Raw genomic sequence first — 72,089 nt, 5'->3', positions numbered from 1 at the left:
TTTTCGATCGGTTCAACTTCAATCTGTCCTATCGTCCTGGTTCCAAGAATGTAAAACCCGATGCTCTCTCAAGACTATTCTCCCCAGATTCAGAGCCCAAGGCCAACGTCCCCATTCTGCCTCCCTCATGCTTCATTGGGGCAGTTACCTGGGAGATCGAACGCAGAGTGATGGAGGCTAATCGAGGCCATTCCACCCCTGAAGGGGTTCCCCCTAATCGTCTGTTTGTTTCCCCAGAGCTGCGTTCACAGGTTATTCATTGGGCCCACTCGTCGTTCCTGTCCTGCCATCCCGGCGTCAGCCAGACCATCTTCATGATTCAGCAGAGGTTTTGGTGGCCGGCCATGAGGAGGGAGGTAACTGAATATGTGGCTGCATGTCCTGTTTGTGCCAGGAACAAGTCCTCCCGAAGACCTCCCTCAGGACTTCTGCATCCTCTGCCCGTGCCTCGCCGCCCCTGGTCTGACATCTCTTTGGATTTTGTCACAGGATTACCACTTTCTGAAGGTAATACCACCATACTCACTGTCGTGGATCGTTTTTCCAAAATGGTCCATTTCATCCCACTGCCCAAACTCCCCTCTGCCAAAGAGACAGCAGAGGTGGTTTTGCACCATGTTTTCCGGCTCCATGGTTTCCCTAGGAATGTCCTGTCAGACCGGGGGCCGCAGTTTGTGGCACAGTTTTGGAAGGCATTCTGCAATCTCCTTGGTGCCTCTGTCAGCCTCTCCTCCGGCCATCACCCACAGACCAATGGACAGACGGAGAGACTCAACCAGGAGCTGGAGACCGGGCTACGGTGTCTCACCTCTCAAAACCCCACCACATGGAGTAAGAACCTTATATGGATTGAATATGCGCATAACACCTTATCTTGTTCCTCCTCTGGCATGTCTCCCTTCCAGTGTGCTTACGGCTATCAGCCTCCTCTGTTCCCCGCCTTGGAATGTGAAGTCAGCGTCCCTTCTGCACTTGCCTTAGTCCGCAGATGTCGGCAGGTGTGGACCCGAGCCCGACAAGCCCTCTTAAGAAGTTCCGGGGCTTACAAGAGGGCTGCTGATCGGCACAGGATTCCTGCCCCATCCTATCAGGCAGGCCAGAGGGTGTGGTTATCCACCCGGGATCTTCCACTCCGAGTGGAATCCCGTAAGTTGGCTCCTCGCTTCATTGGTCCTTTCCCTGTGTCCAAAGTTATTAACCCTGTGGCTGTAAAGTTAAAACTGCCTAGGTCCATGAAAGTGCACTCCACGTTCCACGTCAGCCGCATCAAGCCCACCAGAGAAAGTCTCTTGGTCCCTCCTTCCAGACCCCCTCCGCCCCCCCGGGTCATTGATGGGGGCCCGGCTTACACGGTCAAACGACTGCTGGCTGTGCGTCGCCGGGGCCGTGGCCGCCAATATCTGGTTGACTGGGAGGGCTACGGCCCCAAAGAACGGTGTTGGGTGTCCTCTAGTGACATTCTGGACCGGACACTCATTCAGGACTTTCACCGCCGCCATCCTGAAGAACCAGGGCCGTCCGGTGCCGGCCGTTGAGGAGGGGGTACTGTCATGATCTGTCATGTCTCTGTTTTCGTTTCCTGTTTTATTTTGATAGTCTCGTTTTCCCCTGTGTTGTCTGTATGTTTACTTCCTCCCTTTGTTCTCCTTCCCGCCGTTGTGATTGTCTGCCCCGCCGTAATGTGCTTCACCTGTGCTACCTCCCTCCTAGTTTATTTAGTCTGTGTCTTCCCTTTCTCCTGTGCCAGATCTTCTTTGCCTTCGTGTGAGAGTTCCAGCGTCCTTTGTTTCAGTATTCCTAGTGTGTGTTTCGACCCTCTCTTTGTTCATTGACCACTCTTCTGCCTGTCGTTTTGGATACCTCTGCCTGTTTGGTTTGCCTGCCCGTGTACCGACCTTCTTCTGGATTAAACCTTTTGAGCTGTGATAGTCTGTCGTCTGCTTTGTGGGTCCATACTTCTGTGAGTCTGATAGGTAAACCCTGAGCTGAATGGTATAAAAGACGAAGCACTGACCATTGTAAGTTGGAACTTCCTCAGAATTGCACGCTGTGTGTTTCTGGATGTTTTTCCCCTTTGTTGCCAGCAATAAAGTATTTTTGCTTCTCGGACCCTGACTCCTGCAGATCCTTTTTGAGCAATTGTCTAAGAAGATTCTTTGAAACAATCGGACAGCAGAATTTGGCTTTTTCTGGCCTGTTGTGGTTTGTACATTTGGCCTTCACATTCCACGACATATCAGTGGCAAGCCAGCCAGGAGAGGACAAGGATCAAGAGGTCTCCGGCAGCAGAGGCGGCTACACTCTGCCACCAGACACTTGGGCCCACAAAATTTAAAGGTAAGCAGAGCCTTTATTTCTGCAAATCAGAAGAGAGTGTCTGAGTGACGAGAGTTGTCCGCCCAGGTGATTGGTATGACTCTGATGATCCACCTCTACTGAACCTGACCTATTTTAAATTTACCAAATCATTCAGTGATTGCAGGAGGCAGCCGAAGGTATTGTCTGTCTGTGTCCGCTTAAGCTTTGTGTCTGTATGCATGTCTGTGTCTGTCTTAGTGCTTTAGCAATAACCATGATGCGGACATGAATGAGTGGGGAGATTGTGAAAAAAATCATATTCAATATATGTATTGCATGAGTTGATAAGTCTGAATATTCGGAGATTGAAAGTGACACAGACCCTGTAGTGGGAAAGTTTATTAAGTTGACAGTTTCCTTAATAAGCGCCTTTCCAAATGTTGAGGAAGTGAATTTTGGGAGGGTGAGACGTAACACAGATCGGGAAAGGAGTAAATGAAGCTTTAAAAGGTACTAAAGCATCTTGGACTTTGATTTAAGGCTAGAAGTAGGCCGCTCATGTTGGGGGAAGTGTATTGAGCGTGCAGAGATGGGAGATAGATGAGAGTGAGGATCGTGTGTAACAGGGAGACCTGTGTGATAAAAGTATACCAAGTCAAAGCAGGCACAGTTGTCTTTCTTATGTGTTTAGTGATAACGAGCAGACCGCCTAAAAAGATTAGCCGGGTCTGAACGGGTGGGTTGTCTGATCGTCGACGGAGTCAGCGTTTATGGATACCGCTTTTCTGAACTAGAAAAGGTCTGAACGGGTAAATGGCTTGACAACACCAGTGGGTCATCGTCATGGATACCACTGTCTAAAGATTAGACAGGTCTGCACGGGTGATTGAGTGACCAGCACGCGCTGCCTCGGGAAAGCGAGAGTTAAAAGAAGTGCACAAAATCGCTAGGTAGTGATTTCAAGAGAAAATATAAAAAGAACTGAAAAAGGAGTTACAGAAAAACAGGAGAATAAGAGCTTAGAGTTGAGAATATAGTTGCAGGAGAAAAAGGGTTAAAAAGAAGGAGAAAAGTAAGCAGAATCAAAGGGAGGGGTGAGCTGGCCTCTTCCCCTCTCACACACGTCCTTGACACACACAGAGGAGAGTGCAGGTGCAGAAAGCCACACACACACATACGCGTAGGAGGAGAGTAGCCAAGACACACACACATAGGAGAGAAAGTTGTGAAGTAAACCACACACACCAGAGGCCACGGAGCCGAGCTACTCCAGGGAGAGAGCAGAGGAGGAGAAGCAAAGTTGTAAACTTGCAGCAAATACCTCATCAGTCATCAATTGGGCATATTATATTAGGGATTTTGACGCTGCTAGGGTTTTTACTATTTCTCACATTATATTGAGAATAATGGAAGGTCTGGATGCTGCTTAAATGTATAATAAATAAATAACAATAGAACACAGTAAGATGAGATAAAATAAATAATATAAATAGATAATAAGTGAACAAGGTGCTAAATGGTTAGTAAATAGTATAATACTAAAGACGAAATATAATAGATAATATTAATAGACAATAAGTTAATTAATAATAAACAATAAGTGAATGATATAAGATTGAAAGACTAAGTAAATAATAACTATAAAGAAGAAAGTGGATGGATGAACAGAGGGAAAGTAGTGATAGTGAAGACGAGATAGTGACGCCTGAGCACTTTAATAGCACAGGAGATATTGAAACACGTGGCCTCAGAACACATTTTGGTTGGAACAAACCTACATTGACAACGAAGGCATAGAGAATTGGCAAACTGAACAAGAAATCAATCTGAAATTGTGGCTGATCACACGGATTATTAATTTGGCTCAAACAAACGAGGAGTTTCCTTCAATACCATGGGAAAGAGTAATACAAGGTTTGTGAACACCAAATACTTTGGCAACCCTATTAGAAGTACTGTGTAATAATCCAACTGTTACATGTCCAATAATAATGTTTGTTAATGTTTCAATAACTCTCCCTTTGCGTCCTTTTCTAGGAATCCCTGAAAACCTGACTATAGCAGGGAGACACAGGGCTGCAGTGGATCCACGACTAGAGATACACATCGTCCTCAGAAGGGTAGAGTGGGAGACAGGAAAATTTGGATGTATTACAAAAACCCCTGCCGCAGACGGATCTGAAGATTTGAGATACGACCCCACCAGAACACCTAGACTTAAACGAGTTATAACTGTGGGAAAAATAATAGTACTGATAAGAACAAAAGGAGAAGGAGAGCCTGAGCTCACTAGACAGGAGTTAGGAGTAAAACAGGGATTTATGGGAATTAAAATGTCAAAAGGGGAGGGGCTGTTAATCCCAGTAGATCTAGTAATAAGACAACATTCAGATTATGCAAAACAAATTAAGCAGTGCATGATAAAATGGCACAAGCGGACATCAGGAAGACTGCAGTGGCCTGAAAGAGGAACTTTTAAAGCATCCTGCTGCAGAGAAGTGGAGGCCAATATCCATCCATCCATCCATTTTCTCCTGCTTATCTGGGGCCGAGTCGCGGGGGCAGCAGTCTGAGCAGGGACGCCCAAACTTCCCTCTCCCTGGACGCTTCCTCCAGCTCATCCGGGGGGATCCCAAGGCGTTCCCAGGCCAGCCGAGTGACATAGTCACTCCAGCGTGTCCTGGGTCTTCCTCGGGGCCTCCTCCCGGTGGGGCATGCCTGGAACACCTCCCTAGGGAGGTGTCCAGGGGGCATCCGATAGAGATGCCCGAGCCACCTCAGCTGACTCCTCTCGATGTGGAGGAGCAGCGACTCTACTCTGAGCTCCTCCCAGGTGACAGAGCTCCTCACCCTATCTCTAAGGGAGTGCCCTGCCACCCTGCGAAGGAAACTCATTTCAGCTGCTTGTATCCGGGACCTCATTCTTTCGGTCATGACCCAAAGTTCATGACCATAGGTGAGGGTAGGAATGTAGATTGACCGGTAAATCGGGAGCTTCGCCTTTCCACTCAGCTCCTTCTTCACCACAACAGACCGATACAGCAACCCCATTACTACTGCCGCTGCACCGATCCGCCTGTCAATCTCACGCTCCATTCTTCCCTCACTCGAGAAGAAGATCCCAAGATACTTAAACTCCTCCACTTGAGGCAGGAACTCTCCCCCAACCCGGAGGGAGCAAGCCACCTTTTTCCGGTCGAGAACCATGGCCTCGGACTTGGAGGTGCTGACTCTCATCCTAGCTGCTTCACACTCAGCTGCGAACCGCCCCAGTGCATGCTGAAGGTCCTGGCTCGAGGGAGCCAACAAGACTACATCATCTGCAAAAAGCAGAGACGAAATCTGCTGGCTCCCAAACCGAACCCCCTCCGGCTCATGGCTGCGCCTAGAAATTCTGTCCATAAAAATAATGAACAGAACCAGTGACAAAGGGCAGCCCTGGTGGAGTCCAACATGCACCAGGAACAGGTCTGACTTAGTGCCGGCAATGCGGACCAAGCTCCTGCTCTGGTTGTACAGGGACTGTACAGCCCTCAGCAGAGGGCCTCCAACCCCATACTCCCGGAGCACCTCCCACAGAATGACACGAGGGACACGGTCGAATGCCTTCTCCAAGTCCACAAAACACATGTGGACTGGTTGGGCAAACTCCCATGAACCCTCAAGCACCCTGTGGAGGGTATAGAGCTGGTCCAGTTTTCCACGGCCAGGACAAAAACTGCATTGTTCCTCCTGAATCTGAGGTTCGACTATCAACCGGATTCTCCTCTCCAATACCCTGGAATAGACTTTCCCAGGGAGGCTGAGGAGTGTGATCCCACGATAGTTGGAACACACCCTCCGGTCCCCTTTTTAAACAGAGGGACCACCACCCCAGTCTGCCAGTCCATAGGCACCGTCCCCGACTGCCACGCAATGTTGCCGAGGCGTGTCAACCAGGACAGCCCTGCAACATCCAGTGACTTGAGGTACTCAGGACGGATCTCATCCACCCCCGGTGCTTTGCCACCGAGGGTGGCCTCCACTCCGGTCGGGTTTTTTTTTTTTTTTTTCTTTTTTACCGTCTGCTTGCTCTTAGTTTGGCTGGTGATATAAAGTTAATTGGGAAACTTTGCTCGTACTGAATGCGGTGCCTTTGAGAAGAATACAGTGAACAAGGCTGACATATTATTTCCCTGTTTGCCATCACTGGATGTTCGCATGAATCACCAAGTTCACACAGATCATTAAAAAATAAACAGTCTTACAGACCACTTATACACTTACACACAAATAGCTGAACACACAAGTAGCTTATATTAATATTTTTATTGTATATCAATTTCAGACTTAAAATAATGTACCAATTTAAGCCCCACCCATTTCCGTTAGGCCCCGCCCATTCCTAGTACCGATACAGATACAGATAATTTAGATGGTTGAACAGATACAGATACAGATACAGATACAGATAGTGGTGTACTCGCTCATCCCTAGGAGGCAGTGACCGACGTGACATGAGCCGTTTTCAGCTCTGTCTTGTCAAATTGATTGTGGTCACAAAGTAAAACAGATATAGGGCTAGGTAAGTCAGCACAACCAGTCCAGATCAAAGTTAAAGAGGGAATCGTATTGCCATATAAAGAGCAATATCCACTAAAAGAACATCAAGTAGCAGGAATACAACCCATTATCAAGGGCCTGATAGCAGCAGGAGTGTTAAAACCAACCAAAAGTCCGTGCAATATGCCAATTTTTCCCCTTAAAAAGCCAAATTCCGACGATTATCAATTGGTGCATGATTTGCGTCCTATAAATGCCATTGTTGAGGCAGAAATACCTGTGGTTCCGGACCCACATTCCATTCTTTCTAATATCCCACATGATGCCTGCTGGTATACGGTCATTGATCTATGCTCAGCATTTTTTTGTGTACCCCTATACCCAGACTCACAGTATTTTTTTGCTCTCACCTTTCAGGGACAGCAATACACTTCTACACGTCTCACACAAGGCTACGTTGAGAGCCCGTCAATATTCAGTAGAGTGTTAGCCAATGATCTTCAACACTTAGAGCTCACAAGCACTGTGTTACAACATATGGATGATCTACTGATTTGCAGCACTTCCAAAGAACAGTGTCTCAAGGACTCAGTCTCCGTTCTGATGGCGTTGGAAAAAGGGGGCCATAAAGTAAGCAAAGACAAATTGCAATTCTGCCAGTCACAAGTCAAGTACTTGGGCAGACAACTCTGTGGCAATAAACAAACCATTGCACCGTCACAAATTGAGGCGGTGACAAAAGCTCCCAAACCACGAACGGTGGGACAAATGCTCTCCTTCTTGGGGATGGCCTGTTTCAGTTGACCATGGATCTGTGATTATGCTATCAGAACAGCTCCACTGCGTGGTTTGGTTCGAGCTGCAGGTAAAAAAAATGGTTCAGCCGAACTACAGTGGACTCCAGAAGCTGAAGGAGCCTTTGAGTCCCTTAAACAGGACATGTAACAGGCCCCAGCACTTGGCAATCCTAATTATGCTAATGTATTTCATTTGTATGTTGCAGAAAAAGCAGGATATGCATGCACGGTACTGATGCAGGAAACTCCTACTGGTAAGCAACCACTAGCATATTACAGCACAAAGCTAGATAACATTGAAACAGGTCTGCCTCCCTGTTACCAGGGGCTAGCAGCAGCCGCCTTCCAGAAAGCATCAGCCATTACAATGGGGCATCCGATTGTAGCAGTATGATATGCTGCTGGGGGCTGAATACAGGTGGGTCGGCTGCTCTGTATTCACTTGCCGCATTAGCCTATCGGTGAAAAGGGCGAGGGTATAAAAAGGAGACTGTGTCCCTCCCTCATCCTCTCTCACTTCCTGGCTCGAAGGCCCTTCTGCTTCCCAGCCTTCCACTTCCTCCTCTGTTCTCCGTGCAGGTAGGTACGCAGCTGCATACCGGCAGGTTATTTTTAGCTCACATTAGCCTATTAAATGGTTCGGCTGTGTGTTTTTAGTGGTCCATCGTCGTTAAGGGGATGGTGGCGATCTTCCTTGTTGGCCACAAGCATTAGACAAAAAGACCAGGTACGGACACATTAATGTATGTTCAGCCTAGCAATAGCCGGCTAGCCCAGGTGCTAAACGCCTCACCGGTCTGTGTCCAGAGCGGCACTTAAGGCATCACCGGCGCACCACAGACGCTCCTATTTGCACAGAGCCGTGCAGAGCCTCCTCGTCTCTCTCCCTACTGGCTGAGCGCCTGCTGATCCGGACCAGTGGATCAACTCTGGAAGCTAAGATAAATGCAGGAACGCTGCTGCTTCGCCGACCCTCATTGCCTGTAGCTTGTGCATGCTGCTCCTGCTTCCGCTTCGCTCGCTACTGCCTGCTCCGCTCGCCACTGCTTGCTCTGCTTGCTGTCGCTGCCACCGCTTTAGGTTGGGACTAGCTTGGAGTGGTTGCTTGGGCCCTGGTACTCTGGCCCAGCTCCTCTCGTAACATCGGGCCCCAGCGGTGGTTGCCCAGCCTGGACTGTGTGTGTGTGTGTGTGTGTGTGTGTGTGTGTGTGTGCGTGCATGTGCGTGTACGCGAGCGCCTGCGAGCGTGTGTGGATGGGTGAGAGCGTGTGGGGGGGGCTTAGATGGGATAAGGCACTTTCGCCTGTTTCTTTGAGTGTATTGTGTTATTTTGAATTCATTGGTTGGTTAATTATTATTTAATTTTCATTTCGAATTAAAGTTTATGTACATTTGTTTTCGAATCTCTGGCCAGAGGCTTGTGTTCTTTGTTTCCTTTTTCTTTGGTATTGTTTGTTTGTTGTGGGTTTTTCTTTGTTGTTACTGAGTACATGCCCTTTTGCGGCTTTTAACACCAATAACCAATGACATTGTGAACTAATTGTGCTCTCCCCTCTCCTTTCTAGTTGTTGGGAGCTGACGGTGGTGGTGGTGTCCCGGGGTGTGGTGTGATCCTGGAGTTTAGTTTGCGGTGTAATTCACTTTTGGGTTAGGTGTCACGTGTGAGTGGGGTACTCCTCTTTTAAGTTGGACTTCCTCCCCCAAGTCTCGGTAAGCTTCCCCGTTGGAGTAGGGTGTTAGCACCTTAGTTTCCTTTTAAATCTGTTTTTTTTTTTTTTTATCTTGAGTGATCTGTTAATAAACTTAAGTTTTGACTAACATTGAACCACACCTCCTGCCCTTCTTTGTATAACTTACCTGCGTGCCTCTCTACTACAACCTCTAATTATCCAGAATTCCCTGGGTGAAAAATCCCAGGGTGGCGTTGTCGGTTTTTCTGTCCAAAATTTATATCCCCAGATCTTGTCCATAAGACTGAATCAGCCCTCGTACCGCCACACAACCATTTTGTATACATCACATCAGTGACATTCATTGATCATAAGTCCTCGATTTGTCTTAACACAAGCTTGAAGGACAGGATATGAGGTAATCCTCTCAGCCCCAGAGCTTACTATTCAACGCTGTAATAAAATTAATCCTGCCACAAGAATGGTGATGCTTGTAGATGGGACGCCACATGACTGCGTTGAAAAAACAGATGTGTTCTTAAAGCCACGACAAGATTTATATAATCAACCTACACCAGCACAACTTACCTTTTTTGTGGATGGTTCCTGTTGTAGAGATGCTGCAGGAAATCACGCTGGTTATGCAATTATACAAGTGCATCCTGATGATACATTTACTGAGGTGCAAACTATGAAATGTGCTCAACCTTGTTCTGCCCAACTTGCAGAAATCAAAGCTTTGACTGCAGCATGCCGTCTAGCAGCTGGTAAAACTTTAAATGTCTACACGGACTCGCAATATGCATATGCAGTCTGCCATATCCATGGCATTATTTGGAAACAAAGAGGATTCCTCAGAGCAGATGGCACACCAGTCACTCATGGTCAAGCCATCTCAGATCTCTTAGAAGCAATTCATTATCCTAAAGCACTTGCTATTATAAAATGTGCAGCTCACCAAACTACAAACTAATAGCTAAAGGCAATAATTTAGCAGATGAAGCTGCTAAACGCGTAGCTACATCCACCTGTATGGGACCCATAGTGCTAGCTGGAGACTGTGAGCCTCTCACAACTTTAACATCCCTGATAGCAGCACAAGCTGCAGCAGGCCCCTATGAACATTCTGTATGGCGCAAAAGGGGAGCGTTCAAAAATAATGATACAGGCCCCACACCAGGTCTATGGCGTGGTCCACGTGGCCACTCCCTTCTTCCCACACTAAGGTTGCTGTTCTTGATGCGCATGGTCAAGACCATTGCGCAAGGGGGGAGGTACTGAGACGACTTCAGCCTGTATGGTGGTCACTGTTTTTGGCGGCTATGGTTGACAGAACACTGCAGGAATGTGAGGTATGTGCATTCACAGCGCCATTAGCACATATTCCACCACCAGAAGGACCTTTCCGGCATTTAATGATGGACTACATTGACATGACACAGCGAGTGAAAGGATTCAGATACATCCTAGTAGTCGTGGACAGGTTCACTAGGTGGGTAGAAGCTGTTCCAACTAAAGGTCCAGATGCTAGAGCAGCAGCAAAGTTCTTGTGTAAAGATGTTTTTCCGAGATTTGGCTTTCCTGACACCATCAGTTCAGACAATGGGTCTGCATGTGTAGCAGAAACAATGAAAGTGGCTTTGAAAATGCTAGGCATCAAACAGAAGTTTGGATGTGTCTATCATCCACAGTCATAGGGAGCAGTAGAAGGAGCAAATGGTACACTGAAGGCCAAGCTTGCGAAAATTATAGCAGATAGCCAATACAAGCTTAACTGGGTAGATGCATTGCCTCTAACTTTGATGTCTATGCGCATGCAAGCTAACCGACTAACACATCTAACATGAGGCACTAACAGGGAGACCCATACCGGTTCCCTTCTATAGAGGTCCATATGAGGGACCACTGCTTGAGCAGCGTGAAAGGGAACTTACCAGTTATATGCGGCACTTAACACAAATACATAAAGCTGTGTTTAAACAGATAAAAGCTGTGTCAGAGGAGAGGAACGCTGACATCCCGGAGCCACTGAGAAAGATTGTGCCTGGTGACTGGGTCTACGTGAAGGTGTTCAAACGAAAGTGGAACGAAGCCAGATGAGAGGGGCCCTTTAAGGTTATCCTATCTACCCCGACTGCCCTAAAAGTAGAGGACAGAGATGTCTGACGCAGATGGCAGCTGATGGTTCAGTCCAGGGCATATACACTCCACACCTGGCGGTTCCCGCTTTACCATTCACCTCTGGCCCTCAAAGAGGCAACTGGAGAGCTCACCCACGTGGTCCTCAAACCCCACCGATGCCGATGGAAGGGCCGACATCAATGTCCAGCACCCAGGCTACTGGAGGATCAACTAGAGATCAGCAACACTATGCTGAGCATGCGTATGCTAGCACATCAACTACATCTACATCCCAAGCCCAACCACCTTCTTTGTTATCTTTGCTCATGGCACCTCAAGCTAACGGTGCCCCCACTGTTGATGGTGAGGCTGTGCCCATCCAAGCCGTGGCCCCCACTCCAAACCTCATCCTTCATCACTCTACACTTCTTCTGGACATGGAGAACTTTAGACCGTACCTAGAAAATAAAGCTCCCCAAGAACGTGCTTTCCTTATGCAGCAACGCCGACAGGCCCTCACTCGAAGAGCACAACAATAGACTCGCCATGATGCAGAACTATATCACATAGAGAAAAAACAATGGGAGATGGAGAAGGCAATTCTCATGGCAGAAAAAGATGCCACCCTGCAAGAAAACAATGCCACTCAGCAATCTTATGCCAATCTTCGGGTCGTCTTTAATCAACAGCAGGAATTACTTGTTCAGAATGATGCTATCCTCCACCGACAGGAGGAACTCATAGAGGAACCCATGAAAAAATCTGAAACACTGAGCCAAAGGTCTCAGGCTGTGCCTTCACCAAACCCTCCTATATGCTCACCAACTAGTGATGTGTCGTTCGCGAACGTAACGGCTCTTAGAGCCGGCTCTTTGAAGTGAACGATGGGAGCCGGCTCCTGATTGGTGGGGAGCCGGCTCTTTTTCTCTCGCTTTTTTTCTCTTGAAGCCGCACGTGATTGGTCAATATGCGTGGTGTCGTCTCTGTGTCTGCGCTGCTTCGTGCGCTGAGCAGAGGGGGGAGGGGCGGCAGTTACACACACATACACACGCACACACAGCAGCAGCACACGAACGGGTCAAGAGAAGTGAGAGAGTGCAAAACGGAGGACATTTACCAACAAAAAGTAAGTCCAGAAATGAGTGAAAGCAGGAAAAGGAGCCAAATCTGGACTCACTTTAATTATATTGATGGCTCCAAAGCAGAGTGCATTGTCTGCAAGACAAAAATTTCATATCGAGCTGGCTCAACCAACAACCTCCACAGGCACCTAAGAACTGTCCATCCAACAGTTCCACTGGAGAAGCAACCAGTTGAACCTGGTATTAATGAAGGTGCCAGTGTGTCATCTGCAACTGTTGCTGCTGCTCCTGCTGCTGCTGCAGTGTCAACAGCATCATTCAGCAGACTGTGCATTGTTGCAACTTGCTCTTCTCTTGTGTGTTTTTCAGGGATCCTGTGTTTGACTTTTAATTTGTTAAGTATAAAAAAGCTAAAAGTTTGTTCTTGTATTTCATAGTTTATTTATTGTTGCACTGAGAAGTAAATATTTTTAATTTACATTTTGTCGTGTCGTGTGTTTTTCCGGGATTCTGTGTTGCTTGACTTTAAAGTTGCTTAGTATAAAAAAGTTAAAAGTTTAAATTAGTTGAAAGTTCACTGTAGAGTGAAAAAATAAAGGCATATTTATAATATAGTAGTATAATACATTTTTTTTACATTATTCATTCATTTTGTGCATAATGTTACATTATTATTGGTAATATATCAATTAAAGCAACAAAAAAATCTGAAGAGCCGTTTGGGAGCTGAAAGAACCGGCTCTTTTTAGTGAGCCGAGCCGAAAGAGCCGGTTCTCTAAAAAGAGCCGGAATTCCCATCACTATCACCAACCTCCCCTGATCCGCCCAGTCCAGACCCCCATAAATATTCTCCAACCTCCCCTGATCCGCCCAGTCCTGATGGTCCACCAAGTACTGCTGACTAAAAATATCCTGAATGGATTTCTATTGTCCATAAAGGTCATGTTTCCATTCATATATGTGCTACCTGAAATCATTAATGCCTACACTGAAATTACTCATTGTAATCCTTAACCAATGTGATCTACTGAACAATTGTCTAAAACATTGATCATTGAAAGGGAGTACGCAGAAATGATTTGAGTTGTTACTTATATGTCTGTTCATCTTGCATTTATCACAATATATTGTTTTAAGATTTAAAGGTGCATTACTACTGTATGTCATAACTGGAAACCTAATACTACTGCATATATGTATTTGTGCCTCACTGTCCTTGGGGATAATTAGCTGTATCTTTCTTCTGATGAGTACCTTTGCTCACAAAGTTGATTAAGGATCCCTGCTAGTAATAGCTTGGTTCAACCAGCAATGCTGTGACTTTACAGTCACAAAGGGGGAAGATGTAGTAGATTTTTTTCCAACAGATATGTGAAGAATTGAGAGAAACACTGTAACCAATGGTAGATAATAGTAGCAGATTTGTTGAGCATGATATTGTAGTAGAAATTTGATAGCTCATTGGCTTGAGAGTACAGCAGAAGTAGAGAAATGAAGAAGAAGCACATAAAAGGTCAAGATGGTGTGATCATGGAGGATGATACTGTACAGAGATTACGGGAGCAGGGCGCCTGTATCATGGCTCTTTGGGACTTTCCATGACCTTGCAGGTGTCTTTGCAGCTGTTGTTTGTGACCTTACATAACCCTGTGTGGCCTTATATAACCTTACTGTATTCGTCTATAAATCCATATTTGAGTGTTTACTGTAATCACTGAAAAGTTGAATGTTCTTATAATCACACTATGATTCAATGATGATTCAATATACTCTTACTATGTTTTACTATAGTCTCAAAAGTGCACTTAATGATAATGTGATTGTGTGATATGCCTTTATACTTTATATGCATCTATGGCAATAAATTGTAACTTGATAACATTTTTTATAAAATAGAGCACATGACGACCAGAAGCTAATGGTGTCATTTCAAAAGAATAGAAAGAAAATAAAAAGAGAGCATCCTCAAGATGCACCTTTAATGTATCAATACAAGTTTGAATAAGATAGGGAAAGTCCAGGCAGAATAATGGCTAAATGATTACGTAATGGTGTAAAAATAGAAGAACCTTAGAATAAAGAGAGGATGCCCCCAAGGGCGTGGTAAACCCTGAGCTGAACGGTATAAAAGACGGAGCACTGACCATTGTAAGTTGGAACTTCCTCAGAATTGCACACCGTGTGTTTCTGGATGCTTTTCCCCTTTGTTGCCAGCAATAAAGTATTTTTGCTTCTCGGACCCTGACTCCTGCAGATCCTTTTTGAGCAATTGTCTAAGAAGATTATTTGAAATAATCGGACAGCTGAATTTGACTGTTTCTGGCCTGTTGTGGTTTGTACATTCGGCCTTCACATTCCACGACAGTACCACGTTGTAATGTGGTACCGTCGTGTCAGAAAAGACCTCCAGGAAGATTGAAATTGGATGGCTTCATTATGGAAAGAATGAATACCAAGAAGTCAGGACCAGGATTGGTGGAGGAACAAGGCATGCAAGTGTGGAAAAGACAACAAGTGTTGCTCAGATTTTGGAAATGGGAAAGGACCTATTTTTCCCAGATGGGCGCTCAACAAAGGGGCAAGCTGACGATTTTGTGTTTGACATCTGTGATTTTCAAAGAAATAAGGTTCAGTTAGATGATACTATTGGCAGACTGTATGAACAAACAAAACTGAAGCTGCTTAGATTTTACATTTGTACAAAAGAGGAAGGCCCTTCAACAGATCACTTTGCATATGAACTGAATGAATGTAGTGAAGATTCGTTATCTGAGGATTTAACTTTCAGCATCACTGAAGAGACAGATTCACAGCCGAATGAAAGTGGATCTCACATTGATACAGAAGATATCACAGATCTGCTGGATCGTAGACATTCATCTGACAGTGACAAAAGAAATCAGGTTTGTGGCATTAGCAAATATATTTGTAATAAATAACATTATGATAATGACTGCGGAAGATCGAAAGAATTAGCTTGGAAATTACACTACAGGTGCTAACTTAATAAAAAGATAATGAACTTTTTTATTGTATTTTTTTAAATAAAGTTTTGGTTTACTGTATTTGTACAAGCTTTACTGGTTTAATAGACTTTAGTGGAGCAACATGTGGCACATGTGTTTCTTGCTATAATTTTATTTGTTACTGCTGACAACAACATTAAAACCTTCTGTTTTTCATTTGTTTACAGATGCAGCATAGATCCAAAGGACAAAGAGCAATGTCTGAGACTGTGACAGCACAAAGTCCAGGTCAATCACATCCCTTTCAGTCAATCCCAACAGGCCACAGGCAGGGCACAAACACAACCTTACCGCATCCCTCGTTTGAAACCATTGATCTGAGCAGTGCACCTCTCAGTCACTCCCGACAAACAGAGCATGAGCACATCTATCATGTAACATTTGAAGATACAGAAGAGGTAGATACAGTTCAGTGAGATCCGAAAGATGACCTTGGTGATGAGGAGAACATTGTGATAAGATGGCATTATGTCAACAGTGAGGATGTCATACAGGTGAAGTGAGAAAGAACATTTTGGGGTAAGGGGGTAGAAATACTAAAGCAGGTATAAAACTGGTAAAATGAGAAAAGATAGAGAAATGCACTGCCATATTAATAGTTTGTAAATCTGATTCTAAGAAATCAAAAAACATATTGTGCATCCACAAATGAGCTATGTCCTATAATAGGAATTAAGTGAGCTGCAGTGCTTAACAATTGATTACTTATGCTTCTTTAAAACATTTTAGATTGCATAAAATCAACTAAGACCTGATGAAAACTGGTGGAATACCACTGTTAGGTGGACTGTAAGATATGACATCTTTGCTTTCTTCACTTCAGAATTCTCACTTTTTATTTAATTTATCTTTCAACATATTTTCCTCAACTTCCAATTCTGTAGAGGTGTGTTATGCATAATTTGAATGAAAAAGAAAGAGCTACAGTTTGTTTAGCACGCTGTGTAGAATAGTTGGATAACAACTCTGGAGAAACTGGGACTCAGGTGCAGAGAAAAACTCAGGAGACGGAGTGAGGTTCAAACAAAAATCACTGTCTTTATGAGTATCCAAAAAAGGCAAAATAAAAACAAGGAATCCAAAATGACCAACAAAAACAGACAGGGAAAAAGCCAATCCTTGAAATAAGAAAATGAACAGGCAAGGTTCGAAATCACTAGGAAGCACACAGCTAATGCTAGAAGTTAGGTCATAGGGAACAAAGACAATCTAGCAAAGCCATGAGGAGCTGGTGGGTATATATATACACAGGGAAGTTAATAATCAGGGGCAGGTGAGTGAGTGGCCACAGGTGTGGTTGATGAAAGGCGGGAAAACACAGGAAACTGAAACGACACAAGAGGTTAACATTACAAAATAAAACAGGAAACAACATGACACAATCCAGAATGTTACAAGTTGTGGAAGTGTGGTGGTGGTGGAAGTCAGCAGAGTCCTTTTGATCTAATTCCTGGAAATGTGCAGCAAATTTTGTGACAGTAAATTCCAACTTCATTTTATTATTGTGTGCGTGAAATTATGAGGTGTGAGTTTTTTCATTTCTCACTCCTTCAGAGTGCAGAGGTGAATGGAGTACCTATGCAGGATTTATGTTTTCCACTGCCTTCAGCTGATGGCCTGCCTACACTAGATGAGCAGTCCATACATGAGGAAGCAACGCAAACTACACCAGTAAGATGCATCACTGCAAACAACACACATGCTTTAAACATAACTTAAGTGTAAATGTCATACTGATGTTTTCAGGGTTAACTTGTCTTGGGATAGAAAACATTTTAAATGGAAAGCCTTTGTTATGAACTGGGGGTGTACAGTTTGTGAGAGGGTCTCATGAAAAGATGCTTTTGAGTTGCATTGTGGGGAAACATAGGATCCAGTATAATTTTGACCTTGACACAAATATATTAAAAATTTGGATACTCTTGGCCTCTTCTTCATTCACTGACCCCTCTGTTTTTCTTGTGTATGTTTTGTTCTTCTAGCAGGACAGAGAAATGATTTTCGATTTGCCCTCAAATTCAAGCAGCCAGCTTTCCCCACCAACCTCAACCAGCAACCCAGGAAATCCGCTGAGCTCACGGGGTGCTTCAATTTGCAGGATAAAGGTTGTTGAATATCTTTTGGCTGTATTAATGGACAGCAGCATCATGAATCTGACTTTAAAATTTGACTTTGTAAATGAAAAAGCTGTTGATGATGCTGGGGTGTCAAGGGAAGTTTACACTTCATTCTGGGAGCAATTTCTTGAACAGTGTGAAGGGGAAACAGAGCGAGTCCCACGGCTGAGACCAGATTTCTGTGAGGCCGAATGGCAAGCAGTTGGGTTGGGCGTACCTGGGAGAAGGGATTGATAGATCATGGTGTCATGCCAGTTAGGCTTTCATTTTTGCCTGCATTAATGGAATTGACAGTGTTGATGTAGACATCTTGATGGCATCATTTTCAACTACTTATCTCCTGTTGAGAGATTAGTTCAGAAGGCTCTCCAGGGCACAATGGAGGAGGGTGGTGATGAGGACTTGTGTTGCACACTTGGACAGGAAGAGGCTCCAAGTGTGCTTAAGTTGTAATAAGTTTCTTTAATGCGTCTTCTCTCTTCAGGTACAGGTGCAAACAACACAGACATATTCACGTAGCTACTGACACACTTCCTGCTCGGTCCACTCACTGACGTATGCGCGCCTGCACGTCGTACTCCCAAAAGGACCCCTTTTAGCTGTCGTCCATGCCTGTCTGAACTTCTCCATATTTATAGTATTAACCATCACAGTAAAGAATTAAAGCTGTAGCTTCATGTTTACACATGCTGCAATATACTGAAGTGATTTCTGCATAAGAACATATATGTCAACATTAAAATATACAAAACAACAATTATATAAAAAAAAAATATTAAATGAAAGGGGGGGGGGGTCCATAATTCTGCATAACATTACTGCTGGTCCCACACTCTCCCCTCCAAAATGCATGTCATCTCGACATTATGCAGTCCAAGAGTCCTCATGTTTGCAACTGAGTTATGACAGCAGGTTACACAGGAGACAGTCTTCAAGGATATTTTCTGGACAGTAACAGTCTTTCCTATTGTAACACGTTGTATGTGACACTGCCTATTACACATGAGCTAAGGTGGATGTCATGTACTCTAATTTAGGCCAAATCAGAAGATATAGTTTTGCTCAGGGAGGATATATAAGACACAAACAGCAGTTTGGGAAAAAAAAAAAAAAATAACAAAAATATTTTTATTGGCAGGAAGCCACTCTTTAAATGTACTAACTGAAATAGTTCAGCTCTGACTGAATTTAAATTTCTCTATATCAAAACCAGTATCATTTCAGAATTTACCATCAATTTTCCATTTAACAACCTCAGTTATAAACAACCACAAAACGAATTCACAACAATAGAAAAGATATTAATGTTCAAAGTGCAAAGAAAATAGAAAAATGGGCCCAAAATTGGAGTCCAGAAATAGTCAAATGTCCAAATAAGTCAGTGTCCACAGTTTGTCCAAAATCAGTGTGTGTGTCCTTGTCCTTTAATGTATGGTTGAGTAATTGTTCATCTACCCGGGGAGTGTGATTTTGTTTCTTATCTGTATGATGTGATAGATGTGCTTTCTCCAGATGCTCAACGAAGCTGCTCCCGACGTCACACCCTCCACGCGTGTAAGCTGGTGTCCTGCTCCACTTTCCTTGGGTTCGGGCTCTGGCTTGCCATCAGAATCAATTTGTACACCAAAAAAAACAACCTGCATAGAGCAGCAGTTTTTTTAGATCCATTATTTATCTATTAATCTCTTTTTAACATTTATCTAAATCAACTGTACAGCATTTCTTTCTCTTTTTAATCTTAAATCAATGAATGTGAACCACTCAAACTGACAAAGTATCATATACAGCTATAAAATGAATTTTTAAACAGCCAACACACACAAAATGGTGTGTATATGAATCATGCTTGAGAATGATTCATTGAATTACTGTCTCTACATAAATAACATGGTTAAACTAAAGGGCGTTACACTATGACATACAGTATATCTCCCTTTTAATGGCATATGTCAGCAACAGATTTCACTGGCCAGGTGATATCTGGAATGCTACTCCGCCACCTAAGCGGGTTATGTATCTCAGACTGAAAGGTTTTTACCCCAATTTCTACTCCATAACCCAGTGCACAGACCAAGATGTACTACTGTATGCCTCACATATATTCCTGTGTCCTATGTATCAGTGGTCTGGCCTCTGGTACTCCATCTATGAACTCTAATTTCTTCAGATAAACTTAAATGCTGTACTGCATGGATTATCGACTTTTAATCACATTTACCATACATTTTCAGGAACTTGTCTATCAACTGAGCTGGTATCTCATTAAACTCAACAAGTGGCTATGAACTTGCCCCTCATTTTATTCAGTTTTGAACATTGCATGTGTCTATGTGAGACTGATGGTTGACCTAACATGTCACAAACTTTCACGTTTCTTTCTTGAAGAAGAAGACTGCAGCACTGGGACACCCTTGTCTGCTTCGTCAGATGCTGAAGCCTGCTCAGCGTTGCTCTCCCCTGCTTCATCTGATAAGGTGTCTTGTTCTGCTCCTGCTGACTGTTCCTCCTCAGCCTCCATTTTCAATTCATCGCCACCACCTGGGCATGGCTTGTTCTCAACGCCTTGGGCCACTCCTCCTTCAGCTGCTCGTGGCTGAAATTCTTCCGCTTCTGCCCTCAGCTGGCTCTTGACCTTGTCAACTGGCTTTGTTTGTTGTGTGATGATGAACCTTCAGTTACTTTCATCCTCTGAACTACTGTCAGTATCCCTCTCCCAGCCTTTAGTCTGACGTTTCCTCCTCTTGTCTGTGTCTGACTTTCTCCTTTTTGCTTTCTTATCCTCTGGATGCTCTTCATCCACAGGTAGGAAGTCGCAGGGCAGTAACAAGTTCCGGTGGAGGACTCTGGTTTTCCCTGTGCCCCTCTCTGGCCGTACAGTGTAGACAGGGCTGTCTGTATGTTTTCTGTCAGTCACCACATGGACTTTCTCTTCCCAATAAGACCTGAGTTTTCCGGGTCCTCCTCTGTTTTTCACCAACACTCTACACCCTGGCTGTAGTTCAGTCTTGAATGCCAAACTGTATGCCCCCTGCATTCCCCTTCTCCACTTGCTGGCATAGTCACTGTGACAAGGGCTTTGGTCACTTGCTGTCAGTCTAAACATAATGTCCACAGGCAGCCAGGGGTTTCTACCATAGGGGAGATAGTATGGAGCTTATTCTGTTGCCTCATTGTGCATACAGTTATACGCATGCACAACTTTGGCCAAGGAGCTCTTCCAATCTGAGGCTGTTTCCAGGGGGGTGGTAAGGCATTGTGCGGGAAACTACTTCAAACAGGTAGGTGGTAACAATGTTAACCAGTGGGTGGCACGGTGGCACGGTGGCAACACTGTCGCCTCACAGCAAGAACGTCCCGGGTTCGAATCTCGCTGCGGGCACCGGGTGTGTCCTCCACCATGCTTCGGTGCCTGCTGCTCGAGGAGGGCCTTTCTGTGTGGAGTTTGCATGTTCTCCCCGTGTTCACCTGGGTTATCCTCCGTAAAAATATACCCCCACTAAAAACATGCAAGAAGATCACCACCTGACCAATGGTGACGCCGAAGAATGGGTCCCCTGGCACCGCTCCTGGTCTGCCGCGGAGGAGGGACGACCAGGATGGGTTAAAGGCGGAAGTCAAATTTCACCTCCGTGTGCCGTGCTCGCATGTGTGTGTGACAAATAAAGGGGAATGTCTCCCCCCGATTCTTCTTCTTCTTCTTGTGGGTTTGTTTGGGCCTTTGGGCCACACCTTGGTGACGTAATGGTCCACATCCCTTTGCATGTGCGGCCAGTAGAAACGATCTCGTATGAGCGTACGCTCCACTCCAAGATGTTCCATTTCCTCATGAAGCTCCTTGTAGATCCGCTGATGGTAAGTTGAAGGTAACACAAGCTGAGCCCAAGCTGGAGACTTCCTGTACAAAATGTACAAACAACTGGTTTCTCTCCCTAGGACAGATGTGTCATTCCTATAGTCTCTCCCTTTCAGGTGAGGCCACTGACATGTCATAGCATATTGCTGAACCTTGCCGATGACTGGGTCATCCTCTTGAGCTTTCTTTAGGTCCTCAATGGGGATCTCTGCCACTGGAGATGTTACTTGCACTTACTTGCACTCGCTCTACTTCAGCACATGCTGCAGTGATGGTGACTGGGCACAACCAGGGTGCATGTTCCTTAGAGTTCAGCTGCAGTGCTTGTGTGACTGTAGTTATTACTTCTGGCCCCATCTCCTCAGAGCAAGTGCACATGAATTGCTCCATGTTGAGTGGCATGCGCGACAACCCATCTGCATCTCCATTGGCTTTGTCTGGTTGATACTTTAGTGTGAACTAAAAGTCTGCAAGCTTAGCGATCCACCGGTGTGTTGTGGCATTCAGCTTTGCTGTGGTTAACACATAGGTTAAGGGATTATTATTGGTATAGACCGTGAATGAGGGCGCATAGTACAAGTACTCCCTAAAGTACAAGACACAGAGAGAGACACAGAGAGACAGAAATGCTAACACAGTAACTATATGTAGTACATATAGCATAGTATATACAATTTGATATAATTATGTGTGTGATATATGTACACATTAGGAAAAGATAGTGTATGTAAGTAATACAGTGCAATGGATGTAATAATAATGGACCAGATGGGAGGAGCACAAAATGTGGGTTGAGAGGGTGACTGGTTTAAATTGCTATAGAGTGAGCTCTTCATGCAGTGGCTGTGCCATTGAAGTCTAGGGGGTTGGGGGTTGGGAGGCCAATGATCTTGGTAGCCTTTTGTGTGATTTGTGTAAGTCTGTTCTTGGAGAGGGTTGACAGCATATTAAAGGAGCAGAGGGAGCAGTAGAACATGGGTTGAACTATACTTTTTTAAAGTGGCAGCAGAAGGTGGGGGGCAGCGGAAAGTGCTCTAAGTTGCAGAGAGTCTTCGTTGGCAGCATTTAAGGATTTCAACTGTGTGTAGTTCAAAATTCAGTTTATTGTATCGGGTGATGCCGAGATATTTGTGGCTCTCCACCATTTCAGCAACTTCACCATTGATGCTGATGGGGATGTGGGTGAGGTTGGAGACTGACCTGCGTGTGCTGGAGGAGTTGAAGACCAGTTCCTTTGTTTTGGAGACATTTAACTGTAGGTGAGTGCAATACTATACTGCTGCAACAGCCCATAGTGACTTGCTACTTTAACCCAACATGTTAGGAAGTGCTTTTGACAATGAAGAGGCTACGCTTAATAGTCAACTGCTTCAGTTTGAGTGTTGAGAGGAAAGCACCCAAAGCATGTTAGCAGTATTTAGATTTCACAGTAACATTCCTATTTGTAACACTTCTTTCAATTAATCATCATTTCAAGCCCGCATTCATTCATTCTAATAGTAAGGAACTCTTACTTATTGCATTACATTTTTTTTTAATGTTCCTTTTTGCATATTAAATGATACCTGTAGACATACTTTCTAATGTAGCCAGCAGATAGGTGTTTGTTTACTGCAGTTTATTTTGTTTGTTCAGTTTGTGTGAGGGGAAAAGTCTTACTATAATAATTTTTCTTTGTATAGCACTTTTCTTAAAAAGGTTACAAAGTGCTTAACAGCAAAAAAAGAAAACTAGATAAAATCCAAAACAACAACACTAACAACAGAGGGATCAAACAACATAAAAACATGGTGGAATAAAATAGTTACATGGCAAGAGGAGGAACGTAAAATCCAGCAAAGGTATTAATTATACAAACACTTTCCCATAAAAGAAAGTTTTAAGAAGTGATTTAAATGATGCTTAAGATAAATCAACCTGATTTCAACAGGTACAGTGTTCCACAATCTGGGGGCTTGACCAGCAAAGGCCCACTCACCATTCTTCACAAACTGGGATCTAGGAACAACCAGAAGAACTGCCCACTCACACAGGGAGTCAATAAATAGTTTATATAATTTGAGATTTAGTTGTCAAAAGTTTTAATCCACATTTGATGAACTTATACACAGTCATCTGATTATTCACAGACACATCCGGAAGACCACACCCAGTGCAGGAGGATCACAGTTTCTTCATCATCATCATCATCATCATCATCATCATCATCATCATCAGCCTTGTGATTGTTCAGGCAGGCATGGACATCATTTTATAGTCACCTATTTCTCTGAATAGACACTATACATTTGGAACTCATTTAGTTTGAATATAACAAGGCTGAGCTCTGAATGCTCACTGCTACATTGCTGCCAGCTTTCAGAAATTTACTGGAACTCCCTCCACCTCCCAAGCCTCCCCCTTGTATTAGCATTTAGTTATATGTTATATTTTTTAATGTGTCCTTGTTCATTAAATACTGTGTGTCTCAGGCTCTGCTGGGGTGTTTGTGAGTTCAGGGACAGTTTGTGACAAGCTTGCTCAGATGCATTCCAGATCACATGAGCATGACCACCGCCAAACTAAAATGCATATTGCTGCAATAAATGGTCAAAGTCTCCATGAGACAGACCTAACGAATTACAAGTTATATTATGTATGATTCTTGCAGTATGTGAAAATTCAGCTCTCTGTTGAGGTTTTGAAATCTGAGACAAAGTCAGGGAGTATCTATAAACTACTTTGTAAATATTGTTGAGTGAAGTCATGCCCTTTACAAGAATGATACTGTGCCTCCTGGATCTCCAGGTTAGACTAGCTGCAGATTCTTCTCCTATGTGGACATGCTTTGAGATTTAAAATTTGACATACTACTGAAATGTTCTCTGCCCTTTCACTAGGTTTTAAGCGGTCACTTGCTGTATCTTTTGGATGGAGGTAGGGTGTCCTTCTCCAGCAACTGTAGAGTCTGCTGGACTCCCTTCTCCACTCTGCGGAAGTGCAACCTCTTCCAGAAGCTCTGCTGCTGCTGACGCCCCCACTCAAGATCCCTGAGGAAAACCTGCAGAGAGATGGACTGGGTGACTGACATATGCCTAACAATGGACCTCAGGTATTGTCAATCTTTGAACTCAGGTTTGTTCATACGAGTGTTCCAGGATGGATTCACCTAAGTCTAAGAAATCTGGTGACCTAAACACATTTTAATGCAAGTGTAAAGGGGGTCAGAAATGTGGCTTCAAATAACATTGCAACCAAATATTTGCATGCTATTATGGATGCATTGAGCAGACTTTTTCTATCCCAGTGCTCTTTTCCCATTATTTAAAAACAAGTGTGTAATGCTAGCTCACTTGTTGATAATGCACTGTCAATACCGTTCACTATGGTTTCACAGTAAAGGCCTACTACTGACTTCACATCAAAATGCATATATTGTGAAGCACATGCATGAAGTGGTGAGTTACTATCGACAGCAAATGAACATGTGAAAACCTTGAGTCTTCTGCTGTGAAATGCTGTTACAATGACAGCTGGACTGCAGGTAAAGAGTAGTAAATAAGCTTTCATTATGCACTGGGTGGTAAAACTTACATCAATTGCCTGCTGTGGCAGAATTTTTGATTGAGTGGTTCAGATTTATTTTATTTATTAATTTTGCAATTCCATTTTAAAATGTAGTTATTAATTCATTTTTTTAAAAGGGGACTAACAAAACAGAGTTATTAATGGGCTCCTCCAAAGCTCTTTTTTCATTGTTTATAATTCATTATTATACAATCATTAATTGAATCTAACTGTATTAATTTATTATAAAGATTGAATCTGTCTGTAATTACTTTGGTGGCACTCTTAACTCATTGATCACAGACTGAGGAGCTTAACTGTACTTGCCAAAAATGATTCAATAAATTGCTTATTGCCTAATGACTGCCCCCCGTTTCATGAGGATGTATGTGTCGGTGAGATGTCATTATTTCCATAATTAACACACCTAAAACTGCCTCCCTGTCTGTCTGTTCTGCTTGTTTGTGGGAAAATTTCATTCACATAATGTTCGAAAAGAGTACTTAAAAAAAAAAAAAAAGCAACCCAACAACAACCCTGTAAAACCCTGTAAAGTTAGCGAAAGATACCATTGGGCACAGGTGTATGTGCAATACATACATAAATGCGTGGGTGTGGACTGTGACTGATGCATCTTGCTTTTATTATTTTATCATTTCTGTTCTTTATGCTCTTTATGCTACTGGTACTTTTTTTTTTTTTTTTTTTTTTTAATGATGTCCAGGGTTTGTTTAACAGAGGTATGAGGGATCTCTGGGTATGGGAAATCCACAATGGCAGTACTCTACTGCTAGACTGCTACTTAGAACTCACAAAGCAGCATCATATTGTGTTGTTGACCTGCAAGACATTGGTTGACACTGCTAGACATTCTTATTGAGTTTGTTCTTGTTAACTACAGTGTGAAATACTAAGCAATAAAGAAGAAAGTTAGGATACTCACCACAAATGTATGATAAAAGAGAACCAGTATACTATATATCTGTCCACTTCAAACTGTCAGTGCTTCCGCATGAAGTATAATCATTGTAATCCTCTTTTGTAATTGACACCTTTGTTTAAATCCTATGATAGTTTTTCCTCAAATATTGTCCCTAGAGATTTATATTAATTTACAGCTTCTATACAGTTACCATTAATAGCTACTTGTTGGTGTCTTCTTCAATCAAAGATCATATCCTAGTTTTCTTGGTATTTAGATGAAGAAAACTACCATGACATCAATTAACAAACTCATTCACACACTGACACACACATACACTTTGTTGCATCTTCAGCGACCAAACCATCACTGTATCAGCAGCAAATTTAACATTGGAAACATCGGATGAATTAGTCCTGTGATTCTAAATTAAACCAAGGAACAATCAATGCTAGATTATTATCATAACTTTCTAAGATCTGCTATTAAGGATTTTGATTAGGCCTACAATCAGACTTATCACTAATTCTTATCATAGCAGCAGTAGCAGATGAAAGTGTTTTGCCTATTTTCTTTGCAGTGTGGTTTTGGGCGGAAGTCTGTGGAAGGGACCGACTGTTGGTTCTTTTTTAAGTGCTCAGACTGGGATAATTTGATATGGTACAAATGAAGCATGAAACAACATCTTGCTGCTTAACTAACAGTAACATAAATTCAATACAAATTCAAAGGCATAGCAGGTAAAACACATCAGGTTGATCCAATATACTAACACTCAAACATATCTGTAATGATTACAGGGATCTCACAATTGTCATCTAGAAATATTGTTCCATGATCAAAATTGCTTCTTCAGCAGGATTATGTTGCATAGTAGAGATGTCACAGCTACATTAAAGAAAATCATGTTAGCTGGTTTACTAAACAATTAAACAAGGCGTTTATATCTATTCAGACATGGTTAAAAAAAAGTGGAATCTCTCACCTCTTGAACACAAGAGTACATATTCCATGTGTACATATCTGGATTCTGATCTGTTACCATCAGAGTGAGAGGAAGAGAATAAAAAGGTGCTTGTAGGTTACAGGCAGAGAGAGGGAGAAAGAGAGAGATGACTTTCCCTATTTTGTTTTTAGTTTATTCAGTCTATAAGGTGACAGACCACTTTTTGTCCCACGTGAAGAAATAACCCTTTGATTATTGGTGTGTTGGGAGTCTTCCTTGCAGTTTTGTGTCCAGACAAATAAAAGAAAGAGTGACTTCCAGTCCACATTTAATCTTGCAAGCAGGATAATGACACATACCTTCCAGAAGGGAAATGCTTCAAAGACTTCTGGACTCTGGGGTTTCTTACAATGAAACTAAAACTACTTAAGAGCTTTGAGCCTGAAGCCCACTGGAGTTTTCCCAGGCCATGCCAATTTCCCTCTCTTGGCCTGGTAAAAGAACACTAGTATGAAATATTACAATCTATCCTCCATTTCCTTATTGATCAGGATACCTCATAGACTTCACATGCTGTTGGGATATGGACAGCATAAGGACATCCTATCTTTATGATTAGCCTGTGACCAGCTTCTAGCCTCCATGTATTTACCATAAAAATGACATTGCTGATTGACCCTTGACTTCTGCTAAAATTTGGAGGTTTCTGAGTGGCCGCTGCTCTGAATGAGCATCCTTGGCTAATCATGTCTGTATGTATGTATGTGTGTGTGTATGGCATCTTCGTCCTGTCAACCATTGCAACAAAGGAAATCGAAGACAACAGGGCTGTTCTTCCTATATGCATATGTATTTTCTTTTCATGTATTCATTTCATGTGTCATACACTATATTAGTAATATAAGAATTTTGCTGTGAAAATCATCATCATCATCGTCATCATCATCACCAGATTTAATCCAAAAATACAAGAATCAGCTCTTAAAAACCCACACTGGTTGAGTTCTACTTTGAAAACAAGGGTCTTGGTGGGCTCTGTTTTGCATGTGTCTTATTTGTTTTTATACAATTGTTCCTGTGAGTGTGTACCTTAAGCTGCTGCTTGACACATTCACGGTCCCAAGAGGAGGCATTCTCTCTTATCACACTGAGAATGGGGTGCCAGTCCTCTGAGATGTCTGAGCCTTCAGTGACTGAAGCCAGGACCCTGACCCGCCGGCCGCTGCCACTGTGGCTCTTGGGACCACCTCTGACATACAGTGACTGCTTCCCCACATCACTGAGAGGGTTCAGGTACAAGCTACACAAACACACAAGACACTACATCAATACGACAACTTACTAAGAATGTGACATTCTTAATTGTTTACATGTGTAATAGCTAGCATACAATAAAACTAGAGTAGGTAGTGAATAGTGAAAGTGTTTTTTTTTAATACATTTTTGCTGAAACTCTCTTTACACACCAACATCAATAAAATCAAATACTTTGACAGAAAAAAAGGAAAAATCTGGTATCTGTGGCTGTTGCAGGCCTGTAAAAACTCCATCCAATCATTTCATTCAGGCCACACATGTGGTCTGCAGATGTTCTCCTACAGGAGAAGTAGTTATGAACTCTGATTTACATTTTAGCAGCCACTTCAGAACAATAACTAAATCAACCAAGTATCATCTTAAAAATATAGTAATGTTTTCTTGCTCCAAGAAAAGGAGCAAGAAAACGTTGCTGGAATAACCTGCCTGCTGCAACTGTGACCCAACCCCAGGTAAGTAAAAGAAAATGGATGGATGGAAGATCTATAAAGTGAGTTCACAGGTCTTTCCAAAAAAATCAAGCAGTCTAATGCATTCTGAAAGCTGTGGCTAGAGAGTGGAGTACATTAATCCAGTTGAAAGATGACTGCACTTAACACCTGTGTGTTGTGAGCGATTTTAAATTTTTATTACTAGCTTGTAAAACATTTTTGACATTTCAGGCATTTGGTTGCGTCTGTGACTCATTTGCTTATTGTTCCAAAGGATAAGAACAAATATGATAAGGATACATTTACTTTCTGTGCTACATATTGGGAATAATCCTCCAAACAAACACGCCTACTACAACTGTTAATTTTTTAAAATGCAGGCTAAAAATCTTTCTGTCTGTAACTGCTTTTACTAAGGTTGGGACTATATATTTCTGCACTGCAATTTCTTTTCTTGTCACTTTTTTGTGCATCATATTTAGTTTCAGCCATGTTATTAATTTTATTTTCCATCTTAAGCCCTTCCTCCTCACACAGCAGCTGCCAAAACAGTGCTGTCATGTCCGAATGAAGATGTAAGAATGACAAAAAGAATCACTTTAACAGAAAGACGAAGCCAGCAATGTTACATATCTTATGTTATTTTATGGCTTTTCATTCTCTTTGTTGGAATTAATAGTGTGTGCTCACCTTCTGACTCGAACCAAGGTAACACAATTGTAGGTGTCATTTTCCATGTGAATGCAAAAATTCTTGTTGGAAAAATGTACTTAAAAATGTGGTGACATCAGTAGAATGTAGTGTTCTGTCTGTGGCTTTCAAAATCAACATGAATATGTACAGCTGTGGAAAAAGTGAACAGCTGCTTACTGCACAGTGTGAATGCTGGGGTGTTCCCTGCAGGCATCCACCAGAGCCAGAGCAGCATTGTCTCCGATGCTGTTATAAGCCACATTGAGCTCCTGGAGTGCATGCTGGCGAATCCTCTGAGCCAGTTCAAGGGCCCCTTGGTCCCCCAGGCCAGTGTGCATCAGAGACAGGTGTGTCAAAGACTGGTTACCTGGCAGTGCCTCCAGCAGGGTGCAGACTCCAGACTCCAACAGAGGGTTGTCACACAGTCTGGAGATCACATAGAAATAACAAAACATTTCTGGTCGTCTACTCAGGATGCACTGTAGATGCAAATGGTGAAACCAAGTAGGGGCCTGATGGCACAAAGACAGACTGGCTGTGGTTGACATCTAACAAATGGTCAGAAAAAAGTAGAACTAATGGACTCTCTATTCTGGATAAACTAGGGTGGGGGGTACTCACAGTGAGCGGAGCCAAGAGCAACCATGACTTTAAATCATTGGGATTTAGTTGGAATTAGTTATGCTGGCATAGCCTGAATGGCTTCCCCTTACCACTTGAGCGATATGTTAAAAGGCACTGCTTTTCTTGATGACATGTTGCATGTCTGTCACTTCACACAACCTGGAATAAAAGTCTGTCCTCTGCAGCTTCTTCTAAAGCTCCTTCAAAATAAAAGCATTCCACTGGTTCAGTTCAGTTTACTCTTCATGGTTAGTATCACTCTGTGAAAACATTTGCATTTTGCTTTTTATCGCTTCGAAGGGGCATTCTCAAGTCTGAGGACATTTGATCATGTAACTGGAAGCCCTGTGTTACAAACTGCGGATGCAGAGCTTGATCGATGTGGGCATTTACCAGGCACTATAAAGTTGCATTACAGGAAGTGTAGGCTCCCAAGATTTTCGAATATGACCCATAGTAGGGACTAAAAGCTGATAACAATCAAGGTGCAAAGAAATACATATTCTGAGAACAGATCTCCAGAAAAGGAGGAGAAGCTCAGGAAAAGTTTAGTTGCAATGGAAATTAAGGGTACACAAATTTGTATGTTGTGTCAACAGTGGCACCACCATGGAAATGCAGTTCTGTGTTCTGAGACTGTTCTTAGATTCAGAGTATGGTGGGTAAAATTTTAAGGCTCAGTCTTATACAATGTCATGTAATGTTCAACTGTATTGTCAAATACTAGTATGACAGATTTTTTATGAAAGGTTACCAACACACTTCCAAAATTACGTTACTGTTATCATCTCCACTATGCCAAATTTTTGTCATGTCTCATTGGAAACAACACACATTTTTATTTTACATAACTAAAATCCACCAACTAATTTATACATTCAGTTTATTAGCTACTTCTATATCATTAATATCTTGGCTTGTTTACTTTGTACGTTTGAATATGTTTTTAAATCAGTTTGTGCTTACAGTAAGTGCATAATCCTAAATGTTTTGTTTACTAAAAAACAAAACAAATAAACATATATACTAACTGTCAAGGGCAGTAAGGGCAAACCTGAGGCTAGGCAGTACTTGATGGGTACTTGAAGGCAACAGGGCACAGGCAGTGGGGAGCTCCAGGTCAAATATAAAACTGTGGCCACAGTGCCCATCTTTTCTCATTTTTGTCATGTTCAAACATTCTAAAATAATCTAAGAAGAGAGAGATTTGCAAGGAACATTTGTTTAATTAATTGAAATGTTAAACTTTCAAATTAAAAGACAGCAACACTGTAAAGAGAAGATTCCACTGGACATAAGCTATTAACAGAAGTGTAGTCTTACTGTAGAGATCTAATAGAACTCTTGGGGTCGAGTAGAAGATTTCTCAGGAGGATGCAGGACTCAGGACCCAGGCTGTTAAACTGCAGACTGAAGACAACAGAGACAATCACAACACACAGCATTCATATGCTTGTCATGCGTGGCAGTCATCTAAAATGCATACAAATAACAGCATTAATGAAGGCTATGTTTAAGACTGTGAAGTGACCTGGTAAATGTGTGAGGGAATTTTCTATCACAAGCCTTCTGTCCAGTTAGGAGCCCAAAGGTCTCAAGGTTGGACAACACAGAGACTTCAGACAGAGACACATTAACATAGTATTTGGAGACCATTCCAGCAGACAGGAAGTCTCTCCCCCTATTCTTACTATGGAAGTAGCCAAGGTCTAGATAAACTGTGCAGACATAGACCAGACCAATTCTAGGAGGATTGCTCGAGTTCACATTTTAATAAGGGATTAGGTCAGATTAGAGTTGTCTCTACTTGCTGAGAAGGCTGAGATCCTTCAATATTTGCTGTAAAATGCTGAGGATGTTTTATGAGTCTGTGGTGGCCAGTGCTCTTCTGTTTGCTGTTATGTGTTGGGGCAGCAGGTTGAGGGTTACAGATGCCAACAGACTCATAAAACAACAACAGACTGGCCAGTGACCTTGTGGGGGTGCAGCTGGACTCTCTGGAGCCAGTGTCAGAGAGGACAGTGCTATCCAAGGTAAGTGCCATTCTGGACAATATTTCCCACTCACTCCATGACTTGCTGGACAAGCACAAGAGTTCATCCATTGTCAGACTCATCCCCCAAGATGCATCACAGAATGCCACAGAAAGTCATTCCTATTAACTCATCCCTCAGAATGTCAATCACTCTGAGTTAGTAGACTGGAGACGCTGTGGTCAATGTTATGCTGCCTGTAACATCATTGAGTATGACTGGTTTGGCGGTGGGTCATTGATGGTCTGGGGAGGTATATCCTTGGAGGGTTGCACAGACCTCCATGTCATAGCCAATGGTACCCTGACTGCTGTTAGGTACCGGAATGAAATCCTCAGAGTGATTGTGCATACGCTGGTGCAGTGGAATCTGGGTTCCTCCTGGTGCAGGACAATGCCCAGCCTCATGTGGCCAGAGTGTGTAGGCAGTTCCTGGATGTTGAAGGCATTGATGCCATTGACTGGCCTTCACGTTCCCCTGATCTAAATCCGATTGAGCACCTATGAGACGTTATGTATTGGTGCATCCAACACCGCCAAGTACTGCCACAGACTGTCCAGGAATTCACCGATGCCCTGATCCAGGTCTGTGAGAAGATTTCCCCCAAAGACACCACCTGTCGACTCATCAGCAGCATGGCTAGATGTTGTCGGGAGTGCATACAGGCATGTGGGGGCCATACACAATACTGAGTCACATTATGAGTGGCCATGATGAAATTCATGCAAGTTGGATCAGCCTGTGATCAATTTTTTTACTTTGATTTCAGTGTGATTTTGAATCCTGTTCTCAATGGGTTGATTTTACAGTGACCACTGTTACATTTTGTTCTCAACAAATTATACAATGTACATAACTTGAATAATTTGTTCATCATGCTCTGATGTATGATTTAAGTGTTCCCTCAATTTTGTTTGAGCAGTGTATCGTTATTATTAGTATTGTTATTATGGGTGTTACTAGAGTATTAGTAGTAGCAGTAGTAATATTCTCGTATTCTGTATATAATAAAAATCTATAATTTTTATTCTTATTATGAGTAGAATGTAGAATGCTGCACAGCAATTATATTTTTACATAAATGGCTGCTGTTTATTGTTACAAACTGCACATATTTACATATCAGCATTTATATATTCAGTCAGCCTTCAGGGATGAGATTCATCTGCTGGTGATGTGGTGCATCGACAACAACCTGACCCTCAACACCACTGTACTTCCTGAGGAGACTGAGGAAAGTTAACCTGGCTCGTCAGATCCTGGTCAACTTCTACCGCTGCACCATTGAGAGCATCCTGAGCAACTGCATCTCAGTATGGTAAGGCAGCTGCACAGTGTCCGAGCGGAAGGCCCTGCAACCGGTGGTGAAAACTGCCCAGTACATCACTGTTGCCCAGCTAACTGCCATCAGGGACTTCCAGTGCAAGCGGTGTGTAAGAAGGGCATGCAGCATCAGCAGTGACAGTTCCCACCCCAACCATGGACTGTTTGCCCCCCTACCATCTGGTAGGAGGTTCCGGAGCTTCCGTTCCCGCACCAGCAGGCACAGGAACAGCTTTTTCCTCAGAGGTGTTACCCTGCTGAACTCTGTCCACCAGCAGCCCCCCCCTCCAACCCCCAGCACCCTCACATTGGCAATGACACCCCCTCTACCACCTCATGTCTCCCTTCAACCCCCAGCACCCTCCTATTGATTGACACTGAACCCCCCCCCCCCCCCCCATTTGATATTATAACCCATAAAGCTTACATATGGCAGAAAACAATGACCTGAAAATTACATTTCAGATTACCGTTCAGAACTAAGGTGTACTTGTACTGGTTTGGTTTATTCATTTATTTTTTTTTAAATGCATTCGGTTTGACTGATTTGTAAAATTCTGCTGTGGTATTTTTGGTGTTGGTCATTTGTTTTTGCAAATGTGTACTCTCATCCCCTTCCTGCATACTTGCATGCCACAGTTGCCTATTTAAAATAGGGGAAGCAAGTTATCTTATCAGAATGACACATGTACGTGCTGATCCTCTACTGGGTTACTTGAGTTATCAAGTTAAGAATATAATTCTATTACAATATTCAAACAGCATTGATCAAATGCATTTCTTAATGTATGGGGTCACTGCCTCCATGTCATACATTAGTTTGTTCAGCAGAGAGCGCTGACAAGTTGACTTTTACACTGAAATGGGGTCCCATTTGTTAGACATCTTCATCACATTTTCTTGTCAAATTTGAGCTATGTAAGCCTGAAAAATATCGCACAGGCTCTATCTTACACTCATTAACCACTGAGTGAGCACAGGACTTTCAGACATGTCTCCATGCTCTCAGATCACTAATTTATGGCTTTCAAAAATAAGACAAAGTGTTTACAATCTCTGACAGAAGTGGGCGTTTTTAGTAGGACTAAATTTACCTAGTATGACGGTTTTCCATTTTGGTTATTTCAAAACTGTAAAAGGTGGAAAAAGTAATCTTGCTTAAATATTAAAGAATGTGTCATCTTTAAATTTACGCTGTTTGGAAATCAGGTCCCCTTTTAGCAACGGACACACATACAGACATGGCATGCTGTAGTCTGGGCTTTCTTGTAACAAAACCAGCTTAGCCTGAGATAACTTTAGGTCTACCTTTGTGAGATGACACAAAAAGCAATGTTAAAAAACGGTTTCCCAAATCCAACCTAATCCTACCTTATTTAATTGGCTTCAGATTTAAGGTTTAACAGGTTTAGGTTTAACATTCACACAATATCTCTTGACTGTCCCTCAATGTTAAATACTCCAAGATTCAACACTCAATTCAATAGTCCAGTGTGTGGGACTGCAATAAATGCTACTAGCCATATTAGCCACGGAACATGAAGACGGCAACGTCAACAGACCAACTAGAAAAATAAACAGTAAAGCAACATAAAAATGGCAAAACATAGGGTTCTATGTTTGAAGTTGGTATCTTTCTATCCTTGAACATTCAGTTTTGAAGCAAATCCAAATCTATATTATCCCTCAAAGCCATGTGAAGTAAAATGACTACTGCACGTGTACAGTGAGTTTTCCAGTTGTTACAGGGACATTTCCATCAAGTGAAGTCACTGGATCTTCACTTTCTCAGGTGATAGGACTGGACTTTTGTGTCGGTGCATGCAGCCATCAACAGAAAAAAATGGGGTGCATTGATGACATTACTGACATATTTAATATACCACTGTCACAGGAGAGTGTTCTCACCTGCTTCAAGACCGAACCAGTGCGCAGTGTTTTGTCTATATGACTAGTCCCTGTGCCACTCACCCTGATTCTCATTACATGCTATGAGAAATTGGTTCTCTAGCACATCAAAAACAACATCCATGTCTTTTATCTGAGTGACCTTTTTTTCTTTGGTATCAGAAAATACAGTGTTGAGTAAAACTCCTCATTCCGTAAATGGGAAATTGTGTATATGGGTGTACTAGTGTGACTGCATTTTTGTCCAGAATTGTGAATCCTGTGACAAAAAACAGGCCTTCACAGGGTCTGTGACTGAGGTCCCCTGACCACTGAGCAGTGAGGGTGGTGGGGGGCTGGTGGTGGACTGCAATCTGTAATCCTTTAACAATGTTTTCCAAACCCATGCATATTGGGAATACGCTGCCTAGTAGTCCAGGTGATGCTGTGAAAATCTGCCCATTAGACAAAGGCACTTCTGCAAGCCACACTTGACATCGTCCAATCTGCCCAGTAGCAGTTCAGGTCCTTCAATAAAATAGGTGATTTTCCCTGGTGGGGGATAAATAAAGTTATATCTTATATCTTAAAGTCACAGGCAGGATGACAAACATCAAACAACACAGAATGTGCTAACCTGTATCTTACTCTGGTGGAGCTGCAAGCAAAATACAGAACAGAAATATGGATCCATGCAGCCAATGCCAGGCAAACAGTGAGAAGATGGAGGCAACAAGTGGTATTTATAGCTGAGACACACAGGCAGCCTGCACGTCACACACTTTACTTATGATATCTCTGGAGCTGCAGGAAGCACGGAGAAACATAACGAATTTGTTTACCTCTGCTGGCAGTGAGGAAAGAATGAAATAGAACATGCATTTTTCTTTTCACACGTCCAGATTATTGAGATTGTCTCACTTGAGGTTATGTGTGTGTCTGAATGCAGGCCACAGCATCTGAAGCATGTCATGGGTCAGGAGACAGGAGGACAGGTCCAGCTCTTCAAGGTGATAACTACGGGAAGAAACACATTTAAATTCTTTTTTATTATAGGATTTCAGGTAATATTCCTAGGGCTTCTTGTTAGAAATTGTGTAAGCATTTCAATACAGTACTTGCTTTACCTACCCACAGCCAAAAAATACATTAGAGAGCAGAGCTATTTTCTATTTCTCTAAATACCATAACATCTACCTTTCTTTCTCCCAACACTGGAAATTTTGGACATCCTGGTCAAAGGTGCGCTCACCTTTGCTCATGCAGTGAAACGCCGGAGGAGAGGGAAACGGGCCGACGTCTTCGCCAGCACAGACTACGCACAGCATTACCGGGAATATTTCTCTCTAACGTGCGTTCACTGCCCAAAAAAATGGAGGAATTGCAACTGCTGTTGGGTAAAAAAAGGGAGTTTTCTTCATCTGCGGTTTTGTGCTTCATCAATGGATTAATACCGGAATCTTTCATCATTAACTGTAAGCTTTTTAATTCACCCCGTGAGTTTACTTCATTCATTCTGGTCGGCTTTTACATCCCACCACAGACCAATGTGCAGAAAGCACAGTGTATGCTCGCTGACCAGATACTCTGTGTGGAGCAGACAACCCGGACTCTTTAGTTATTGTTCTTGGCGACTTTAACAAAGGTAACTTCAGTCACGAACTCCCTAAATACAGACAGTTTATTAAATGCCCGACCAGAGAGGAGAATATTCTGGATCACTGTTACACCACAGTCAGGGATGCTTATCACGCCATCCCCTGTGCTGCACTGGGCCACTCTGACCACATCATGGTTGGCAAAGGAAGAGGCCTTCAGGAGTGGGGACAAAGACAGATTCAAAGAGTAGAAGTACAAGTTTAGCAAGGCGGTGAAAGAGGCTAAAGCCTGGTTTATGCTACTGTGTCGCGGCGACGCCATACCTACGGCGTACACCCGACGCCGTCACTGAGCATTCATAGTTCTGCGTTGAGGGAACGTGTTGCTCCGCAATTCACCGCCAAGCCGCTAGGGGGGTGTGGCTGTGTCCTTGTATGGTTTCGGGGGGCTCTTGTTGGATTCCTTGGTTTTCTTCCGGTCAGAGACAACAATGGCGACTGAGATGGAGCGGTTGTTTTTGGAGATGGAGCTCATCGATATTGAACAACACCTTGTTACTTCAAAAGTTGAAGCGCAGGCGACGCAGAAGACGTTTGCGGAGGTGGTCTGTCCAACCATTGAACCAGTCGAGGGTGAGAACGGGGGAATTTACCACACTGGTTCGCCCACTGAGGCGTCTCGATGAGCCGGAAATTACGTTCTGAGCGGACCAATCACAGTCCTCGACGTTCACGTCACTACGCGTCGACGCGATGCTTCTGTCTGGAAAGGGCTCAGGCAGATCACCGACTACAAGCCTCAAGCCCCCCACTCCATCAATGACCGATGCCTTGCCAACGACCTGAACGAGTTCTACTGCCGCTTTGAAAGACAAAGGGACAACCCAGCAACCATCCCCCACGACACCCTCCAACAGCTCCAGCTCCAGTCACCTCCACCAATGCCCACATTAAAGGTCCCCCCCCCCCCCCCCCCCCACTTCAGTGACAACTCTTTCCATCCATGAGAGGGACGTCACCAAACTCTTCAGGAGACAGAACCCCCGGAAAGCAGCTGGACCGGATTCTGTCTTCCCATCTGCCTTGAAGCACTGCGCTCATCAGCTGTCTCCAGTGTTCACAGACATTTTTAACACCTCACTGGAGACATGTCACATGCCAGCCTGCTTCAAGTCTTCAACCATCATCCCTGTTCCCAAGAAGCCAAGGACCACAGGACTTAACGACTTCAGACCCGTCACCCTGACCTCTGTGGTCATGAAGTCCTTGAGCGCCTTGTGCTCTCACACCTCAAGGACATCACCGACCCTCTCCTGGCCCCCCTGAAGTTTGCCTACAGAGCCAATAGGTCTGTAGACGATGCAGTCAACTTGGCTCTCCACTTCACCCTCCAGCACCTGGACTCGACAGGAAACTATGCTAGGATCCTGTTTGTGGATTTCAGCTCTGCTTTTAACACCATCAACGCAACTCTGGTTCAGGAGAAGCTCTCCCAGCTGAGCGTGCCTGACTCCACCTGCAGGTGGATTACAGACTTCCTGTCTGACAGGAAACAGTGCGTGAAGCTGGGGAAACACGTCTCAGACGCAAAGACCATCAGGACCGGAACCCCACCAGGACTGCGTTCTTTCTCCTCTGCTCTTCTCCCTGTATACAAACAGCTGCACCTCCAGTCACCATTCCCTCAAGCTCCTGAAGTTTGCGGACCACACCACCCTCATCGGACTCATCTCTGATGGTGACGAGTCCGCCTACAGGTAGGAGGTTGACCATCTGGTGACCTGGTGCAACCAGAACAACCTGGAGCTCAACGGTCTAAAGACAGTGGAGATGGTTGTGGACAACAGGAAGAACTCAGCCTCACCTGCCCCCATCACCCTCTGTGACTCCATTATTGACACTGTGGAGTCTTTCCACTTCCTGGAAACTATCATCTCCCAGGACCTCAAGTGGGAGCCGAACATCAGCTCCTTCATCAAGAAAGCACAGCAGAGGATGTGCCTCCTATGGCAGCTGAAGAAATTCAATCTGCCAAAGACAATGATGGTGCACTTCTACACAGCCATCATAGAGTCTATCCTCACCTCCTCCATCATCATCTGGCACGCTGCTGCCACCGCCAAGGACAAGGGCAGACTGCAGCGTGTCATTTGGTCTGCAGAGAAGGTGATTGGCTGCAAGTTCCCATTTCTTCATGACCTGTGCACCTCCAGGACCCTGAGGCGTGCAGGAAAGATTGTGGCTGATCCCTCCCACCCTGGACACAAACTCTTCAAGTCACTCCCCTCTGGCAGGAGGCTGCGGTCCATCAGGACCAAAACCTCACGCCACAAGAACAGTTTTTTCCCGTCTGCTGTCAGCCTTATCAACAAGGCCCAGAACCCCCCCGAAACTCTTCACACTCCACCTCTGCGTCTACTTGTCACACTGACACTGCCATAACTCTATGCATTACATTAACGCTCTGCTTGGATTCCTGTCTGAAGAAAACAGACTTTGCTCCTGAAAAACAGACTTGTGTATATATATTTATATTATTATGTTTTTTTTACTTTTTTAATAGCTTATTTTTAGTAGATGTGTCAAGCACCAACTTCACCAAAGCAAATTCCTCATATGTGCAAATTCATATTTGGCAATAAAGCTTTTTCTGATTCTGATTCTGATTCTTTTAACAATGCTGTTAAAATGGCACATTGCAGTTGTCTTCAGGTACTGTCTATTTACGCAGCAACAAGGGAGCATCCCTTGAGAGAGAGAGGGAGAGAGAGAGAGAGAAAAGAAAGAAGAAGAAGCAAAACCCTACATATTGCACAGGTGCCAGTAAAAGCACAATCCATAGTTTACCTTGCAGGGGTGCATGAGAGCACATAATTCAGTATGAAGCATTTGAGTGGTGTCATCCGAATGTTGGTGAGACGGATGGTTCTGATTGAGGCCAGAACCTCTGCAGTCAGTCTGGGGTTCTGAAACTCATACAAGAGGACCAGCAGATCCATCAGCTCCTCTGGTGGTTGTGGCTTGCTGATCTCTAGCAATAAATAAAGATAATTATCTCATTATCCACACAACTTTCAGTTTAATTTAGACAATTAAAATGAATGCACCATATTGCTCCATTTTTGGCTCAGAGAGGGCTCAAACAAAGCTATTACGCCAGGCACACAATCTAGTGGTACAATTCCTCCTATATGCACATTTTAAATTTGGTTTGTCCTAGTTACGAGCAAAAAAGGGCTTTCTTATACAATCATAAAGTAACAACTAACTCATGGGCACTGTTTGGTGAACTCATCCCACAAATATTCAACTTCTATTCAACTTCAAACATGAAAACAGTTCATATTGTATAAGCAAAACTGAAAAGAACATATATGTTACCTCTGACAAGGTACTTCCTCAGGGCATGTGTGATCTGGGCCACAGTGGTGCTCTGAATGCTGCAGCCAAGTTGCTGGAGAAGGACACGGTTACCATAATGCAACAGTCCCCCCATGAAGATAGGGTATAGCTCAAAAGGCTGGCCTTCACTGTACTGCTGTGGTTGTGGGCCATGGACTCCCAGGAGGCTTTGCTCCACCTGATCCAGGATGTCCTCGTTGTAGCTATCCTCAGTGCGGAACATCTCAGTTGCCATGGTTCTGGCAATGCCGCCTTTGTTGCGACTGTTGATTTTCTCATAAAGCTTTGGAAAAAGCTTGAGAAGGTTAAATACAGCAAAAATACGGAAGGGGATGAATTTAGAAAGGATGTTGACGAGGGCATTAACATCCTCACTTGCCTGACCGATGGCGACAGACACCTGCCTGCTCAACTTCTCCAGAGCTGATTTATTCTCTCCTAGAACCACGTAGAGAGCTGCTAAGTACTCCTGCATAGCTGGGACAGCAAACACATACCGCCTCTCATCATTCTTGCTGGGATCTTCTGGTAAATGCTTACTGCTTTCTACGCATGGAGCCAAAAAGAAGTCCAGCACGTCAGTTCGGAACATGGCCAGCTGTCGGAGTTCCTCATCTGTCTTGGTCTTCCCTCCTATCCACTGCTCCAGCTCCTTTTCTGAGAATGACGTACGTTTGTATGTCACACCATCAAACGCAAGTTTACCAACTGTACGGACTACATACAACATCAGAGAACTATGGTGTTCCTGAATGGGCACATTTGTCCCTGTCCCTGTGCCCAGAACCTCACCCCCAAAGTTAAGCCTGAGGAAACTGGTGTGTATGCCAGTCAGTGTGCGAATGGGTGCTTTGGCATCTGTGAAATGAAGGAAGTGCAAGGTAGCACATGTGAGCCAGCAGTATGAGGGGAGGAAACAGGCTGCAGCCAGCTGGCTTTCTCTCTGGAGGTTGAGATAGAGCAGCTCTATAAGAGCCTGGGCCTCATGATGACGTGCAGTATCCCCACTCTGCTGCAGTAGGCGGCTAGTAAAGTACGCCCGCTGGCGTTCTGGGTCATTGAAGCCACAAATCTGTGCATAACGACTCACATACTTCTGAGGGATACGGTCCAGGGCAGACAGTCTGGTGGTAACCAAGATGCTGGCCTGGGAAACACACATTAGCCAACTTACATCACGTCCAATCACAAATACTGGAAGAAATACATTTAAAAATAGATGAAAAAAAGATGATTTTGATTCCATGATACTTTTTAGATTAGATTAGATTAAACTTTATTGTCATCGTCAGAGTGCGAAACAGAGACAACAAAATGCAGTTGCAGCTTTTGCAAACTTCTTGACTTTGTTACGCCTCAGTTGCTTTCCTTGATTCTGCTTGGGCAGGAACACAGAACCTGAGAACATTATGGCCAGTCACTAAAACAAGCCAAGTAACAAAAATTCTGCTGTCACTCACAAATTAATTCCTTTGTTAAGCCAGTGTCAATGAAACTCAGCATTTTCTGCAGGTATTATATGTTAAAAGCCTAAAAGGGGCCAATAATTTTGATCAAGCTGTTGGAGGCCCTAGATACCTGATCAGATAAGTAACCTTGTCTGCTTAAAATAAAGGCTTGAAGCTGACGAAAATGCAGGCTCAAACCATTATTATGTAATTTATGGTATTTAGGACAAAATACGTCACTCAGTAAAAGTTTCCAGGACAGTAACATTAGTCACATTCTCAGTTTAAGAAAGGGAATCTGGTCCTCTGTCCTCGTCAATCCATGAAAAATATTTTTGTTTCTTCAGATTACCAAGCTAACAGCTAACGTCACTCAGTCTTTCAGCAAGAATGATATTGTACTTCTGCTCTGTAAGTAACCATTCACATTGTCAGCAACAGTCATGACAGCATTTTGCACTTTAGCATAAGAAATACTCACTAGATAACAGGCAGTCTAAAATAGAGTTTAGACAAGATGAACAGAAATAAAAACAGTGCACTGATGGTGGACTGTCTCTTACCTCAGGCAGGAGGTATTTCCTCAGTAGGTTCACCATCACCACACCTGGAGGCAGTGCCTCATTTGGATCACTACAAAGCTCTGTGGCTCCAATCCGGAAGTCCAGTTTCATCTTCTCCATCCCATTGAAGAGGAAGAGCACATCCTTGGCTTGGTTTCCCTCCCCACTCAGAAGGGGGTGTTTTCTCAGGTGGAGGTACTTTCTGGTCACAAGGTCCCTTAAGGATGCCACCCTATGTGGGAGGGCGTTTGTCACATGGTGCACTTCATTAACAGCAGTCATTGTATAACTGACCATATCCATGTTCAGTTAATGGAATTGCCGTTGCACAATCACACTGGGATTTGATCATTACAAATCCTATTCATGTTCTGAGTATTACGCATTAACCACCCGAGCAAAACATGTTTTAAATTCTGACAAAATTCTACATAAATATTGTCTAAATTAAAGATCTGGGGCGGTGTGCAATCTATACTACCACTGTGGGCTGCCAAAGTCCTAACTCTTAAAATAATTCCCAGTACATGTAAGTAAATCAAATACAATTTAGGTAAGATATGAATAAATTAGCATGAAGAAAAAAATACCCTTCCATGTAATCCCATACTACTTTGTATTCTGCCACACTAACAGAAACTACAGTTTACTGTACAATATCGATGAAGAGAACATCAATGTGGGTCTATCGGTGCTAGATGGTTGTGACAAGATTTGGATCACTCTTCTTCACTTCTAGCATTATAAAGAAGTCAAGACACATTCACCATAATTACAAAGACAAAGTTTAAACGTAGTTTTGGAATCTTTATACTAAAATCTTCTTTCATACCAGAGATGTTTGTATAACACAGGTCTACTTAATCAACCCAAGTTGGGCCCATTAGACAACTATCACCCTGCTTCTCATAGTTAGGGGAGACTCCAATCTGCAGTCTAGTTGATACACTTCACTAATAAACCACAGAATGTGTACCAAATACAATGACCTCAAGTTTACTTTTTTCACAGAGAGAACTGATCTTTTCTAGACTTCCTCTGACCAGGCTGTTTACATGACCTCTGGGTCACAAAATAGGCCCTGCCAGAACTCAGAGACACAAATGGAAAGATAAGTATCAAGTGGCCAATTTACAATACAATTAATCATTTGGCAGAGGCCTTCATCCAGAAGCGACGTACATATGAATTCACACACCAATGGCACTGATTCGGGAACAGTTTTTGGCGTTCAGTATCTTGCCCAAGCAATTCGGCATGTGGATTGCTGAGACCAGGGACCGAACTACAGACCTCCTAATTGGTGATGCCTGAGCCATAGCCGCCCCGCGGATAGGCCTCGCACCGAATCTGATAAATGCTAATACATTCCTGAAAGTGGCCTAGAAGTCCACAGCACATAGCATTGTGAACTCAGGAAACAAAGAAAAGATAAGCTGAATTAGTAATGCAGAATTGAAATATACATGAATTGTTAAGCTATGTGTCATTTAGTGGTATTAATCCATTGACCGATTAATTGGGTCCATATCTGGCATTTTGAGATGATTTGCAGCTGGTGCTTGGGTTGCCTGTGCTCAACGAGGTTGATTAAGCAAAAATGTCTGCAGACACATCAGAGACAATGCACATTTTTTATTTTCAAATATTTTTCTGTGACCAAATGAATTATACCTAAGTGTTAAATGAATTCAATGAATTCAATGAATTCAATGGGACCAAAAAACAAAGAGATGCTGCCAGGTGCTACTTGTGAGTTTATGTGAGTTTATTTTTGTTCTCTCTCAGAAACAAGAGGAAGCTACTGTCTGCTGTGCCCTAAAACTTTTTTTTTCTTTTTTCCTTTTAAGTTTAGTCTCTGGATTACCAGTGGACATTTAGTTGATGCAGACAATAACATCAGTGTTAAACAAATGTTCATTTAAGTTCAGCAGCTGTATTTCATTTGCTATTATTATCATTGTATTTTATCAGATTCCCCCAAAAACGACATGATACGCATTACACATCATTCATTGGCTGCACTACTCTCTAAATATCAAAATCCTGCACTGAAAAAACGATATATATGCCAATAGTGTCATTAAACAGATAAAAAGAATATGGAGTTTTGAGTCAACATGCTGATTTGCAGGGACAATGAACCTTGAACCAACAGATGTCTACTAATCCAAAAACAGAGATGGGGTGTCTGGAGTCTCTGAATACGCAATGACTTGAAAATGCTAATATGTATACATTGTGCATATTCTGTTGCAATAACAGAAAATGCTAGTTGAAATTCCAACTCTGCCTGACACAGACAAGGGAATCTTTGTTGAAAATGACAGATAATGTTTTAACTGCTCAGATTCTGGTGGGAAATAGCTGATAAAACATGATTTTAATTTCAACTTATCACATATATATGACACAATACAATTGTGAAAAAGATATCTTACTTTGACAGTTGGCTAAGATCCTCACAAGAGAAAGGAACCAGGAGCTTGAAGTGGGTCAGGGTGGTCCCAGCGCACCAATCCAGCACCAGCTTTCGGACTACTGTACTTTTCCCTGTTCCCACAGCCCCGTACAGCAGCACATTGAGCCCCCGACCCACACTCCAGGCATCAGAGGGCTCAAACAGCTGTTCCACAGTCACAGTGGGGCTGGAAGGGGTCTGCATCTGGAGAGGAGAGCTGAACAGTCCTGCACTCTCCTCAGCCTTTCTTTCCAGGATTAGTGGGGCCACATGCATGGTCTCTGGGCTGAAGTAACCACCAAACTGTTTCTCCTCCTGAGGAAGGTGGCTGAACCACAGGAAGAGCTTCCTTTTGTGGATCTCTATAGGTTCTACTTTAAGAGAGAAAAAGGGGGAGGGGGGTTAAACTTTGAGTGCATGTATCCAACTTTCCTACTTACAAATTTATGTATTATCTGACGTGTTTAAAGAGATGAAACACATATTATCTAAAAGGGCTGTCACGATTATCCTTAAATTTTTTTGGTCACGATTCAACTTGATAAATCAATGAACATTTCCTTTTCATAACTGACAGCAATGTCATTGTTAAGAGTATCGACTTTCTTTCTTTCTTTCTTTCTGGAATTTCCCCTTGTGGGACTAATAAAGGAATACTGAATTGAACTGATTTGTAAAGATCAACAGATCATTGGTTTCATGCCCTGACAACTGTCATTTACATTTTCAAATTCTTTAAAAAGACAACAAGGTATCAAGCATGATATAACTATTTTTTGGGAGGAAAATACCACACTAAGGCCATATGGTCAGATTTAACAAATTAATTTAAAATGTAATAACAATAACTTATTTCAAACAAGCCATTGTAAACAAAAACAAAAAGAAGACCCACTAGATGGCAGAAGAGTAGTTGACAACAGCTTGCAGCACAGCAGCGTGTCTGGGTGAGTGTGTGTGTAGTACCATATATGTGTAGCATAGCCAACTAGTGGTGGTTTCTTGTTGACATAACACAAAATGCTGCCACAAATGTGACTTCAGGGACACAGAAAGATTTTACACTTGTGTTTCTCCGTCATCTCGGACTCTGGCAGTGGCTATGGTGCGAAGTTAAAAAGTGCAGCTGCAGGCTACCGGTTACCTATGCCACTTAAGGAGGTTACTCGTACTTAATGAAGAGCAATGCTCGTCAAAGTCATGCTTTTTGTAAAATCTTCCATACGGATTTTGGTGTATCACAAGGAGGGAAAGACAACATGAGCCAGCATGACAAATCTGCCAAACATGAGCGTGCCTAAGAGGCCCAAAAACATGCACCACCAATGACCATTTTTACGATGTCTCCCATTCATTTTCATAATCACCTCCTCCACATTTCTTGTTATGCATTTCTTCAAAAACAAAAACACAACATAAAAAAAAAAAAAAAAAAAAAAAAAACATTTGGAAAGGTTATTTAGGTTATTTTCGGAATATTATAAATGCTTCCTTCCTTTTTTGGTGCATTGCAATGTTTCCTTGTGCATTTCTGCCACCAGTGCACAAAAAGCATTGGTGGTGGCAATGGGGCCACCACTGGTGGCAGGAATGTGTGTCATACAGCCCATATGTTTGCACACATGCATGTGCATCCTCTTGTATGTGCACAATGCAACCAAAACAGGTCACTGTCCAACTTTTGACTGATTACTAAAACTCCAGTGAATTAAATTGTAATGAAATATAAAATCAATCAAATCAGCATTCTGTATTGTCCCACTAAAGAATACTTTTGTCTGTGTTATCATGATTGTCTAATAGCAATAAACCTTCAAACTGAGTTGTGCACCTGGCTCTGCAGTGGTGGAGCAGAAGGTGCTGCAGTGAAAGCCAGTGACTGGGTAGAGAGTAACCTCCACTGTCCTCTTCAACCGCCATACTCCGAGCAGCTGTCTGGAAAAAACAAAACATACAGGTTGGTTCAGTTCAGTTGGTTCACAATCTTTATATAATGAAAAACCAGAGACAAGCTGGAAAGGTTACTTCAATCCTACAAGTCACTTTCCTCACAATGTGGTTTATTCAAACTGATCTTAGATCTGCCTTATGTGGCAGTTTAGAACTGCTGTACAGGTAAAACAGCTGCTATTAGGCTGTTTGCACGTTGTAGCAGGTACACTGACATACCTCCAAGGCACTGACATTTATGCAAGTATCCACAATTGCACCCAGTGACTCAACTAAGACTAATGCTGTACTAACAAATTCCTGACAGGTTACTGAGAATTTATTTGTATGGAAATGTAAGGAATAAAGCTGGAATATATGAATTTTTTGTAACTTGTTTAGTGAAGGCTGTTCTTTGCTAACTATTACTACAACAGTGACAACAGTTGTTTTGTGATATGAAACACTGCTGGGGTCACAAACACTGGTTTAATGACAATTGTGGAAGCCAAAGAAATCTCAAGATGCTGCACTAAGGCAGGCAATAAAAACTAGAAGATACAGACATGCTCATTTATTAAGGCTCAAGGAACAACATTATCTGAGAGATAAGATTAACAAAATCTCATTTCTATCTATTGAATGAAGCAAAAGTCAACCATAAATTGATCTGAAAAAACATCAATAATTTCACAAGGAGATATCCAAAATTGTTTAGGAGATCTAAAACTCAAAGTATAGTGAGCGTTAAATGAAGATTTTTGCTTGAATCTGTCAGAGTTTGGAAAAAAGTTACAAAATGATATCGGATATTGTTCCTATAGATGGTAAAGGCCAGGCCAAGTAAATAAAACCATCAGCTCAAATCAAAAGTGCCAAAAGTAGAGATGCTTTTCAATTTCAACACGTTTGATTAATCACACAGATATTATTACTTTTCCCCTTTCTTAGTTGACTTGTCTTCTAAACACAGCTCTTTCCCTGATGACTGGAAATGTACCATTGTCACAACTGTTTTCAGATCTGGAGACCACCTTGAAGCCAGTACCTATAGACCAATGAGTGTGTTACCAATGTTGCAGAGAAAATATGACATTAGACAACTGAACATAAGCAATTTTGGTCTACATCTTTTACAGTACAGAATCATTCCACCGACACTGCTACCTTACACTTAATAGATTAATTAAATCATGACTGGATAAAGGAGGAGTTGTTGGTGATGTATTTTTAGATCTGCTTAAGGCATTACAGCATTACAACACAGTACATGTATTACAGTTAATCATGATGTTGTAATATCGAGACTCTGGAAATGTAACTTGTCATCTAGAGCACTGGCATGGAGGTCTTCATATTCATCAAACAGGATACAATGTATTGAAATTTGGGACGCACTGTCCAGTAACATGAAGTATGTAATGGGCAGACCTGTCGACCCCTTCTGTTTTCCAGGGATTCTCCTGCATTTTAACCTTCTGTCCCGTTGTCGTCCCGTTTAAAGATTTTCATGTAAGTCTCATGTATTTTTAACCTTTCTAAACAAAAAAAAAGAAAGTTGGGAGAGAACAAGATGGAAAATATGCTATAATGGTGGAAGAAGAGAAAAAAAGAAATAAAGTACGTGCCAAAAAGTCTTGAGGTTGTATCTCACCAAATAGGAGGAGACTTATCTGTACTTACTGAAGAACAACGTTGGTCCAAGCTGTGCTGTTTGTAAAATACGCCACAGAGATTTTAGAGTATCACGCAGTGGGAAAGGTGAAGAATCTGCCAAGCAAAAGCGTGTCCAAGAGAAGCAGAAACATGCTCCACCAAAGACTGTATTTATACTATCTCTCCTATCCATTTTCATTATCACCCTCTCCAACCAATTGTCTCACTTGCCAGTAATCTCTCTCAAATACACAAATGAAGCAATATGTGTCAGTGACGTGTATTTGTCCTTCAAGCAACACACAAACTAATTGTTGAATTTATATACCCTTTCGCATTTTCATTTATATCATGCCGGGATGTTCAGAGCATTTCACTTTCAACCAGCTATCTGATTCTAAACACCTAACTTGAGACACTTAATGTAGGAACTAATTATCCTAATCCTTGTTGATCTGGCTTTTTAAAGCAAACCGTTGCCTTGTGGTGATTTTAGGATTCACTGCGTGTGCCCTTGTCTAAATGTAAGGCGGATGTGGCAGTGGTAAGGGTAGTTGGACGACCAGTGCAGGACACAAAAATTCCCCTTAATTTGAAATCCCACTGTTGACAGGTGTGGCGTATGAGTGTTCCACATTTAGCCTCAACAGTGTCATGATGTACAACTGCAAACGTATGCAGATGATGCCACTGGAAAGGATCACACCTTGGCTTGATGAATCATGTCTGTGACTAAATGTAAACAAGAATTTTTTCTTTTTCTAAAACCACGTTACAACCTCCCAATGCAGATATTCTCATCAAAGATGAAAGGATTGACATAATCAATGACAATGACATATATACAGGCAGGCGCACGCGCACACACACACACACACAGAGAAAAGATAAGACTTTATTGAAAAACAACTATGTATGTGTACATTTGTACAGATTATAAAAAACAGTAAATGCCATAAAAATCCAACTGCCATAAAAAAATCATTATTGCCAATATTCTTATGAGAAAACTACTTATGACATATGTTGTATTGCACTTGAACAGGATAACCTAAGATATTAGCATGTGATGACAAATATTGAACAGTGCTACACTTAACTCTACACTCACTGATTTGGAAATTTTTGTACGTATTTTTGTATTGCTTCTCTTCTGTGTTCGTTCGCGTATAACTTTGAATGTTGTTTCTACTCTACTGTTTGACAGTTTTTTTTTTTGCTCTGGCCTGCAAAGGAACTAAAGATGCGAATTAGTTTGACGTTATCATCTGGTATGGTGCATCAAATAGTGACGTGTATATTTGAGCTGTACACTGTCCCCATTCAATAAATAAATAAAATAAATAATTTGTTGGAGTGGTGTGAGTATCTGGTGAATACAAGTCCAATATTCACTCCCTTTTGGCTGTGTTTTTCGCCTCTACCAACTCCTGAGGGAAATATCGCGAGACTCAGTTGCTAGGTGATCCACTATATTCAATTCAATTCAATTTTATTTATACAGTGCCAAATCACAACAGAAGTTGTCTCAGGACACTTTCCATATAGGGGTGGTACAGACCAAACTCTTTATGTTCACCAGCTACTCTTTTAACTCTGTGTGTCTGCTGTTTGGTGGTAAGCAAGCATTGTAAAATGTTGATAATATAAGCTGGGAACTCTTTTTTTCTTCCAAAACAAAACAACTGCAAATACAGATAACCTCAGAAAACCCTGTAACAAAAAAAAAAAAAAAAAAACATGAGAAAATTCTCCTGTCTTATGTTAACTGAGCTCTGCAAGACTGTCACCGAGTCCTTCCACCTCATGCGTTGACCGTGAACCGACAGCATTTTTAAAGTGGGTGTTTGACAGCATGTCAAGCCATGTTCTAAAGATCATAAATACATCTCTAAAACAGGGCGTCTTTCCAGATGCCTTTAAAACAGCTGTTGGTAAACCCTTACTAAAGAAACCAAACCTTGTGGTCATGTGCTCAGGTCAATATCCAACATCCCATTCATCAGTAGGATATTGGAAAAAATCCTCCTTTCAATGCAAATTAACTAAGAAATTAATTGATTAATTTCAAAAATAAGCTTCTGGGGGAATTTCAGTCAGGCTATCGAACATACCGAAGCACTGAAACTGCTCTTACTCTTACTAAAATAATCAGCAACCTGATTGAGTCAACTGACCATGACATCTCAATCAATCATCTTGAAAAGTTGGTTGGTCTTTCTCACTGTGTGTTAACCTGTTTTAAACCATTTTCAAAGGGAGAAAGTTTTATGTCAGTCTTGGAAATCATGTGTCATCTGTCAAAACATAACATCTGTTTTGGGGTTGTAAAAGGGAGCTGCCTTGGCCCATTACTATTCTCACTATGCATGCTGCCACCTGATGACATCATTAGAGAACCAAATGATGGTTCAACTATAGACTCCATTACAAACTGTCTTTTGGAAATAAATTAATGGAAGAGCAATAATTTGATGAAGTTAAATGGAGACAAAACTGAAATCATCCTTGTCAGCCCAAAGACAAGAAGAAACGAACAAAAGAAATGCTGTTTAATAATCTGGGGAAATCAACTCAATGAATTAAATCTGAGATTACAAATCTTTGTGTTATCCTAGTTTCTGATGCCAAGGACCAAGCTACATTGCTCAATCCCCTCCCATCACTATTTACCTTCAAGAACACTGTACTCGTCTGCTGCTGGTTTATGTCTGATGCTGTTACCAGCAACAGTTGATAGAAAATCAGGGATGCAGTGATTGTCAATTATTTCCCAAAGCTTTGGAACATACTACCTATAGGTATAAGGGAAGCCAGCTTGCTAAATATTTTCAAAAGAAAGCTAAACACAAACAGTGGCAAGAAAAAGTATGTGAATCTTTTGGAATTTCATTGTTTTCTGAATAAATTTGTCATAAAATGTGACCTGATCTTCATGTAAGTCAAGGGGTTTGACAAACATAATGTGTCTAAAATAATGACACAAAACAATTCTGATCTTTCATGTCTTTATTGAACACACTCATTCAACATTCAAAATAGCAATGGAAAAAGTAAGTGAACCCTCAGAATTAATAACTGCTTGACCCTCCTTTGGCAGCAATAACCTCAACCAGGCGCTTCCTGTAGCTGTTGATCAGACCTGCACAACGCTGAGGAGGAATGTTAGCCCATTCTTCCTGGCAAAACTGCTTTAGCTCTGTCATATTCTTTGGACATCTCATGTGTATGGCTCTCTTCAAGTCAATCCATAGCATCTCTATTAGGTTGAGGTCTGGGCTCTGACTTGGCTACTCCAAAAGGTGGATTTTGTCTTTCTGAAGCCATTCTGTTGTGGACTTGCTAGGGTATTTTAGGTTGTTGTCCTGTTGCATCACCCACCCTCTACACAGTTTCACAGTCTGATGTACAGACATTCTCACATTATCCTGAAGAATTGTTTGATATACTTGGGAATTCATCTCCCCCTCAATGACTGCAAGCTTGCCAGGCCCTGATGCAGCAAAGCAGGCCCAAATCACGATGCTTCCTCCACCATACTTTACGGTTGGGATGATGTTTTCATGATGATATGCCATGCCCTTTCTACGCCAGATGTAGTGCTGTGTGTTTTTTCCCAAATAGTTCAGTCTTAGTTTCATCAGTCCATAGAACATTTTGCCATTACCAGGGATGAGCAAGAACACCACTATCTGTATCTTTATCTGTTCAACCATCTAAATTTTCTGTATCCGTATCTGTACTCGGAGTGGGTGGGGCCTAATGGAAATGGGTGGGGCTTAAATTGGTACATTAATTTAAGTCTGAAATTGATATACAATAAAAATATTAATATAGGCTACTTTGTGTGTTCTGCTATATGTGTGTAAGTGTGTAAGTGGTCGGTAAGTGATTATTTTTTAATGATCTGTGTGAACTTGTGATTCATGCAAACATCCAGTGATGGCAAACAGGGAAATAATATGTCAGCCTTGTTCTCTGTATTCTTCTCAAAAGCACCGCGTTCAGTACGAGAAAAGTTTTCCAACTGACTTTATATCACCAGCCAAACTAAGAGCAAGCAGATGGTAAAAAAAAAAAAAAAAAAAACCTGACCGGTGTGGAGGCAGTGACCGACACGACACAAGCCGTCTTCAGCTCTGTCTTGTCAAATACACCAAGTACGTTACGAAACAAGTTCACCAAGTAACTTTAAATATCATACAAACCGAAATAGAGGCGAGCTGAAGAAAACCTAAGGAGTACTGAAGAGAGCTGTGAGCGTGAAGACAGTCATGTACCTAATAAGGATTTTCCTTCAGCATGAGCACGGAAATTGACGAGTTTTGCTCCCATCATGCTCATACTCGTCAAAAATGCTTTATCTGTACTGTATCTGATACTCGTCTGAAACGAGTATCCGGCTCAACCCTACTTTCTGTGTACTACTTTTAACTTTATTTTATTACTATTATTCAGTGGTTTTATTTCATAGTCCAGTTTCTGTTATTTCAGCATATTTTCTGTATGTATAGCATGGAGGGTGCTACAACTGCATTTCATTGTGCAATAACAAATGAAAACCTTGAACCTTGAAATGTGGGTGTGTCATTAAAGTCAGTTCCTTTTAATAAGCAAACCACCAAGCTGGTGGAATCTGTAACCAGCGCACTATGTAACAGCACCAACAATAATATCACACAGCCATAAAAATGACAGCAACTCCAGGACAGCAGGAGGATCAGATGCAGAGGTCTAATAATAATTCAAACACATGCTGTAGAGCAGTTGCACAGCAAACCTGCTTGGGTTTATTCAACCCATCACAGATCAAAGTGGTAACCTTTAGGCTGTGGAAGCTGGTGGTAAAAACAGAAATATATGTATGTGTTTGTTTATGCGTACATACAGCACGATGTAAAATACGGTCATTTGAGTCAAATCACAATATGCTGTCGGAACAAGACACCTCATATGTGCATGCTATACCACACACGTTATAAGGAGTGTGGTGAACAGTATGGTCCTTTGCATCTGTGTGTTCACCAAAAAACAATGTCACATGCCACTATTCTGAGACTACAACATTTGATTACTCATATCTAATTAACTCCAACTGTTGACAAAAACAGGCCTGTGAGCTGAAAAAGGCTGTTCTTGAAATAGCAGTTAAAAACAGATTTCAAAATCAGATTTATTACAGCTGCAATTGCATGAAGTGTTACCTCCTCTTTAAGAGGACTAGAGGGGACACTAAGAGGACACTAAGACTTAGTGTCCAACTATTGTGTTCAAGCATAGCTATACCATATGTCAGTCTGACTGTAAAAAAAAGTCCTAAGAGAACTGTTTAACATCTGCATCCCACATCCCAAGTAACTGAAGATCAAACATAACAGGAATTTGAGCATCAGTATCAATAACAGTTTGTCACCAACCTGTGCAGTGAGCTCATCCTTCTGTTCTGCAGCTTCTTTATGTCAGGAAATGATCTGTGAAAAACAGTTAGCATGAGACAACTTGCGCAAAAAGGAACTTAAAGGTACCCTGTGGAGTTTCTGACCACTACCACTATGGAGCAACCTATGGATGAGTTGGTTGCCATTTTGTTTATATCTCATACAGGCACATGAGAATGCTCATGTATGTGCAAGAGCATGCGGTCAAATGATGCATGTATGTGCTAAAGGTCTCACACAACTGATCAATAGTTGATGACAGTAACATACCAAAAAATATAGCAATGCACCAGCAAAAGCCTTTAATAATTCATTTATATTAGAAGTTACTTTATTTACTGTTACATCTGATTTAGAGATTTAATTTGATACTAGTAATCCATTAAGCACAGAGGTCACTTTTGGATTGTCATTGTCAGCTGATCAGTCTTTTAGTCCAACTCTGGTCAAGATATAAACCACTACTGGAAGATAACATAAAGTAAAATAATCTTTCTTTAATCCCACAGCAGGGAAATTTGCATTTCTATGTTACAATAGCAAAAAGGATAGTGCAATAGTACGAAGCATCAGCAAAAACAACAACAACAAAACATATACACTGTTGCTAATAAAGTTGGAATAAAATAATTTTTACCTCTTCATGAAGTGATTGTGACAATGTGATTTATTCTTGACAGATGAAGTGTATATCTGGTCAAAAATTTCTTAATCAACCTCTTCCAAACACATCATAATGAAAATGAAATCACAATTAGCCTTGACAAACTGTAGTCAGGCTTAAATATAATTGGGGGTATTGAAACAATAGGATTAAGGTTTTGTTTAAATTCCTCAGCCTTAGTCAGTTTAACAGGAAACACATATTGAAAAAGATTTCATGCATATGAATGTCCAATATAACTCTTTCAAATGTCACACAGTCACTAATATCGAGTATGGCCACCCCTGACACAGACCTTTAAACTGTTGTATTTCATGCTCTTATTTTAGTAGATGTGTCATGCACCAATTTCACCAGAAAAAATTCCTCGTATGTGTAAAAGCGTACTTGGCAATAAAGCTTTTTCTGATTCTGATTCTGATTCTGATTCTGACCAGGGCATTAAGACATCATGGCATACTGTCCACAAGCTTGTTGGTGTTTTCAGTGGGCAGGGCGTTCCAGTCTTCGGTCAGAGCCTGGGCTAACTCCTGTAGAGTTTGAGGAATATTGTCCCTCTCATTGATGGTTTGGCCTAAGGCATCCCAGGCATGCTCAATAGTGTTCATATCATGGGAGCAAGCGAGCCATGGCATCTGCTGCACCCCCTCTGCATCAAGATATTCTCTCACTGCAGGGTAGGGTTAGGCTGAGCCACCACCAGCTTGAGAGGTTTCCTGGATGCAGTCATTACGAAGGTTTTCGGCACGTAATCGCAGAACCTGTTGTCTTCCGTCTGTGTGGTTAAGGATATAACGGCTCTCGTCTGTAAAGATAACTTGTTACCAGTGTCCAAGCTGTAATCTTTTGTGCTCCCTAGCACAGTGAAGTCACGCAACGCTGTGTTGAACAGTTAGGCGTGGACACTTGGTCATTCCTCTTGCTCGGTAACCATGCTGAAGGAACGTTCGATTTACAGTTTGGCGGGAAACATTGATTTCATGGTGTCTTCTCTAGGGCTGAACGATTTGGGAAAATAATCTAATTGCGATTTTTTCCCCCAATATTGCGACTGCGATTTAATATGCGATTTTTTTATTTTATCCTCTTTTTTTTCCCCAAAAAAAACATAATGATTGATTTAAATCTGACCAACACAATATTAGATACATTTTGTATAAAATGTTCTTTCCCATAGGCTGGGCCAATTTGTTAGAATTAAATTAAAAGATGTATGACTTGAAATAAATGACATTCTTATTTAACTGCTCATTACAGAATACAGAAACATAAGAACAACAAATCTGTGGTGTTGCCACGGTGCATTTAAGTAATTTAAACAATGTCACTGTAAGAAAAAGGTAGTGTAAAAAGTAAAAACACAAGGCATGCACTTTTTAAACAGTGCAAAGTTTACAGTCTTATGAAAAAAATAATAAATTAAAATTATATGTATCTTACATTTCACACAACTACAACATAGAATTTGCCTCGACTACTTTGAAAATATTTTGTAGAATCAAAGTAAATAAAGTTATAAATAAAAAAACAGATAAATTCACTGTTAAATTAGACAAAAAATTGAATATTATAATATAGATCTACCTCACTTATCAAAAGAACACAACAACACACCACACAGACTAAAGTTCTCATTGCGTATGCCACTGCCATATTGATCTAACAGTTTTGTTCTCTCTCTCTCTCTCTCTCTCTCTCTCTCTCTCTCTCTCTCTCACACACACACACACACACACACACACACACACACACACACACACACACACACACACACACACACACGACATGATCAGGGTTCTAAATTAACTTTTTTGATCACCAGCCAATGTGGCTGGTGACCTTCTAAAGTTACCAGCCAATCAGAATTTCCACTAGCCAAATTTTTTCCCGGTGAAAATAAGAGAGATTATGAGTGCCACTGAATGCATTTGATCATTTTATTTACATTGTTGGCATGAAAAATGCACAGAAAGTACAACACATGAAACAAAATATACACAGACAGTGCAAACATTTAATTTATATAAACAAAAAATGCTGTCAGATTTATTATTTTCTAAAAGACATTTTTCTAGTAAGTATTTAGTATCATTACATTCCTAATAAAATGTATTTTTCCTTTCAACTTAAAGTGTTTCTGCTTTCCTTCTTTAATAAGAAATATATATAAGTAACAGCCATGACTTAAACACTTGCAAAAAATTGCATTGGTAATAAATTGAATTATGTATGTACAACTAGAAAACACAAATAGTGCAGCAGTCAGTATTGCAGACTCCTTAGGCTCTCCTGATGACTTCGGGCACTCTCATGGTCCTTTACTGCCTCGACTTTAAAATTATTAGTCCCCACCACAAAATTATTCGTCTTGTTTTTTTCTTTCGTGTACAGGCAGCAATCCTTACAAAACATGACGGCATTTTCGTGATCAAACACAAGCCATTCACGACCTGTCAGCCATTTAGCGTTAAACTTTCTTTTCTTCGTTTCGCACACTTTGTCGACATTCTCATCCCCTGCCTCCTTCCTCTTCTCGCCCCTAGACGTCTGTCCCAACCACCGCAGCATTTAGTTTAACTTTACTTTTTACTTTTAGCTAGCTCAGTCTCCTTTTTTACAGTTTATACGCCGCCATTCATTCTTCTTCTTCTTCTTTGTGTTTGCGTTTCCGTGGTTTCTCGCGCCAGTTGCACTACAGACTGTAGTGTGCCTGCGCACAGCCAATGGGTGTCTTGTACGTCATCACGTAGCATTACGACAGTGTTCATGGGAAATGTAGGACGGACTGTCAAGGGACAAATGACAAAGAACTGTTGAGCGGCTCTGACTGACATGATTGCCTAATGCATTACCGGCCAAATTGGCTAGTAAGTTTTTATTTACACCCGCCAATATGAATTTTAACCCGCATTTGGCGGGTTGGCGGGTGTTAATTTAGAACCCTGGACATGATAACTTACCATTGGCAAGATGTAATCGGTGCCCAAAACACTGGAGCCTCATCCATTCATTCAGCTGTTATTCACTCTGTTATTGCCCGAGTGATTTCCCCGTGCCGTTTTGAAGTGCGCTCATACGGGGTGACACTTTAAAACATATCGGTCAGTGATCCCTGTCTTGAGGTACTTGGCTTGCCAGGCGCACTGGTGCTCGGCGTTTTGGCCAGACAATTGTCATACATGGTTTTGTGGTATTTTTTTAAGTGCTGGAACAAGTTTGTAGTGTTACCCCGTGAAGTAGCAACGGTAGCACGGCATGTTCTGCACAACACCTGCCGCTGCGCAACATCTTCTTTATTGAAACCAAAATGATTCCACACCACCGACGTGCTGTTCCTCTTCGAGACTAAAGTCTCAATGGTGTCAGTTTCTAACGTTGAGCCAGAGGCCATTGCGCAACAGGCTAACGGGCAGGATGAAAAATTGGTGCGGCCGAGAGCTCCACTCGCTGTAGCTCGCGTCTCGTGACCTACTTGTAATCGCGCAAGCTGCGGTTAGGAAATCCTGTTTTATCATATCGCGATATTATCGCAAATGCAATTAATCGTTCAGCCCTAGTCTTCTCCACAAACGATGAAGGTGGCTCACTGGCATTTTCCGGTTCCTATGGTAAAGATTAAGCAGCTGCCGATCATCTCGTCTGGTAGTCAGTTGTGGTCGTCCTGGAGATTTTCATGGCCTAAAATGACCCTCCTCTTAATGAACTTTGAGGATTTTACACACCATTGCCCTGGGATATTCCAAGCAAATCAGCAATATCGGCTTGTTTATCTTCATCCTGTCAGAGTGCAAACACTCTTTGCCGTATTGCCAGCGGCGTGGGATGAGGCATAGCCGAGGAAAGTTCTGCGTCAAATTTGGTTAAAATTATTTAAGGCAATTCAGAAAACATGGGCCTATGGCATATAGGCTTTAGGCAGGAAACAGACAACACAGCAAATATCTTGTCTTTCATAGCACCAAACAAATGTTATACATGAATTCATTTCACCTGGGTAATTGGGACACATAATGTAATCATTGCACCTGGTCAAAAGTGAATACTGATGCTTTTAAATAGGAATAAACAGAGGATTGTGTCTGAAAACAAAATTATTCCAAATTTACGGGAAACAGTGTATAAGCTAGTAGATAATTATGGCTGCAGGATATGTACTTTAATGAATACTTTAAAATGCTATATCCAGTTTTCCTTAATACATCCATGATGATTTCTAAATACTAAGGTACCCTTACACGGCATCTGGCTAGATTGAGGATAAATTTTACAAAATCATCATTGCATCATTGCTTGTATTTTTGGAAGGTTCTCGTATTGTGTGGTGTACTGAACTTTACAGCATGTAGGGAGAGACTTTAGCCACTTAATAGCTGACATACGATTTTAAATCAAGATTGCCAAACTGCAGTTTTTAAAAATAGTGACAAGTAAATATGTATAGCGACATATTACTGATCTTCCGTTTTCACACATTATTTTAGTATAATAACCTTTAAGACATCTTTGGGAACTAGGGTATTGGTGACGAAGTGCAGTTTCAGTAAGAAAGTCCTGAGGTGGGGAGCATCAGGCCTGATAGTCCGAAGGACTGCCAGCCCTTTGTAAACTGTACGGAATTGCCAGGCATAAAGCCAAATGAAGCCATGTAGCTAAATATGTTACTGCTGTCAGGATGAGCAACGTTAGCCTGTCATTTGGCGTCGCCACAAAGTTTGAACAAGCAACAACATTAACAGGTAACGTCAGTATTCATGCGAACCAAAACTGAAACGCCATCTCATGGAAAATAAATTCATTGTTGCATACCAAAGTCTTGTCGTCCTTCGTCCTTATCTCCCGTCAGTCACTGTGCCATTGAAGTAAACGTATTTACTTTCATATATGGTGTCCTTTCTGCCACATGCTCCATTGCCGAGGTCCGCTTAAGAGCCTAAAGGTGAAGTTTCGAAATGTCCGGACCTTTCCAGCCTTACACACACATACACACACACACACACACACACACAAAAAAAAAGAACTCTCTACATGTTCTTCGTGCACTGGCAGACTACAAGCCAACTTTAAAGTGTATACCGCCACCTACTGTCCCGGAGTATAAGTATACTCCGTTCCTTGTGTGTGTGTGTGTGTGTGTGTGTGTGTGTGTGTGTGTGTGTGTGTGTGTGTTTCTTTCTTTCTTCTTTCCTTTCACATCACATATTTATTTATTCTTCCTTTCGCTCCCACATTTACCATCCTACACATAGGCAATCACTAGCAACACTCAAGCATAACATGTTTTGCCAAAGCTCTTTCAACATTTAACCGTGACCATCCAATACAAATCACAGATTATCATAGTCAATTACTAAGAATACATCCTTGTATTTATCAACTGTCCAGTCCCATCTTGTCAGTTCTGTTATCGTCCTAACTCACTTCCTGTCAGCCTGTCTGTCTGTCTGTCTGTCTGTCTCTCTGTCTCACTTATTGTCTGTCTGTCACCTTGTTGCATTTTATGTGTGAGGTGTTACACTATATATGTGGTGCTACATTGATCCAAGGTCTCACTAAAAATGGTTATGGTAGGACAACTGTAAATCTGAACCGAATGTAAATCAGAATGTAACATATTGTATTGTATTATAAAAACTTATTGTTTCATTAAAAATAAAGTTGTCCTCCAAAGAAAAAAAAAGGACTTTGGGGTTTGTAATTCCTGGAACTTAATGTGCTTCACATTTGTTTTGATCCTTGCCAATGTTCTGTTTACCTGGTAAGCCAAATTTATCACCCTGAACCCTGAAGACTGGAGATAAAAGACAATTTACTCTTCAGCAATGGAGCAGCCTTCCATTCTTCATACATGCATACTACTGTGGAAGACTGATTGCTTGAACGTTGTGTAAATTTGCTACATTTAGTGGTTTGGATACTTATATTGCTTGGCTTAGTTTGGAAATGGATCTGATGATTTATTACAATGTTGGGTGTTGGGTGTATATATTTTTGTACATCCTTGTATTACAAAACTTGTTAGCCAGAGTGAACTGCTTTTGGATTAACCAAACACTGTTTTGTTCAGACCAGTACTGACTGGCCCATTCAGTATCTAATAAGAAATTGTGCATGCACATTTTGCAATCACATCTAAAATGGATGGTTGACGTCTGATAATGACTTTTCCTGACAGAATAAGAACTAAGAATGAAGATCTTTATGTTAGAATTGATAACAAACTAATCTGTATCTTTAGGGTTAATTCAGGAAGATGTACACTAAACCAGATGTTACTTCTGTACTTATTGTGACTAAACAGTGGTTAATTTCAAGTGAGCTTTAAGTTTAAATGTTTACCAAGTTTACGAGAAGTACCTATTTCAAAGGGGAACATAGTTACACAGCAGCATGCCTCTATACTTTTTTGAGCAATCCTGAATGCATGTTTTTTTTCTCCAGTTAAAGAACTGTTGAATGTGCAAAGGATTTCTTTGTATTTCCATTTGGTTGATTAAATAATTATTGATACCAATATTGTTTTGTGTGTCTAAAATTAAATTATATTAAATAGTAAGAATTTAAACAATTTCTTTGAGCAATCACATATGTAAAAAAAAAAAAAAAAAAAAAAAAAAATCAGCAAAATAATTTCAGTAATAACATGCAAATAATTTATTTCAGTAATTACATGTGTAAAAAATGAGTTAGAATTTAACTAATTTTTCAAGTGCATTTTAGCTATTGAACTAAATAATATGTATCAACAGTAATGGTTAAAATCAACTCAAATAAAATGAGTGCAAATTGTTACACCAGTTTTATTGGTTAGATACTAACAGTTTGTTTTTTCAGTGTATAATCATTAATTGTATTAAGATGGTGGGATGATGGTCAGCTACAGACCAGTTCTGCTACAAATGAAATGAACTTATCACACCACATTCCTGGTGCCATTTTTCTTCAAACAAGAAAGAGGAAGTGATTCGTTGCTGTTGTTGCTATTTTCGGGATTCTGATTGGCTAACGTGGGCTTGGGCTTCTCGTTACACTGCCACCTACAGTTTTGGAATGTCCTGACGGCATACATACATGGGTCAGTGTAAACAAAAAGTTTTCTGAAAACGGACACGTGTGCACGATGTTATTTTTGAAAACAGAGAGGGTGAAATGTCCATTTATGAAAATAGCCGGCCATGTGTAAACGTAGCCTCAGTCTAGTATTTAAGCTGCTCTCCCACACTCACTCTGTACCAGGTTGTTCTTTGCTTCCATGTCCAACTTGCCTGCATTTTATCACATCTATTTTCCTGTTTCCCAGTAAATATCAGTAATGTCTATGCCAAGCCTGAGATTAAAGTTGGTGTAAGCCATATCTGTGTTGTGGAAGTACTGCACTTTTTGATTATGTATATCTTGTATGCCTGCAACCTACAGATTACCTGTTGCCAATATCCTACTAAAGGAGTGCCTTCTGTCTCAGTGCTTTTGGAATTTTTGCCTGATTTGGATGCCTGCCTGTTGCCAACAGTATGCCTATTGACATTTTTGTGACTTTTGTATTGAGTAAACACCTTGAACTCAACCATGTCACAGCGTCTACATCTGGGTCATGTTGTCTGCTACCACGCTTGTGACAGCTGGAGAGAAATGTATTCCCTCCTATCCTTGGCCAAGGGAATGTCACATGCAGCCCACTCACACTTTCAAGATATTAACAACACTGATTTTGAAGTGACTAAAGAGAAAGTGGTGGATGCATGATTCAGCAAAACTGAATTTTTCAGCCTCTGAGAAATGCATCCCTTCTTCTCTCTTTCTCTAAATGAACAGGAATCAGGACCTCATTTTCATCAGAATTTAGTCTGAGGTTGCTGATTATTTTAGTCAGAGTAGTTTCAGTGCTGTGGTATGTTCTAAAGCCTGACTGAAATTCCTCCAGGATAGTATTGTCTTTAAGAAACAAGTTAATTTGCACTGAAATATCTTTCCAGTATCTTACTGATGAATGGAAGGTCGGATATCAACTTAGAATTGGTGAGTATATTACTATATAGATTGGATTTCTTTAGTAATGGTTTTACAACAGTGGTTTTAAGTGCATCTTGGAAAATACCTGTTTGTAGAGATGCATTTAGAATCTTCAGGAAATGAAACACTGTCAAACGTCTGCTTTAAAAATGCTGTAGGTATAGGTACAGGGTCAACACATGATATGGATGAGTTGGATTCAGTGACAGTCTTGCAGTCTCAATAATGATTTTTTTTTTCCCCATGGTTGCATCTGTTCCATTTCTGATAGACACCTGAGTGATGATGTCTGTGTGCTTATTGTTGTTTAGTAGCTCACCATTTTCGCTGATCTTTTGTATGGCAGCTTTTCTTGAAAGCTCTAGGTGATTGTTGTGGAGACTGGGTCACTGGAGAACACGATGAAGAGGGAACATTGGATCCCTGACTGGGACAGAGACATCCACTAAATGCCTTGGGTGATGTAAAGCAGAGGGTCAGACCTTGGCGCCTATCTGTGGATTCTCATCTCTCTACAGCATGCCAAGAGCATGTCGCAGGTTGTTGCTGAGCAGTCTATAACCAGTGGTGTTTGGATGTACCCCATCCAGCCTAAAGTGGTCTTTACATACAAAAGATATTGAAATTGTGAATTAACGTTATCCCATGGTTGAAGCGTTCTGATGTCAGCCATGTATTCCGCTAGGAGTCAGTTCCTTTCCCCAAGTTTGGAATGGGGCCTGCTATGAATACATGTTGTGACTGACAGTCGATCAGTTTCTCCAGTAGCAGGCAAGAGTCTTTTTTCAGGACCTCCGAGAAGTTTTCTTTGGCAGAGTGTCAAATGATCCAATGTGAATAATAATATTCCGGTCACAGGATGTGTAGAGAGGATGGTAAGTAACAGCTCTGCCAGCTCCCTGAGAGACATATCATTTATGGTGACATTCTCAGTCTTTGCCATTCTTACATTCCTGATGAGAGAGTTCACAGTCAGAATGGTGTCAGGCTTATGAGATGTGGCTTTTAATTGTCAGATTGGAATCAACATGTATAGAGGCTGCTACAGAGTCAATGAATTGCTCATTCTCATGTATTTGATGCAACGTTTCAATCTTTTTTTCAAGCTGTCCAATCCTCTCAATCACCCACAGCTCACTGATTTTGCCATATTATGTTTGTCCTGATCCCAGGTTTCCAGTCACAGACAAAGCAAAAAGGTTTGTACTGGTTGGAGGTCACACTCACACAGTACTGAGCAATAATCAAAGTGATAAAAAAAATATGGTGGTAGCCTTCCATTCCTTTCATTAATGTAAGCCTCCATCATGTATAAGTATCCAGGCAGAGAATAAGAAGTATATCAGCGAAAGAACGTAAGCAAAGCAGGGAGGAAGCAGGAGAAGAATCTGTTCTGTAAGAGAGCAGGAACAAGTAGCTAGTTTAGGAGTGATTTAGGAAAATTCTTTGAGAAATTTTGAGTAAGGAAGGGGCCAAAATTTTTACCTTAGTGAGGAGGCGTGGTTGACCCCATTGCTCGGTATGACACATATTTTTAAAAGTCATAACGTTCTTAGTGATAATGGGCAGTGAAATCAATTGGCCCAATCATAGAATTTAGTCTCTATTAATACATGATCTGATTCAGAACACTATTTTATGTAATGAACATCTCTATTGAATAAATAATTAGCCATGCTTAAAAAGTAGCAAAGTGTTATAGTTTGTACTTTTTCCATGTGTGTTTTTATGTTTTGCATGTTTTGGCTAATGGCTCTCTCTCTCTCTCTCTCCTCATCTGCAGTGGAGGTGTGGCCTGGCGGTGCTGTGGGTCTCCAACACACCTGAGGCAGATCTCCACTGATTGCGCCAACTCTTAAGCAGCTTGGCAGTGTTGCCACGCTGCCAGATTGTCAAAGCATTTTGCCTAGACTCTCCAGCCATTTTCCTCTCCTAGTCATTGCGCCTGAAGCCTGGTTTATGCTTCTGCGTCGCGTCGACGCCGTACCTACGCCGTCGACGCAGACCCCTACGCGGACCCTACGCCGTAGCCTGACGCGCACCTCCAGAAAATCCTGACTACGTGTCATGTCGACGCGTCGATGCGTCGTGACGTGAACGTCGAGGAACATAATTTTCGGTTCAGTCGCAGCCCTATGGTCGCAGCACAACACCGCCATTTTCAAAGTTCTGTGGTGAGAGCTACAAGAAAAAATGGACCAAGCCGAAGAAAGAATTATCGAGGAGGTACGCAAGTATGACCACCTCTACAACTCCTCTTCGCAGCAGTATAAAGACTGCCAAATGGCCAACAATTTGTGGAGCGAAATCTCGCGAAACACGGGGATCCGACAAGAGCCCCCCGAAACCATACAAAGACACAGCCACAACCCCCTAGCGGCTTGGCGGTGAATTGCGGAGCAACGCGTTCCCTCGACGCAGAACTACGAATGCTCAGTGACGGCGTCGGGTGTACGCCGTAGGTACGGCGTCGCCGCGACGCAGAAGCATAAACTAGGCTTTAGCCTGTTTGCTTGTCCTTGTCTTGTCTATCTTAGTTCTTGCCTTGTTAGTTCTAGTTCGGTCTTTGTCATTTTGGTTTCTATTCTTATTAGTCTTGTGTGTTTAGCTCTCCTACCCGCTCGCCACGGTGTAGTGATTCTTTGTTACATTAGGCTGATTTTGTGTTCACCTGTTATCTGAGATCTGATTGAGTAATCAGTATTTCAGTTCCTTCGTTTCTTTCTGTTACACCCTAGCTTAGGTTTTTTCTCCTACCCACTCACCACGGTGTAGTGACTCTTTTGTTTTATTGGGCTGATTTTGTGTTCTAGTTCTTGGATCGTTATTAAAACCGTTTGTTGTTACGACTCCTCGTTTCCCGGCTGTTCTTCCGCTCCACTGGTTCAGCTAATTCACTGATTCTACGGAATCACAACACAAAGAGATTTTGCACAGTACAAAGTTAGTGACAAAAGTGAACTTACAAGAGCATAAAAGTCAGAAATTCAACTAAAAGAGAGGGAGAAGGAAATAAAATTTACACACTGTAAGAGCGTGTGTCTGTACAGCTAGAACTGTCATGATTTTGTTTTTGTGTTTGTCCCCCATTCCGGGCTGACAGTGTTTCTTTTCCTCCCTCTCTGTCAGCAGGTAGGGCATGAGAGAGAGACGGGGGGCCGATCTCCTCAGGAGCGAGCCTCATTAGGCACACCTGCTCCTCATCTGCTAATCAGCCTGGCTTCTTGAGCCGTCTCCGATTTGACTCCTGTGCCAGACTATTCTCTGTGCTCTTGTCACATGAGTCTCGCTCCTGAACGATCGCCTGCCTCTCTCCGTGTGTTCAGCATTCTCAGTGTTTTACTGTGTTTTCCTCTAGTGAGTTTTCTCTTGGACACTTTGAGTGTCATTCCTTCTCGAGTAAGTTATATCCCTTGTGGTGATTTTGTGTTTTTCTTTATTTTGCTACTTTCCCCTCTGCTGTGATTTTTGGTTCGTTTTACTTTGAGGGAGTTTTCCCTGCGAAGGTGATTTTCTGTTCTTTAATACAGTGGTTTTTCAGGATGAGGCGTTTCAGGACAATTGCCATTAGAACAGCCCGCTTCAAAAACAGTTTCATTCCCATCACAATAAACATTCTGAACTCTCAACGCCAAGGATTAAGCAGGACCCTCATGTATTATGTATCATGTAATGTGTCTGTTTGTTGTCTGTTTATGTTATACTGTATATTCAGTGTTTAAATGTTTAATGTAATGTTGGAACCTGTACCATGCTGTACTGAAAGCAAATTCCACCAGCCTAGCTGTGTGGTCAGTAAATAAAATCAAATCAAATCAATTAAGGGTGCTAATGATTGTTGCGCTGAAAAATAAAACACTATCATTAAAAGCAATTTTTCTTTATTTTCATGTGTTTTTCAATGAGTCTCAGAACTTTTTTTCCTTTGTGTCTGTCTTTTTTTTCAATGATACTCAATTCCCCCCAGCGTCGCTACTTTTCAGTTTCAGGGGGACCTAAGGTTCAGAGGAGTGACATTTTCTTCTTAGTATGCAGATATGTAAATCACACTCTCTTTGCCCCTCCCTTCAACCCTCAAAGCAAAAGATTGTCACTGAAAAGTTTAATAAAAATATATCAAAATAAAATGAGTTTTAAAATTTTTTCATTTTTCAGCGGGACATTTTTCAGTTACAATACTTGTTTCAGTGCCCATGTAACTTTTTCCTTTTAAGTGTTTCAAAGATATTTTTTCCTTTTCCATGCCAAATTTTATTTTTTGATGCCAAAATTTAAAATTCACTGTTCTAGCTCCATAGTTTGTACACTGTATAGTGCAGAATGACTTGTATAATATGGGATTCTGCCTAGAAAAAAAAGAAAAAAAGATTTATTACTGTAAACTGAAGGCTGACCCTGGTCTTTAATGGGATTTTCAGCATGTAAAATCTCCATTTGTCAATACTGCACCACTCCACAACTTTGTCTTCAAAGGCAGACACTCAATTCTAGGGAGGTTAAAAAATACACATCTGCCAATTAATGCATATACACCGCATCTTCATCTGAGATCTGGAAGCCAAATTGGTTCATCAGAATGTATTTATGTGGCATTTCGGCTCAACTGTGTGAATATTTGATATAGACCTAAACTGAAGTTACAGGAGATGCATTATTTGGTAGCCACAAATTAACACTTAAGAACACCTCAAATGAAACTGTGAAATGTTGTTGTTAGCACGTTATTTGATCCAGTTAGAAAGTATATTTGACAGTTCACCCTCAGAAATATTGACAAATATATTTCACACCTATCACTGCATGAAAAGTACTATTTCCGTCAATCATCATCACTGTATATTGCTGTGGAAGTTCCCTCTCAGCCCCTGTGACTGTGAAGTGTTAAAATGCAAATGTGAATGTTGCAAGCTATACAAATGCGAATTGGGATTGTGTGTGTGTGTGTGTGTGTGTGTGTGTGTGTGTGTGTGTGTGTTCTGTGCCTACAGAATACAGACGAAGTTTTTTTTTCATGAGGATTTAAAAGTGTGTTGAAATAATTTTATAGGTTACATATGGGATAAGTGTCCTGACTCTCAAAAGCCTTCCTTTTTCCACCTAAATTGCTAAATCAAATTGTGAAAATTAAAGCAGCGACAGTTTGTCACAATTTTTCGCATTTTGCCACCACAACACCAGATGAAAAATGGTTGTGTGATTAGCAAAATTCCAGCAGTGTCAGTCCACTGCTGATTCTTTAAGTAGGAATAAAAAGGGAACACACCAAAGTAACTTTTCTTTTTTTAATTTTCGATGATGTCAAACAGTTTAAAGAAGTTTACATGTTTTATAAAATATGCAGATACAAAAATAGAAAATCAAAATACCTAGCAAAATAACAGCATGTTTTTCTTTCTACACAACAAAAATTGTCAAGCAATTATCAAGCAAAGGCACGATGATTACATTATAATCATGTCACCATGTGAAGCATTACATGTACACATATTAATGTAATTTGACATTAAATTACTGTTATCTGAGTTTTCAGTCTGTGAATGTAGCTCTTCAGTTGCACTGAAATCTCCCAAAGGTTGAGTGATCTGGTCATCTACGGTTCCGTCTGGGAAAATACAAAGTTCATATTAGATTATAACACGTTACATTAATGATGCATTAAATTTTGTGTTTCTGGTATTAGAAGATCCAGGTTGACTCAACATTAAGGAAGGTAAATAACACTAAACGATCAGTAAAATACATCAAATTCTAATGTAGCTAACATTTAAACTGAGCCTCACATCTATAAACTGAGCCTCACATCTATAGCACTTTTAAAACCAGACAAAAAGTGTTACAAGCTGGTCAGCACTGCACTCACTTCATTATAATAGAGTTTAATGGTTTCTATGACTTGTCTTTTTTTGGCAAGCATGCAGTGTCTATGTATGTGTGTGATAATGTCAGTGTGATGTCGCACTGAATGTAACTTTACAAGCTGGATTTTGTACTCTCTTCTCTGCCAAGGGAATGCAGATGCAAATAGCTGAAAAAGCTGATAACTGCCTAACAGCTGCAGGTCTTGTGAAGTTCCCCCAACTTTTCTAATCCAAACTCCATTGATAAAATAGCATTTTCTATGCTCATAATAATGCGTCTTAGAGAGTTCCTGGTCACAATGTTCACAGACGTGCCGAGGTCGTTTTCTCTTTGGTTTGGGGATATCCATTTTGGATGTAGCTGAGCAGAAATCTGCCTGTTGTGGCAGCATCCAAATGTTTGCTTACATCCTAGAAATACCTCGCAGACGTCTTTGCGTCAGAGGAGGCATCCAATCACATGCGAGGTCGCGCTCTCGGAATTTCTGGCAAGACAGGAGCATATAAGTTCAGCGGGGTTTACAAACAGTTTCATTTTCAGCCGTGGATTCTTTCTTGCTAAGCTTTAACTCTGACGTCGTCTTCAGTTCACCCCAGAAGGCGCTCCTCTGCGACGAGTGGACAGCCTGGCTGGGGAGCGACCATATCCAGAAAGTCCAAACAATGACTTAGAGAAAAAACTGCTGAGTGCCTTCAGTGGATTGTCTCGACAGGTAACGCAGCTGATCAGCTGACTTAAAAGGAGAAAATGGCCGAGATAAAAGCCAGACTGCTTGCTTTGGAGGAGCAGCCCCAACTGAACTGCAGCTGTGGAGAAGACCAGAAGAGGAAGAGACGAGTGCATAACCCAAAAGTTGCAGTAAGTAATGTTAGCATTTAATACTACATTGTGCAGTTTTTAGGCCGCCAAACCTTTATTATTCTTATTGCACTATGCTCCGAACGTTTGGTAACCGTTCACGTTACATTTAACATTACAATGTATTTTTGGATTTTAAAGGAAATGGTGTGGCATCTGCACAATGACCCACAACGAAGCGGTGACATCACATTTGATGGCCACCTTAACTGGGAGTCCAGACATGGATGGTGTGGACAGAGGAGTCCTTTTATGTAAGGTTTTTTTTTTATTTAACCACTTTCTGTTGTTTCTTGTTGTTGTTGTTTTTACTTTCCTAAAGCTTGTCTTAATTATTTCAAATGAATATATATTTTCTTCCAGCAGCCTGTAAGACATATTATGAGACGGTGCGGAGGAGCTTCAGGTATGCCCAGCCAGCTCTTTCAGTTCAGGCAGCAGTTCTGAAGATTTCAGTTCGCAGCAGACAGAGAAGGAAGCGGGTAAGAGTTACAAATGGCGCTTTATTTTCACAACAATGTAAAAATGGGCTGAATTTTATTTATTAGCTACATTGTTTTTGACAAACATGGTCACATATGTTATCATGTGTTATTGTTTCTTAGCAGTATTAACATTATATTAATACCTGTATTTACAGCTGCTGGAAGCAAGAAGGAATGTCCTAGCCACCCAGTAGGAAATAGATTTTTGGCAGGCGGTCACTGCTGACATGATGTCCGATAAGGAGGATGACACCGTGGAAGGGGAAGCTGGGTGGATAGTAAAGTCTCCATCTTTCCGCAGTCAATTCAATTCAATTCAATTCAATTCAATATTCCTTTATTTGTCCCGCGAGGGGAAATTCCAGATTACAGCAGCATCAGTAGAGCAGATTAATATAAGAAGTGCATGCAAATTAGAAAAAACTTCAGAATATATCCTCCTCCACCACTTCCAGAGGGCATCCTAGGACAGAGCTGGCCTTCCTGATGAGTTTGTCCAGCCTCTCCCTGTCAGCTGTAGTGATGCTGCTCCTCCAGCACAGAGCTGGCCTTCCTGATGAGTTTGTCCAGCCTCTCCCTGTCAGCTGTAGTGATGCTGCTCCTCCAGCAGACTACACCATAGAAAATGGCAGAGGCCACAACAGAGTCATAGAAGAGTCAGACGCTCTCCCAACTCTGCCAGACACTTCAAGGGTGGCTGGAGAGCGACCAAAAGTGTGTGGCGACACACCGCAAGAGGCTGCACATCGATTCTCCTTCAAAGCGACAGACACCAACTCAGTATGACCCAGAGGCAGCAAAGAAACATTTCCAGAGGCCTTAGACAGACTCTTTTTTTCATGCACCATGGACCAGCGGCGTGGCCCAACCCAGAGACTCTACCAGGGAACCCCTCTGCAGATTTCCTTTCTGTTTCCAGGCACCAGGGACCAGCTGTGTGGCCCAGTCCCCAGAAGTCACTGGCTTTATTTGGTTGTTTGCTGTTCCTTGTTGATGTGTTGTATTATTTGACTGCATTGTATTATAAGATTTTTTTCAACATGTTTCTGTCAACAGTGTTCTTTGTGTTCTACTGTGTGGTAGTGCAGTTTTCAGAAGGTGGATCGTCAAATAAATGAATCATTAAAATAAAATTATATATATATACACACACACACACACACACACATATATATATGTGTGTATATATATATATATATTGGCATGTGTGTGTGTGGTATTCGCACCTTCACGAAGGTGTGAATAACCACGCCCCCCGCCGACAGATGGTCCGTTCCTGACGATATTCCGAGCGGGCGAAATTCCCCATAAACTGGCCGTTAATGGTGGATAATCAACGAATGTTGCGGGGGTTTACTGGTCATTAATGTGGTTTTTCATGCAATGTATGGTATCAAGGAAATACTGCTTCTTCTGATTCTTATAAAACACTGATTATTATAAATGTTCATAAACATAAGCTCATTTGTCATTACTGATGAGACGCCGTGAGGAAAATTATAACCTATGTAGTACAAATCATCACGATGTTTAGCTCTAGCTGTGCGCGCTCCCCGGAGTTACATACAATTCTGTGCAGGTAGACAGAACTGGGCTTAACACCGGAAGCATCTTTTGCTCTGTTGTCAAACGGTTGCAGGCAGCTTGACAGTAGTAGTCGAAGCACTGTCAAGCGCCATCCTACTTGACAGCGTCAGGGGATAGCGTTGCAACCGCAGCATGGCGTCTGAGGAACTAGCTAGGAAGCTGCAGTCACAGAATGGACCGAAGAATGGAATGGAATTTTCTTCGATATACAAACCTGCTTCCAAAAAAAAGTTGGATGCTGTGTAGAACGTAAATAGACAGCATACCAAATGTTGAAACTGAGAAATTTCATTGTTTTTTGAAAAAGATATCCTCATTGAGAATTTAATGCCAGCAACACATTTCAAAAAGTTGGGCTAGTGGCAACAAAAGACTGGAAAAACTGTGAAATGCTAAAAGAAAACATGTGGTGGAACATCTCACAATGAATTAGGCTAACTGGCAAGAGGTTAGTAACATGATTAGTTAATAATAATAAAAAATAAAAAAAAACATCTCAGAGAGGCTAAGTCTTTCTGAAGTAAAGATGGGGAGGGGTTCATACTGTGCTGTCAAATACTGCAGCAATTTAAGAATAATGTTTCTCATTGCAAAATTGGGGATTTCCTCATCGACAGTACATAATGTCTTCCAAAAAACCACTGTCTGTGAATACAGTTCATCGCTGCATCCAAAGATGCAAGTTGTAAGTCCACCATGCAAAGATGAAGCCATATAGAAACCAGATCCAGAATTCCTTCTGTGGTCCCAAGCTCATTTAAGATGGACTGAGGTGATGTGGAAAAATGTGCTGTGGTCTGACAAGTCAAAATTTTTTTGGAAATCATGGTCATCATCAGGATTGATGATTAACAGGTCTCAAAGAGGTCTCAAGGACCAGATAACAATGACAAGTTGTAAATCAGA

General features: G+C 41.7%; 1 protein-coding gene and 1 long non-coding RNA gene across 4 annotated transcripts; one reads left to right on the top strand and one right to left on the bottom strand.

Annotated features, from left to right (window-relative positions):
- Nucleotides 1–23,554: 23,554 nt before the first annotated feature.
- On the bottom strand, nucleotides 23,555–59,392 carry nlrx1 (NLR family member X1). Of its 2 annotated transcripts, none has more exons than XM_076734603.1 (12): nucleotides 59,194–59,392; nucleotides 53,703–53,756; nucleotides 46,532–46,635; nucleotides 44,681–45,071; nucleotides 42,240–42,471; nucleotides 40,208–41,375; nucleotides 39,674–39,857; nucleotides 36,150–36,245; nucleotides 31,309–31,395; nucleotides 29,539–29,787; nucleotides 28,010–28,220; nucleotides 23,555–24,546 (listed from the first exon to the last, which is right to left on the bottom strand). In XM_076734603.1, exons 2-12 carry the CDS (start codon nucleotides 53,717–53,719, stop codon nucleotides 24,397–24,399), a joined length of 2,889 nt encoding a protein of 962 aa, XP_076590718.1. In that variant the 5' UTR covers nucleotides 53,720–53,756; nucleotides 59,194–59,392; the 3' UTR covers nucleotides 23,555–24,396. The 2 variants fall into 2 exon arrangements, with proteins under 2 accessions (XP_076590718.1, XP_076590717.1); XM_076734602.1 differs by having other exon boundaries at nucleotides 44,681–45,074; nucleotides 59,194–59,374.
- Nucleotides 59,393–69,278: 9,886 nt separating this feature from the next.
- LOC143323819 (uncharacterized) lies at nucleotides 69,279–70,539 on the top strand. 2 transcript variants are annotated; one of them, XR_013077414.1, is made up of 4 exons: nucleotides 69,279–69,365; nucleotides 69,475–69,593; nucleotides 69,752–69,772; nucleotides 70,254–70,539. It is a non-coding gene; the product is annotated as an uncharacterized LOC143323819 (long non-coding RNA). The 2 variants fall into 2 exon arrangements; XR_013077415.1 differs by having other exon boundaries at nucleotides 69,334–69,365; nucleotides 69,478–69,593.
- Nucleotides 70,540–72,089: the final 1,550 nt, after the last annotated feature.

Source organism: Chaetodon auriga, chromosome 7 (assembly GCF_051107435.1).
Source record: "Chaetodon auriga isolate fChaAug3 chromosome 7, fChaAug3.hap1, whole genome shotgun sequence".
Lineage (NCBI taxonomy): Eukaryota > Metazoa > Chordata > Actinopteri > Chaetodontiformes > Chaetodontidae > Chaetodon > Chaetodon auriga.
Note: the sequence above shows the minus strand (reverse complement) of the source record. Positions and strands in the feature narration are given on the sequence as shown.

Excerpts from the sequence above, each read along its gene's own strand:
- nlrx1 (XM_076734602.1), bottom strand. Across the intron at positions 42,472-44,680 it reads GATCTTAGCCAACTGTCAAA|GGTGGCATCCTTAAGGGACC; the intron begins GTAAGATATCTT and ends CCTCCCACATAG. Across the intron at positions 28,221-29,538 it reads CCCAGCATTCACACTGTGCA|CTTGTACCTGAACCCTCTCA; the intron begins GTAAGCAGCTGT and ends GTGTTTGTGTAG.